This window comes from Pelophylax lessonae, assembly GCF_965119305.1.
Source record: "Pelophylax lessonae genome assembly, chromosome: 7".
Taxonomy (NCBI): domain Eukaryota; kingdom Metazoa; phylum Chordata; class Amphibia; order Anura; family Ranidae; genus Pelophylax; species Pelophylax lessonae.
This window is the reverse complement of record NC_138774.1, coordinates 205,875,179-205,947,267: the sequence shown is the minus strand read 5'-3', so window position 1 is coordinate 205,947,267 and position 72,089 is coordinate 205,875,179. Positions and strand designations below refer to the sequence as shown.

The 72,089-nt window shown below is 45.2% G+C and overlaps 2 protein-coding genes across 2 annotated transcripts; one reads left to right on the top strand and one right to left on the bottom strand.

Moving 5' to 3' along the window:
* Positions 1 to 1,667: 1,667 nt before the first annotated feature.
* Positions 1,668 to 13,907, top strand: LOC309560578 (integrase/recombinase xerD homolog; the record flags this gene model as incomplete). The annotated part of the gene is made up of 2 exons (XM_082264202.1): positions 1,668 to 1,745; positions 13,179 to 13,907. 2 exons carry the CDS (start codon positions 1,668 to 1,670, stop codon positions 13,905 to 13,907), a joined length of 807 nt encoding a protein of 268 aa, XP_082120328.1.
* A 44,881-nt stretch (positions 13,908 to 58,788) lies between these two features.
* On the bottom strand, positions 58,789 to 67,142 carry RNF224 (ring finger protein 224). Its single transcript, XM_082263666.1, has 2 exons — positions 66,816 to 67,142; positions 58,789 to 59,326 (listed from the first exon to the last, which is right to left on the bottom strand). Exon 2 carries the CDS (start codon positions 59,317 to 59,319, stop codon positions 58,804 to 58,806), a length of 516 nt encoding a protein of 171 aa, XP_082119792.1. The 5' UTR covers positions 59,320 to 59,326; positions 66,816 to 67,142; the 3' UTR covers positions 58,789 to 58,803.
* Between the last annotated feature and the right edge of the window lie 4,947 nt (positions 67,143 to 72,089).

Here is a 72,089-nt window from a genome sequence, read left to right as displayed (position 1 = left end):
CAAAACTGAGAGCGCCGCCGGGATGGGGGTCACGGGAGACGTTAGATGTGTGGGGCCCCGGCCTGCGGAGTGGAGACCAGAGCCGTCTGAGCCCTGCACAGTGCGCCTGAGGGGAGGTCAGTGACAGCGCCGCCAGACCAGTCTGATGGGGGGGTCACTGATGTAAGGGGGAGAGAATACAATAAGGTAAGTGGGCACTGACTTTTGTTTAACGTAAACACATTGCTAATAGCACTATCTACATGTTTATAGTTTAATTATTCATATTTGCACGGTTTAGCACTGAAAACGGCTATTTTATGTACATTTTTGCAGTGCCAGTAAAAAATTGGTGCCGTCCGTAAATTTTGGCATTCTGCCAGTAAATTTCACTCCGGGGGGTTGGCAACACTGGTGTCCTCCTCACCCCTCTGATCAGCTCTCTCCTCCTCCTCCTCCACTGCCTCCTCCCCAGCCTCCTCCATCTCCTCCTCCTCCTCACCCATCGCTGAAGCTACATAAACCACAAAAGAGAAAAAATACACCAACAAATGCAGTCCTCCAAGTTAGAACAAAGACACAGAACACCTTCACAGTCAATGTGCTCACAGTGGGCCTGAGGGGGATGAGCCTCCTGCTGATCATCATCACATCGCCTTCCGGTCCAGAAGTGGTTAAAGGGGAACTTCACCCCAAGACTCCGCCCTCTGAGGTCATTTTGTTTTAATTCCTCCTGATGTTATGCACTGGGTCAGTGCTGGATTAAAGATTAAAAAAAGGCATCGCTAAAGCAATGTGACTAGCATAGACCATGGAAAATATAAATATAAGAGATGGGAAATCAATAGTGCAACGAACAAAAAAAATAAATAGAATTTACACAAAATTGTGAACCATTAGGCTCCTTTCACACGGCCGCTCCGTGTGAAAGGTCCGCTGCGGGACTTTTTTTTTTTTTTTACCACGGAGCGGATGACATTTCTGTCATCCGCTCCGTGTGCCCGCATATCATCCCATCCGTTTGCGGATGATATGCGGACATAATGTATGTCTATGGCACTGCGGATGTCAGCGGATGACACCGCTGACATCCGATTTTCCTTCCTTTCCGTGTTTTACACGGAAGAAAAAATGGGTTCTGTTCCATTTGTAAAAACGGAACAGAACTGAATGGAGGAAAATCGGGTGTCAGCGGGTGGTATTCCGCTGACACCCGCAGTGCCATTCATTTACATTATGTCCGCAAATCATCCGCAAACGGATTGGATGATTTGCGGACACACGGAGCGGCCGTGTGAAAGGAGCCTTAATAAAATATGTGAATAATAAAAATAATTCATAAAATCACAGTGTGCATTGTGAAGAAAAAAGTCCTTTCAAACAATTCCAAGTGTCCATAAAGTGCCAAAAGTAAAGTTGAATGGTGGACTCTGCCACCACTCACAGTAATCATGCGCCTCTTACTTACTAGATGGCGTGGACCACAAGCTATAATGGTCAGATAGGCATTTTCTAACCCAGTATCTGTGACAGGCAATGGCTGCGCAGCGGCAGCTCCAAATCAGAGTTGAAGATAATTGAGGTAAAGATCTGACCTTGGGGAGCCACAGATGACTTTCTATCTGGTCCCAGTGTGAAAAGCGGGAAAAGAGGACCTTTGGTTTGCCTTTTGGAACCAATGTAGAAATATGGCCAGTACAACATTGTCACCTCCTTTCCTAGCTATGAAATCGCAAATGTCATCGGTTTTACCTTATGAGCCTCTAGTGAGGATTCCCCTCTTCCTGAATTCAACTCTGAGGAGGCCCCTAGGCCAGTGATGGCAAACCTTGGCACCCCAGATGTTTTGGAACTACATTTCCCATGATGCTCATGCGCTCTGCAGTGGAGTTGAGCATCATGGGAAATGTAGCTCCAAAACAACTGGGGTGCCAAGGTTCTCCATCACTGCCCTAGGCAGTTGAAACCTTTGGGCTCCCCTCACAGGTTTCAGGAGGCTGCAGCAAAATTTGTTTTCAAACTGACTGCTGAAAAAAAAGATAACCCTTTAGGAGACAAACTGTCATGTAAATCTGATGTCTATGGTTTCTGTACCAGTTGACACCATAGAAAGTTTGGATGCTTTTGATGCTTTCTGGTGCATTTATTCTCTTCTTTTTTTTTCCTCATCTGCGTACCAGTACAGTCCAGTACAGGAAAAATGCAGCATGTTTTACTTTTTTTTTCTGGAACTGACTGCACGGGTGTGAACTAAGTCATTGGAAGCTATATAATCTACTGTCCATGTGTTTTCGATGCAGAAAAAGATGCACTGGACTGCATCTGGTGTGAGCTGGCCATTGGGGCTGGTTCACACTACAATAACGCACACCAGATCCGTTCCGCTTTTCTGCATGTGTGTTTTTAACTTGTGCCGGTGCATGGTGCATTTTGATACTTTTTCGGATGCATCCCAGATGCTTTTTGTTCCTGTTTTTTTTTTTTTTAATACTGTACTGGAGTCTGGTGCATTTTTGATGCGTATTACCACGTTCCAGTATGGTCCAGTGCAGGAAAAATGCAGCATGTTCTACTTTTTTTTTTTTTCTGGAACTGGAACGCACTGGAACTGACCACACTGGTGTGAACTGTGGCATTGGAACCATATAACCTACTTTCCTTGCGTTTTGGATGCAAAAAAAAAACACACTGGACTGCATGTAGTGTCAACTGGCACTTAAAATGCAACTTAACTCAAAAGGGGAAGTTCTGCTTGTTTGTATCTCCCCCCCCCCCCTCCCCCCTGCCACATTTGGCATTTTTTGGGGGGAGTGAGTATCCGGTTTTTACAGATACCTGCTCCCACTTCCATCACTGCAGCCATCTGTGAAGAAGTTTGCCCCCCCCCCTCCGCTCCTTCCCCCCACAGCCTCCTGGTAAACATCACAGGTCTCAGAAGACTGTGGAACCCTTCACAAAGGGCATGTGCAGTAGGGAACTGGCTGTGAAGCTGAAATGCTTCACTGTCAGGTTCCCTTGCCTAAGATGGCGGCGTCTGCACCCAATTGAAGAATCGTCTCCGGTGAGGACAGCGCTAAATCCCTGGACAGGTGAGTGTCCTTATAGAAAGTCAGCAGTCACAATATTTGTCTTTAAGTTGTTTTTGGGTACATTACATTAATAGTATTTTCTTTATATTTTCTTTATAGATTATTTAACCACTTAACAACCGCCCGCCGCAGTTTTACCGCAGGTTGGCTCTGTCCCGCGAAACGACGTACCTGTACGTCGCTTCACAGCACCGCTAGTGGGGGCACGCGCACCCATTTGCCACAGAGGAAGCCAATCAGCAGGTTCAGTGGCTACGATTGCCACCGGGCAACCGTGATCGCTCCTCGTGGAGACAGAACGGTGGTCTGCAGTTGTAAACACGGCAGACCGCTGTTCTGTCAGCAAAGAACACAGGGATCCTCTGTTCCTCTTATTTAGAAACACAGGTTTCTGTGTTCATGCAGCAAGCCCCCCCCCCCACAGTTAGAAAGCACCCCCTAGGGACACGTTTAACCATTTGATTGTCCATGGGGTTAACCCCTTCCCTGCCGGTGTCATCATTACAGTAACAGTGCATATTTTTAGCACTGAATACTGTGGTAATGTCACTGGTCCCCCTAGGGTCAGAAATGTCAGTTAGGGGTCCGACTGTCCGCAGCAATGTCACAGTCCCTCTAAAAATAATCGCTGCCATTACTAGTAAAAAAAAAAAAAATGACATAAATCTTTCCCCTAGTTTGTAGACGCAAACTAATGAAAAAACACTTATTGGTATTTTTTTTTTTTTTTACCAAAAATATCTAGCAGAATGCAAATTGGCCTAAAATGATGAAAAAATTCGATTTTTTTAAAAGAAATTTATTGGGAATGTTATATAGCAGAAATTGAAATGTATTTATTTATTTTTTTCAGAATCGTCACTCTTTTTTGTTTATAGCGCAAAAAATAAAATCGCACAGATGATCAAATACCACCAAGATAAATCTCTATTTGTGGGAATAAAAGGATATCTATTTTATTTGGATACAGCGTAGTACAACTGCGCAATTGTCAATTAAAAAAATGGAGTGCCATATTGCAAAAAATGGCCTGGTCGTTAAGGGGGGGGGGGGTAAAACCTTCCGGTCCAGAAGTGGTTAATGTAACGTTTTCCTTTCTATGAGTTGATTCATTTTTTTTTTGTAAATAATTAAAGTTTCATTGTAATTTCCTTTCAAGATCAAATATTATTTTGATTCATTGATGCAGGGCCCTATATGGTTTTGGTCTCATAGGCCGGTGCCTACTCTGCCTATTTGGTAATCCGGCACTGCACTGGGTTAAGCATTAATAGCCATATCACTCACTAAGTGAATCCAGTGTTGTCTAGCTGTAACCTGCTGAAAGCCACTGGCCCTGCACCTGGGTTTATGAACCTGTTCCTACATATCTGTCAAACTCAGCCCATATGAGCTACCTGCATACAACTCAGTATAAGTACAGAAAAATAAACAAATGGCTTATTCACGCTATACGGGCCTCAGCACCCATGTGAAAAAAGTTCTGGCTTCAGGTACAGTTAAGGAACCCGCACCAGTCTAACCTGGCTAAACTCCAAAGTGCGCAGATACAGAGCCCCACCAGTTCTAAAATGCAGACACAATCCTGCATTGCCATCTACTGGTTAGTTTTCATATTACATATACACAGCATATCCAGCCTGGATGATATGACTAAAGCAGCATTAAACCCAAAAATTTAAAAAATTAGGTCAGGGCTTTTTTTCAGCTTGAATACAGAAGAACACAGTTTTGGCACCTCCAGCACTGAATGTAAATAATAGCAAGGGGTGTGGGTGTGCTGGGTTTTTTTTTTATGCTGGCTGCTGGGGGATCTATTGTCATTGGTGGGGGATATATTGTTGCTGGGGGGGTCTTATGTTAGGGTGACCAGACATCCCCGGTTTTTGGGAACAGTCCCCAGATTGAGGACACTGTCCCCGGTCCAAGTCTGTCCCCAGTTTTGTCCCTGGATTGGATTTGAACAGGGGCTCTGCAATTTCAAAGACAGTCAGTGCAGAATTAAAAAAAAAATTCTGAATTACAAGGTGATCTGCTGCACCTACTAGCTTAGGGGGTGTATTTTTTTCTATTATCTGTGCCCCTTTCTGATGACCATGTGCTGGTCGGAGCAGAGGGGCTATTTCTTTCAGTTTTTCCGTTCCAGCTCACATGTAGTGATGTCGCGAACCTAAAATTCGCCGTTCGCGAACGGCGAACGCGAACATCGGCAAATGTTCGCGAACCGGCGAACCGCCATAGACTTCAATAGGCAGGCGAATTTTAAAACACACAGGGACTCTTTCTGGCCACAATAGTGATGGAAAAGTTGTTTCAAGGGGACTAACACCTGGACTGTGGCATGCCGGAGAGGGATCACGCAAAAAAAAGTTCTTAAAAATTATAATTTTTTGATAGAGAGCCAATTATTGGAAAAATTAAAAAAAAATAAAAATAAAAAATTTCTTTGGATTTAGCATCTGGGGGGGGGGTCTAAAAAGTGTACCTGTCAAGTTTCAGCTCTGTAGCATGTCCAGAACCCCTAAAAAACAGCATTTTTATTATATTTTCAGTAATATGGCTTCTCTGCGGCTGGCTTTTTCTCTTGCAGGCATTTATCGGGCATTTTTTTAGGCAGGCATGTCATTTTTTGTATTTAGTGTCTGGGGGGTCTAAAAAGTGTACCTGTCAAGTTTCAGCTCTGTAGCATGTCCAGAACCCCTAAAAAACAGCATTTTTCTTATATTTTCAGGAATACGGCTTCTCTGTGGCTGGCTTTTTCTCTTGCAGGCATTTAGCGGGCATTTTTTTAGGCAGGCATGTCATTTTTTGTATTTAGTGTCTGGGGGGTCTAAAAAGTGTACCTGTCAAGTTTCAGCTCTGTAGCATGTCCAGAACCCCTAAAAAACAGCATTTTTCTTATATTTTCAGGAATACGGCTTCTCTGCGGCTGGCTTTTTCTCTTGCAGGCATTTAGCGGGCATTTTTTTAGGCAGGCATGTCATTTTTTGTATTTAGTGTCTGGAGGGTCTAAAAAGTGTACCTGTCAAGTTTCAGCTCTGTAATTCAAATTCAATGCCGCCAACAAATTGCTGCAGTTGTCACACACCACTTTGCCGATCTCCAGTTGGTGCGGGGTCAGCCACTGATCCACCTGTGCGTTCAGGGCGGACAGTAGTGCTGGTCCGGTGTGACTCTCTGCTTTCAGGCAAGTCAACCCCAAGACAGCGTGACACTGTCGTATCCGGCATGTGGAATAGCCCCTGGGGAGCTGGGGGGGGGTGCAGTTGGTGTGGAGCAAGACGCAACAGCAGAAGAGGACTCAGCCGAGGAGGTTAGCAAAGAGGATGGAGTAGGAGGAGTAGAGGAGGTGGCAGCAGGCCTGCCTGCAAGTCGTGGCGGTGTCACCAACTCCTCTGCAGCAGAGCCACGCATTCCATGCTTGGCAGCCGCCAGCAGGTTTACCCAATGCGCAGTGTAAGTTATATACCTGCCCTGACCGTGCTTTGCAGACCAGCTATCAGTGGTCATATGGACCCTTGCCCCAACACTGTGTGCCAGACGGGACATGATTTCCTTTTCCACAATAGAGTACAGGTTGGGGATTGCCTTTTGTGAAAAATAATTTCGGCCGGGTACCTTCCACTGCGGTGTCCCAATAGCGACAAATTTTTTGAAGGCCTCAGACTCCACCAGCTTGTATGGTAAAAGCTGGCGGGCTAAGAGTTCCGACAAGCCAGCTGTCAGACGCCGGGCAAGGGGGTGACTCTGTGAGATTGGCTTTTTACGCTCAAACATTTCCTTGACAGACACCTGACTGTGGGCAGGTGAGCAGGAACTGCTGAAGGTGAGAGGCGGAGGGGCGGGTTGTTGATAGGGGGCATGGAGGACAGCAGTGGTTGACGTGGCTGAAGATGCTGGACCAGGAGGAGGATGGTGGCTTTCAGTTTGTGTGCTGCTTTTACTCATGTGTTGATCCCATAGGCGTTTGTGATGTGAGATCATGTGCCTTCGCAAAGCAGTTGTACCTAGGTGGGTGTTGGACTTCCCACGACTCAGTTTCTTTTGGCACAGGTTACAAATGGCATCGCTGATATCAGAGGCAGACACACAAAAAAAATGCCACACTGCTGAGCTTTGCAAGGACGGCATTCTGGTGGTGGCAACAGCTTGCGTTGATTGGCGTGCTGTCTGGCTGACCCCGGGTGCCGAATCTACATGCTGTCTGACTGCGCCACTAGCTCCTTGCGATGACCTCCTCCCCCTGCTTCCAACTCGTCTCCTCCTCCTCTCTGTCTCCCCATCTGAACTTTCCCCCTCTTCTTCTGCTCTTCGAGCAGGCACCCAGGTGACATCCACAGACACATCGTCATCATCAGCCGCTTCACTTGACAACTCAGCAAAGGCAGCAGCAGCAGGTACAACATCATCATCATCATCATCACAATGTACGTCCATGTGTATAATGCTGCCTGACTGAGACATATCCCCGTTATCTACATCCTCTGGCACTAATAGTTGCGCATCACTTATTTCATCCAACTCATGTGAAAATAACTCCTCTGACGGATCAAGTGAAGCGGCTGTGGTGCTAGTGTTGGTGGTGCCGGCGGGCTGGCGAGTGGTAAATTGAGAGGTGCCCGAAGCTGAGCTGGAGGAGGATGGTGCATTAAGGTTCCGAGCGGAAGCTGTAGACGATTGGGTGTCCTGTGTAAGCCAGTCAACTATGGCCTCAGAATTTTTTGAGTTCAGGGTCTGTGGTGGCCTCTGAACACTGGGCATTATTCTAGGGCCTAAGGAAATCACAGCACCACGACCACGACGGCCCTTGCGGGGTGGCCTGCCTCTGCCTGTCATTTTTTTTTAATGTGTTGTTACTGTTGTACTATGAGTGCAAGCTGCTGTGCCACCTTATATATCAGTGGTGGGTGGGCAGTGGCACAGTACACTCTCTGTGGACCTGACAGCAGTCACTGGCACCCAGGCAACTGCAATTTAAAAAAAAATATATATTTTTTTACTTTGCAAGCTGCTGTGCCACCTTATATATCAGTGGTGGGTGGGCAGTGGCACAGTACACTCTCTGTGGACCTGACAGCAGTCACTGGCACCCAGGCAACTGCAATTTAAAAAAAAATATATTTTTTTTTACTTTGCAAGCTGCTGTGCCACCTTATATATCAGTGGTGGGTGGGCAGTGGGCACAGTACACTCTGTGGACCTGACAGTCACTGGCAGCCCAGGCAACTGCAATAATAAAAAATATTTTTTTTTTCAATTTATTGCAACAAGATGCTGTGCCACCGTATATATATCAGTGGTGGGCAGTGCACTGCAGTGGGTACAGTGCACTCTGTGGACCTGACACAGCACTCACTGCAATTATGACAGAGGAAAAAAAAAATATTTTTTAAAATGCCAGGTACTGTGCCTGTGCCACCCGAAATGAGTGTGGTGTGCACACAGTACAGTCTGTGGTAGGTCTGTGGCCTCTCACACACAGCGGGCAGGCAACTGCAGTCACAGTGTACAATATATATATATATATATATATATATATATATATATATATATATATATATATATATAAAAAACTCTATTACCTTACCAGCCCTTAAAAGGACTTTTGGGGACGCTAGATATATATATATATATATGTATATATATAAATAAATAAAAAAACCTCAATTACCAGCCCTTAAAAGGGCTTTTGGGGACACTAGATAGATATATATATATATATATAAGAAGAAACAACTCAATTACCAGCCCTTAAAAGGGCTTTTGGGGACGCTAGATATATATATATACACACACTGCTTCAGAATGATCTAAGATGGATGCTGCCCTTGCTTATTTATAGGAGGTGGGAGGGTGTGGGAGGGAGGTATGCTGATTGGCTGGAAATGTGCCTGCTGACTGTAAAGTTCAGGGTCAAAGTTTGCCTCAATGATGTCTTATGGGGGGCGGACCGAACATCGCATATGTTCGCCGGCAGCGGCGAACGCGAACATGCTAAGTTCGCCGGGAACTGTTCGCCAGCGAACAGTTCTATACATCTCTACTCACATGTTCTCAGGACCGGTGCAAGGATTTTTGACGCCTTAGGCGAAACCTCATTTTACAGCCCCATTAGTAAAGCCCCCTTGGCTCCACCCCCTTGACTACACCCAGGGCCGGTGTAACGTTGAAAAAACCCTACCTCGTGAAAATTCCCTACCCTCGCCACTTCCAGCAAGGCCCGAAGCGAAAAAAAAAAAAAAAAAAATAGCGCAGGGCAGACATGACCATGTGAAGAGGGGAGACAGGGCAGGTGTGAGTTAAATTAAATTGTTTTGAGTTGGGGGGTATTCAGGGATTGGTGTATCAGGTTTGGGAGGGGTTGAGGTACAGTTAGGAGGGGTGGCCCCTCAGATTGGAGGTCAGTGGAAGTTCAACGGACGAAGGAAGAAGAAGCCACCTTTTTCACTGCAGAGTATCTCACCTCAGCTTCCCTGGTCTGTGATGGCGGATTTGGACGTTTTGCTGGAGCAAATTAAGGCCGCTGCCGCGGTGAAGGGGACTGAGTGGCTCCGGTCCCAGGTCTCCACGTTGATGGGGGTTCAGGACTCTGCACGGGATGCGGAGGGGCTTGCGGTCCCGCGGGCTCGGCGGTCACGGCCGCCGGAGCGTTTTTCACCGGACCCTTCCCCTCGAGCTCAGCGTCATCCTAGGAGCCCCGACAGGGACCCTTCAGGGCCGCCGGCTAAGCGTACTCCTGCTGCGGCCGTGCGCGCCTCTGGGAGGAATCCTCTGCATGGACGGAGCTCTGGGGGTAGTGGGGGGAGGCGGCCTTCGGTCTCTCCCCGTCCCTCTCGACGGGGTGCTACTGGACTGGCGGGCTCCCCTACTGGCGATGCTCCGGTCGGAGGGGTGCCTCGGCGTGGGAGCGGCTTCATGGCGGCCGGTGGCAGCAGTGATCGGCGGGACTCGGAGTCGGCCTCGGCTGGGCGCAGAGAGATGACGCGGCGGGGCAAGTCACGTGGCCGGGTCATCGGAAGTTCGGCTGGTTCACAGAGGTCTCCGTCGGGCGGAGCTGGAGTACGGGGGCGTGGACGCCTGTCGCTCGGCTCTGCAGATGGCGGGAGTGCGACACCTGGTGGACGGATGTCGGCGGTGCCCGGGGACGATCGTTCGGAAGGCGAGGTGTCCGGATCGGATGTGGAAGAGGATGTCGGTGGTCGGTCGGCGACGAGGGAGGCTGGATCGGCGGCTGGGGGCGCCCCCCCTGGGCAGACAGGTGAGGTCACAATTCCTTCTCTGGCTTTGTCTGATTTGCGGGGCTTGTTTGATGTGGGGGGTGGGAGTGCGGGAGGGGCTCGGGGGGTGGGGGTGTCCCGGCCAGTGGGGGCGGGGACCCCGGAAGGGGGTGATGATGGGGGTTTGAGGGGCTTCCTCCTGGGTCTACGGGACCTCTTGGGGCGTTTGCCCCCGGGGGACGGGGGCCGCTTGTCTCCAGCGGCGGCTTGGGTGCCTCCGGCGGGGGGCTCGGGCACGGAGCCGGGGGGGGCCCCGAGGCTGGCGGGGCCGTCTTCCACGGGGCTAGTTGCAGGGGGGGCTGGGGCCCCTCCCCAGGTTGTTGGTGCGCCGGCAGTGGTGGCAGTGACGGCCGGGGCGGCGGGGGACAAGACCGGGACGGCGAAAGAGGGGAAGGCGGACGCTGTTCGCCTGGACGATTCAGCGAAAGGTGAGGTATATGTTTGTTTTGAGGGCCCATTGGGGGCACATTTGAAGCAGGAAGTCCGGGAGAAGATCTGGAAGGGTGAGTACGTGGAAATCTTCACGCTGTTGCCCCTCGAGAAGTTTCACCTGGTCAGGGTTAAACCGGAGGAGCGCAAGAAGGAGGACGAGGAGGCGCGACGCTATCGGCTTATCCCTCGGACCTTCGCCAATTGGCTGCAGGCCTTTGCCATTCTGGCGGGCGTCATAGGGGAAAAGGCGCCGGAAAACTGCTCGGCCCTGTTCTGCTACATGGACGCTGTAGGGGAAGCCTATCGGGTTTACGGGGGGTCGGCCTGGCTGCGGTACGACGAACAGTTCCGGCAGCGGAAGGCGGTTAGGCCCTCCTTGCGGTGGGACCACAAGGACATCAGCCTGTGGATGCGGCTCATGTCGTCTGCGAAGGCTCCGAATCAGTTTTTTCCAGGGGGGGCCGGTGGTTCTGCGACCCCGGGACAGCCGGCCGCAAAGAGGAGGGGTTTCTGCTGGCAATTTAATGAGGGTTCCTGTAAGTTCGGTGGCACATGTCGCTTCAAACATGAATGCTCCGGTTGCGGAGGTTCCCATTCCTTGGCTCGGTGTTTTAAGTCCGGAAAAGGGCGGTCCGGAGAGCCTTCGCACAAAGGGGACGACGCCGGTGAGGGTGGAAAGGCTGCGGCCTTTTCTAGATAGGTACCCCGATAGGGCGGCTGCCCGACTTCTGGGGGAGGGTTTTGCGGTGGGTTTTCGTATCCCTTGCTCTTTGGCCTCGGTGCCGCCGGTGGCGAGGAATTTGCGTTCGGCATTGCGCCACCCTTTGGTGGTGTCGGATAAGTTGCACAAGGAAGTGGCTCTCGGTCGCATGGCGGGCCCGTTCTCGGAGGTGCCGGTGCGTGACTTGGTGGTTTCGCCGTTGGGGGTGGTTCCCAAGAAAGAACCCAACAAATTTCGCCTCATTCACCACCTCTCCTTCCCAAAGGGTGGGTCTGTGAATGACGCCATCGACCCGGATGCCTGTACGGTGTCTTACATTTCCTTTGACGCCGCGGTGGCCTGGGTGCGACATTATGGGCGGGGGGCCTTGATGGCCAAATCGGACATTGAGGCGGCGTTCAGGTTGCTCCCGGTTCACCCGGACAGTTTTCGATTGCTGGGCTGCCGGTGGCAAGGGGCGTATTATGTGGATCGCTGCCTTCCTATGGGCTGCTCCATATCGTGCGCGCTGTTTGAGACCTTCAGTTCCTTTGTGGAGTGGGTGGTTCGGGAGGTTTCCGGCGTGAATTCGGTGATCCACTATTTGGACGACTTTCTGTGTGTGGGCCCGCCCTCTTCCAACGGGTGCGCGATCCTGCTTGCCACGTTGCAGCATGTGGCCGGGAGCTTCGGCATTCCGTTGGCCCCCGACAAGACGGAAGGCCCGACCACGGTGCTCAGCTTCCTGGGCATTGTCGTGGATTCGGAGGCCATGGAGTGTCGCCTACCGGAGGATAAATTGGGGGCTTTGAGAGCTGAAATTGAAGGGGTGCTGGGTTTGCGCAAGATTCAGTTGCGCAGCTTGCAGTCGTTGCTGGGTAAATTGAATTTTGCCTGCCGCATTATGCCCATGGGCCGGGTTTTCTGCCGACGGCTGTCGGCGGCGACTTCGGGGGTGAAGTTGCCCACTCACTTCGTCAGGCTCAACAGGGAACACAGGGATGACTTGCGTCTGTGGCACGGTTTTTTGGCCACATACAATGGTAGATCCTTGTGGATGGCCGGACCGATCAGCAACTTTGATTTGGAACTGTTTACCGATGCTGCTGGTTCGGCGGGGTACGGGGCTTTTCACCGGGGGGCGTGGAGCGCCGCCCCTTGGCCGGGGGCATGGCAGGTAGCGGGGCTGGTCAGCAACTTGGTGTTGCTGGAACTGTTCCCGGTGGTGGTGGCCCTGGAGATTTGGGGGGCGGAGTTCAGGAACCTGAAGGTTCGCCTCCATTGCGACAATCTCGGGGTGGTTCAGGTGATCAACCGCGCGTCGGCTTCGTCTCAGCCGGTGGTGCGCCTCCTCAGGTATTTGGTGTTGCGGTGTCTACGGTTGAATGTTTTCCTGTACGCTGTGCACATTCCGGGGGTTAAGAATGATATTGCTGACGCGCTGTCTCGTTTTCAGTGGGACAGGTTCCGGGAGTTGGCACCGGCAGCGGAGCAACGCGGAGTCACGTGTCCGGAGTGGCTATGGGGGATTGCCTTGGGGTCCTCGCTGGATGGATCAGGAAGTCGGTGAGCGAGTCCACGTGGTCGGCTTATTGCAAGGTATGGTTGGAGTGGCTGGAGGTGTTGCGGGTGGCATCGGTGGATCCTCTGGGTCCGGAGGTCAGGTGGGTGTTACTTTCTTTTGTCTCTGATCATTTTGAGAGGGGCGCGTCGGCTTCCGCTGTGGCTCGCAAGTTGTCCGGCTTGGCCTTTCTGTTTAAATTTCTGGGTTGTCAGGATTACACGAAGGACTTCGTGGTGAGACAAGCGTTACGGGGCTATTCCAGGGCTTATCGGAGGAGGGACACTAGGCGCCCGGTGTCCTTCGCTCTTTTGCAGGACGTCTGCCGGCAATTGGGGGAGCACTGCGCCTCGAGTTACGAGGTGGTGTTGTTTAAAGCGGCCTTTTCTCTCGCTTTTTTCGGGGCTTTCCGGATTGGGGAATTGGTCAGCTCCTCCCGGACGGTGCCGGGGGGCCTATTGGGTCAGGATGTCTCTGTCGGTCGGGAGGGGGTTACTATCCTCCTTCGACGGTCCAAAACGGACCAGAGTGGCAAGGGGGTCCGTGTCCGGTTGTTCGCGGTGCCGTCTTCACCGCTGTGCCCGGTAGGGGCGGTTCGGGATTACTGGGCAATCCGCCCTTCGCGGCCCGGTTCATTTTTAATGCATGCGGACGGGTCGTCGTTATCTCGTTTTCAATTTGTATCGGTGTTCAGAAGGTGTGTGGGCTCTTTGGGTTTGGATGCCAGTAGGTTTGCATCTCATTCCTTTCGGATCGGGGCGGCCACTGAGGCTGCACGCTGGGGATTGAACGACGATGCGGTCAAACGCATTGGGCGCTGGGAGTCTAGGAGGTTCTTGGTGTACGTTCGTCCACAGCTGTTGGTGTAGGGTATGTACGGGGGGTGGTTTTGTCGTTGGGGGGGTATGGGCCCGGCTGGTTATCTGATTATTGGTTGGTTTTCTTTTCCTTTTGTCCCCTTTTCTTGTAGGTTTGGAACCCTGCCTTGTTTGGATCGTGGGACACTCGTATGTTTTCTGGGGGGCCCGGAGAGCTGATGTGCGTCCTAATGGTAGACAACTTGGTTTTTCTCGGCACGAGGCTTGTGTCAGGTGGCTGGGGGTGCCGGGGCTTACTTGGGGCAGGGTCCTTCCCGAAGTGCATCGTTTCGCCCGGTTGGACAGGCAGCCAGATGTTTTGGTGCTGCATGCCGGGGGCAACGATTTGGGGGCCAGGTCCGCGCGGGCCTTGATCAGGGACATAAAGTTGGATTTCCTTCGGCTGCGCACGGCTTTTCCGGCGCTGCTTGTAGTTTGGTCGGATATGGTGGCCCGCACGTCCTGGCGCATGGCCAGGTCGGTCGCGCGCCTTAATAAGGCTCGGATTAAGTTGAACAAGGAAGTGGGGCGCTTTGTGTGTCGGAATGGGGGGTTGGTGGTTCGCCACCTGGAGTTGGAAGTGGACACATGGCGGTATCTGCGGGATGATGGAGTCCACCTCAATGCGGTGGGTATAGATTTATGGGCCCTGGGATTACAGGATGGGATCCAGCGAGCCTTGAGGGTTTGGAGGGGCACGCAAGGGTAAGGTGTCACCCTTGGGTGCTGGTGGCGTTTTGTTGGTCTTTGCTGGCGGGGGAGGTGAACAGTTTAGGATAAGGGTATGGTTGGGACTCATCGTTGGTATGGGTCCCTATGGTGCATTCCATTTAATGTCAGTTTAAATGGAATTCAAAATGGTGGCACTGCGGGGAGTGGTTTGTCTCCGAGCCGGTGACGCGGCTGGAGGCCTATCAGGGCACAGGTCCCGCAGTGCAGGATTTGGAATTATTTGGAGGAGCCTCAAAGACCAACAGGCCTAATGACTGATTGTTTTATGTTTGTAAGGAATGTTTTTTCTCCTTATGTTAATTTTAAGGTAAAAGGGTTAATAAAATGGCTGCTGTGGCCAATTAACTCCAAGCACGGTGTGGTCTCAATTATTTAGGTAAAGGGAAAGGTTTATGGCATGGGGGTGGAGCCTTTGGCTTTAAGCAGCCTAAGAGTTTGGGGGTGACATCTATTCTACATTGGTCAAGCAAGGCCCGAAGCGAAAAAAAAAAAAAAAAAAATAGCGCAGGGCAGACATGACCATGTGAAGAGGGGAGACAGGGCAGGTGTGAGTTAAATTAAATTGTTTTGAGTTGGGGGGTATTCAGGGATTGGTGTATCAGGTTTGGGAGGGGTTGAGGTACAGTTAGGAGGGGTGGCCCCTCAGATTGGAGGTCAGTGGAAGTTCAACGGACGAAGGAAGAAGAAGCTTCCCACCCACCCTCCCTAATTTCTGGGACTGTTATGGTTGATTTTGATTCATGTCTTTTGTGCTTTCTGTCCTTTCTGGGGAATTTTATATTGTCATGGCAGCTGGGCGTTTTGTTGGTCTTTGCTGGCGGGGGAGGTGAACAGTTTAGGATAAGGGTATGGTTGGGACTCATCGTTGGTATGGGTCCCTATGGTGCATTCCATTTAATGTCAGTTTAAATGGAATTCAAAATGGTGGCACTGCGGGGAGTGGTTTGTCTCCGAGCCGGTGACGCGGCTGGAGGCCTATCAGGGCACAGGTCCCGCAGTGCAGGATTTGGAATTATTTGGAGGAGCCTCAAAGACCAACAGGCCTAATGACTGATTGTTTTATGTTTGTAAGGAATGTTTTTTCTCCTTATGTTAATTTTAAGGTAAAAGGGTTAATAAAATGGCTGCTGTGGCCAATTAACTCCAAGCACGGTGTGGTCTCAATTATTTAGGTAAAGGGAAAGGTTTATGGCATGGGGGTGGAGCCTTTGGCTTTAAGCAGCCTAAGAGTTTGGGGGTGACATCTATTCTACATTGGTCATGTCATATACAGCTGAGGAGCTTAGCATTGCGCATGCTCGGAGGGTAGGGAATTTTCACGGTAGTGTGTTGTAACGTTACACCGCCTCAGCTGTTGCCGCGGTTACATTAAAACATCTCCGCTGCAACATGAATCATCTCCGCTCCTACCCCTGTCACTTCCCTGATCTCAGCTACTAAATGTAAAAGCGGCGGGTGTATGAAAATATAAATCATGGAGATCTCTGCTCCGTGATTTATATTTTCATAGACCCGCCGCCGCTTTTACATTTAGTAGCCGAGATCAGGGGTGACAGGGGTAGGAGCGGAGATGATTCATGTTTTAATGTAACCATGGCAAGAGCTGATGTGGTGTAACGTTACAACACACTACCATGAAAATTCCCTACCCTCCGAGCATGCGCAATGCTAAGCTCCTCAGCTGTTCAATGACGTAGGTGCACCGGAAGTGACGAGGGTAGGGAATTTTCACGGGTATGGTTTTTTCACGGAACACCGGTGCTAGACTATGTTGCACCTAGGCAAGATCAGCTACTTGCACCCTCCCCCAAGAAAAAAACAGTAAAATTAAGCATAAATGGGGAGGGCAACCTGTTAGCCGGTTAGTGTTTTTTGTTTTGTTTTTCTAATGGCACTTTTTTTGTATTATTTTACTGTTTTATTACAAAAAATATATTGATATAACATCAGAGAGAGGGGGGTGAGAGAGAGTGGGGGTGAGAGGGAGAGGGGGTGAGAGAGAAAGGGGTGAGAGAAAGAGGGGGTGGGGTGAGAGAGAGAGAGGGGGTGGGGGCGAGAGAGAGAGAGAGAGGGGTGGGGGTGAGAGATGGAGGGGGTGGGTTGAGAGAGAGAGAGAAGGGGGTGAGAGAAAGAGCGGGTGGGGGTAAGAGAGAGGGAGGGTGAGAAAGGGACCCGTTAGCCCTGTCCCAAACTCTTTCTGCGGGTTTGGTGTGTATGATGGTGTATAAAATGTTACCTTCCACGCCAGCAGTAGGATGTTCATGATGGCCAGCAGCAGGCAGGGCCTGTTTTCCTTGAACCGGGGGTGCTCTGCTCCTTTCAGCGGACCCCTTGCTGTCTGCACCTTCCGTCAGGTGGCGTTGTTAGGCTTGGTGTCAGCATGGTGTCATCTCTCTCTACCAACTATAGTCACCCCTCAGTACAGGCTCCCCTCCCTCAGTACACACCCCACTCTCCACTAAGTTTTGACCCCCCTCTGTCAGTACAGACCCCCCCCCCTCAGTACAGATCCCCCAGCAGTACAGATCCCCCCTCAGTACAGACCGCCCTCAGTACAGACCCCCCCCTCAGTACAGACCCCTGTATCAGTACAGACCCCCCCTCAGTACAGACCCCTCCATCAGTACAGACCCCTCTATCAGTACAGACCCCCCCTCAGTACAGACCCCTCCATCAGTACAGACCCCTCTATCAGTACAGACCCCCCTCAGTACAGACCCCCCCCTAAGTACAGACCCCCCTCAGTACAGACCCCCTCTCATTACAGACCACCTCTCATTACAGACTCCCCCCTCTCATTACAGACCCCCCCTCTCATTACAGACCCCCCTCAGTACAGACCCCCCTCTCATTACAAACTCCACACCGAGTACAGACCCCCCCTCTCATTACAGCCCCCCCTCTTATTACAGACCCCCCCATTGCAACTGGGCGGCGGGCGGGGAGGATACAGTGTGCAGACGCTGCCTAGAGAGTTTCTTGCTCTGACTGTCCATCTCTGGGAAGGAGGCTTGTGACAGGAGGCAGCCACAACAGCAGTGAGAGTAAGACTGAGGAGTCTTACTCAGGGCTAGCGTGGCACTGGCATGTCCTGGCTGATTCCGGGACCCTCGGCTGCCCTTGGGATGGTGTCACCTTTCTGCGGGTGTCACCCAGGGGTGAGCCACACCCCCACTCCCATACCGTACCTCCACTGTTCCCTACCTAGTCCTCTGGGCCGCTGTCACATGATGTTGGGGTGGAGGGTGGAGAAGACATTCAGGCTCTGGGAGGCGCCACCGCCGCCCCAGAACAAATGACCTTGCTGACAAATATGAAGCAATTCAAACCATCACCCATCTGTCCTTAAATTCCAGTGACGGTGAACGGTGTAAAGAATTTTTGTCAACATTAGATATATTATATTAAAAAATATTAAAAAATACTGGAAAGCTCTTTTCTGTAACTGAGCGATATGCGAGTCATCCGTCTACCACTTGAGGGGAGAGGGAGGGTTTATGTGTATTATGTCCTCTTGGAGACTCAAATAAGCGGCTATATATGAAAAGGAGAAGCCGAAGTGAGAAAAAGAGGGAAAAAACAATACAAAAAACAAAAAAAATTTGACCGATGTTGGATGAGAAGGCTAAAAATATAAGTTGCCTAATTGGAGAAATAGGTCACCTCCACTTTAAGTAGATATAATAAGTGAGGAAATGAGTAATTGTGGAAATGCCAGATAGGTTGGATATGAAGAGATATCAAGAAAAAAGGATCAAAAAATGAATAAAAAAATATATATAAAATATATATAAAAATCCTTTGGTTAAAAATCGTGTAAAAATTTAATAAAATAGAGGAATTGGAACAGATATGGAAACGAGGAGTGTCCAACAATTCTCTTACGAGATAACAGGGAGGTAGGTGACTGGGATAAACCATAAAAATAGTAAAAAGAACTATACACCATTGAGAGCTAACTGGTGCAGTAATCTTTCTGCGATTCGGTATCAAACATAGCCAGGGCGTAAAACCACATACACATAAGATGCATAAAACCGTATAAAAAAGGACGTTAGGGACGGTATATAGGGAATTGTACAGGCTATATAGTGAGGACTTATTAATAATCAAGGTAAAAAATATATATTGTAAAAGACTAATCGTATTAAAATCCTTAAAAATACATACATATAAAAATGTATATAAAAGGATCCAACGGATTATGTATATAAAATATGTATTCATACATCAGTGATAAAACAGTTCAAGTCTATGTCGGCATTTAGCCCATCAGGTCTCAAAGATCGCATCAGGAAGATCCACTTCGTTTCATTTTTCAAGATCAATCTCCTCTTGTTGCCTCCTCTCCAGTCCCCTTTTATTTTCTCAATACCATAAAAAATTAGGCCCGAGGGGTCCTGGGAGTGCATTTCCTTGAAGTGTCTTAACAGGTTATGTTTTGCGAAGCCCTTTCTTATATTTTTGAGTGTCCCAGTAACTGGAGAGCAAATTCCCCCCGCTGCCAACCAATGTGACGAGACCCTTGCTCGCTCGCTTCCGCTCTCCCGACACTCCTCTGTTTCTAGTGAGTCAGCTTGCAGATCGCAACGTCTGATGGTTCGGTCAACCAAGACTCCGGGATCCAACTTACAGCTATGTGCCTTTCGGAATCCATTAGAACAAACACCAAGCAGGCTGTATGTAAGTTCAAACAGGAAGACAATTTATTGGAAGAACACAGCACACTTTTATACAGAATTTGGAACATCCTGCCCCCAACAACCGCCCTCCCATTCGTCAATTGCAAAGTACCTGCAGTTCCCCTTCAGGTCCTCTCCGGCCATGCAAATGAGGACTTGAAAATGAGTCAGCAGGGATTGGTCCAGCTTGGATAGCTTGACCAGAAGGACTGTTATGTGCAATGAGACAGAAACCCCAGGGGGCAATCAATGTACACAATAGCCAGACACAGAACAATGGTTCCCTAACGAGCCCCCAATACACATGTCAATACATCCCCTAGCAGACAACAGGTGAGTTCATTTGCACACCCGACAATAGGTGAATGGAAAGCCACCTGAGACAAAAGCAACATTGCCAGACAGTCCGTCTCCTCATTGAACTTCCTGGAATGACCATATTAGGAGTTGTACTTCCTGGCCAGAGACCTCATGGCAAATGGGAACAAATGACCTTGCTGACAAATATGAAGCAATTCAAACCATCACCCATCTGTCCTTAAATTCCAGTGACGGTGAACACCGTCACATACGTCCATTTTATCTAGTGACACAGGCGACTAGTTCTTTAAAGTCTGTCATTTCCTTCCCCCCTCCTTGGAGCGAAAGTAGCCACCACCTTTGCAGATTCAAGCAGAAGTCCTGTCTCCAAAAACACAGCAGGAGGTCGGTAAAGCAGATCTTATCACAAACACATCCTGACCGGTCAGGTTGTAAAATCTCATCAGCACAGATGTTCACTACGGCTGACCAGGCTGTGTGGAATTCCCCCATGCCAGTTGTTGATTAAAAGGTAATACTTAAATCTCACAAATCCATATCCAAGTCCTATCTTTTTACCCGAACCTGACACATTGACAAAAAGTAGATATTTGGATGCCAGATAAAATACCGATCGAATTAAGATCAAACTTGATCACTGTCGTTGCTAGGGGAGACAAGCTAGCGATCAGATGCCTTACAGGTCAGAGGTTATTCTCAGATAACCCATGTTTGTATCTGTGAATAGTGCATTCACTGCCGGACAATAAAATATCAGTTTCAAGCATGTAACCCTTACATAAGTCAAGATATTAACCACTTTACCACCGGAGGATTTTCCTGCTAAAAGACCAGGGGGTTTTTTGCGATTTTTTACTGCGTGACTTTAACTGACAATTGCGCGGTCATGCGACGCTGTACCTAAACGAATTTCACGTCCTTTTTTTCCCACAAACAGAGCTTTCTTTTGGTGGTATTTGATCACCTGTGCGATTTTTTGATCACGCGCTATAAACAAAAAAAGAGCATAATTTTTGCAAAAACAACAATATTTTTCACTTTTTTTTATATGAAATTCCCCCAAAAAAAAAAGTAAAAATCAAAATTTTTTAACATTTTCGGCCAATTTGTTTTACGCTACCTATGTTTGGTAAAAAAAATCGCAAAAAGCGTATTTTGATTGGTTTGCGCAAAAGTTATCGCATTTACTAACAAAGGGAAAGATTTTTGTCATTTTTGGTGTTTTTTTTTAACGAGTAATGGCGGCGATCTGCGATTTTTTTTGCGGTACTGCGACATTGCGGCGGACAGATCGGACCCTTGACTGACATTTTTGACACTTTTGGGGGTACCAGTGACATTACTGCAGTAATCAGTGCTATATATATGCACTGTTACTGCAAAAATGACACTGGCAGGGAAGGGGTTAACAGTATTGGACAGGGAGGGGTTAAGTGTGTCCTAGGGGCGTGATTCTAACTGTGCAGGGACAGGTCTACTAGTGTAAAAACAAAGATCAACAGTTCTACATAGTAGAACTGTCTGATCTTCACTTTTACACAGGGAGAACTGACAGGCGGCTTGTTTACATAAGCCGCTCTGTCTTTCTCCCGCTGTACCGGCGATCGTAGTGTGACCGGCGGACATCGGGTCCGCCAGTCACACTCCCGCACTCCTCCGTGAACGAGCCGAGGTGGGCGCGCGCCTCAGCGGGCGCGCGCCCGCCCGCTATTGGCTCTAGAAGGAGTGACAGGCGAACGACGTAGACCTACGTCACTCTGCCTGGCCGGGGCCGACTGCCGAAGTAAATATACTGTGCGCAGTCGGCAACCGGTTAAGAGTGGTATGACTCTGTCCACACAAAGTACGTTTGAAATAGTCGTAAACCACTGGACAGCCCTTTTGCCACTCTGATTGTAATTGGTCAGGGGTGTCCATCACCGCCCCTTTTGAACTCAGAGAACTCAGAGAAAAAGACAGGAACTGATAGAGCAGTCAGTCCTCATTCTACCATCCAAGCAATAACATCGCAGGGCCGATTGCATGTTCAGTTTCTGGAACTCTGATAATACCAGGACTTTTTAAATGCAAGTATATTCACTCTTTATCTTCATATTTCTAAAGGGCTGAATTGTGTCTCTATTTCTTTGTAACCCGTTTTTCTGTAAATATTTTTATTCGCACCAATCTTAACCTTTCTTATAATTAAACCTTATTTTGAAAAGTGTTAATTTTGTCTCTAAGCTCTTAAACGCAAAGTGACCCAAAAGAACCTGCCTCCTAAAAGAGCGCTACTGTTTAGGATAACCCATCTGAACATTCTTGTCTGAGGTGACAGTGTGTGTTACAGATGGTTATTCTAAAGTCATAATTGGTATTTCTAAAATTACGAGCGTCCTCTGGGCTCATTATAACGTAGAGGTGGTGGCAGAGAAAGGGTTAATTGTTTAATTAGCCCGGTGACAATCGCTCTCAGTCTGCTGGCATCTAGATTGTCGTCCCGCAAGCTGGACAATCTGTATGCTGGGTGCAGCTGAGAGTGGCATTGTTACGCAAGTGACGGCAGGGTGTGAGATTGCTTGGTCTTTGGTCACAAGTTGGATGAGAAGGCCAGGGCTCTGATACCCGCCACCGTCACATATTGGCTGGCAGCGTACGTGGGATAGTCTTGCATTTAGGAGCATTCAGTGCACTGTTAGGAATTAGCTCTGCACTGAAGGATTGTAACGGTTGTGGAAGCAGTCCTTAGAGACAAACGTGCATAATATTTTTTGTTTTTTAAAAAAGAGACACACAGCAATCTCTACTTTCTACAGCTCCTTCCTATCTTTGCTTTCTGTTCTATCTTTTCTGCTTGCAAACATGCCTGGTTTATTGGAATATAAGAAAATGAACTAAAGTGAACTTACTACTGAGTGCACATCAAGAGGACTTGACGTCAGTGGCAAAAGTCGTGAAGTAATGATTCATGCCCTGCAGGAGTATGATATCCAGGCAAGGCAAAATCTGGTGGAACCAGAGGAAGAGGTTTCCGTTACTTCAGAGCCCAGTGATTCGGGAACGGCCTCGCAGGATGGGCCAGCAGAGACTGACACTGGGGTATCACTGGAAGTCACCCCCCAGCCACAGCATGAGCAGACCAGTCCCAGCTTGCTTGCAACCAGCATAGACTCTCCTCAAGTGCAGGAAACACTACAACTTATCAAGGCAGTGGATCCTATGGCGTACCTGCAGTTTCTGGAACGCCAGGCTGCGGCTGAGAGAGAGGAACGCCAGGCTGCGAGAGAGGCTGAGAGAGAGGAACGCCGGGCGGCGGCTGAAAGAGAGGCTGCAGAACGCCAGACTGAGAGAGAGGCTGCAGAACACCGGGCTGAGAGAGAGGATGCACAGACGGAGGCTAATCATCAGCACGAACAGGAGATGGCTAAGCTCCAGCCGCAGCGACAGACTCAGAACCTCGGATCCCTAGAGCACATGGACACCTCTCTGCTTGTGAGCCCGGCAGCCAAATTTCCAGTCATGGAAAAGGACAGTGCCATTGATGTTTACCTACTGTCGTTTGAAAAGACTTGCCGTCAATTGCTGTAGATCCCTGAGTGATCATGGGCCTCTTGGCTGCATCTCTGATCAGTCTTCTCCTTGTATGTGCTAAAAGTTTAGAGGGACAGCCAGGTCTTTGTAGATTTGCAGTGGTCTGATACTCCTTCCATTTCAATATTATCGCTTGCACAGTGCTCCTTGGGATGTTTAAAGCTTGTGAAATCTTTTTGTATCCAAATCCTGCCTTAAACTTCTCCACAACAATATCTCAGACCTGCCTGGTGTGTTCCTTGTTCTTCATGATGCTCTCTGTGCTTTAAACGGACCTCTGAGACTATCACAGTGCAGGTGCATTTATACGGAGACTTGATTACACACAGGTGGATTCTATTTATCATCATTAGTCATTTAGGTCAACATTGGATCATTCAGAGATCCTCACTGAACTTCTGGAGAGAGTTTGCTGCACTGAAAGGGACTAAGGGGCTGAATAATTTTGCACGCCCAATTTTTCAGTTTTTTATTTGTTAACAAAGTTTGAAATATCCAGTAAATTTCGTTTCACTTCATGATTGTGTCCCACTTGTTATTGATTCTTCACAAAAAATTACAGTTTTTTATCTTTATGTTTGAAGCCTGAAATGTGGCAAAAGGTTGAAAAGTTCAAGAGGGCCGAATACTTTCGCAAGGCACTGTATATGCACTGTTACTGTAAAAATGACACTGGCAGGGAAGGGGATAATTTTATTGGAGAGGGAGGGGTTAATGTATGCCTGGTGCTTACTAACGTGTGGGGGGGGAGGTGACTGAGTGAGTCAGGGACAGATCGGATGTTCAGCTATGCTGAACACTCCGATCTGTCACTCCCTGTCACTTAGGAGATCTGTCCGCTCTGTTTACACAGGCGGGTGGATCTCAAAACTAGATTCCCCAACGATCGGGGAAGAGCGGCGGCGATCGCTGCCGCTCCTCCCCTGGCCAGACTCCCGCTGTGAATGAAAACAGCGGGAGCGCGCCGCCTACAAGGGGAGGAGTCCAGCGACGTAGGTCTACGTCGCTGGACGATAACGAGCCACTGTGCCGCAGTAGAGGCACAGTGGCCAGAGGTAATGGTTAAGTGGTTAATCTCACTCAACCATAGGTTCTTGTCTGACCATCACCAGCTGTGTTGGGGAGGGGGTTGTTTTTTTCCCCTTGACAGATTTAAGCATTTTTCAGGGGGTAAAATTCAGGAAAAGTACATGCAGATCATATTATTGCACATACCCTGTGAAGTGTTTGCAAAGTGACATCATGCACAGCTATTTAATTATGTAATTTTAGTCTGGATTTGAACTCATTGTTGCAGGGTGCATAGCATGCACTCCTAACCACTACAGCACAGAGCTCAATACTTAAAGATCACACTTTTTGAATGTTCTTATTCATATTTCCCGATAATGTTGAGTACCTTAGCTATATGTGCATTTTTGCCTCATGCAAAACTCATGCAGTTCCCAACAGAACTGGATTCTGCATAGTATTTTACTGCTTTGCAACTTACCCAAAATCACCAAGGTCATGGTTTCAAATGGCAACACTTGGATCTTCTCCTGCCCAGGACAATCCACATCCCACAGAGTCCTCCACAGGGTGGCTTTCATGCTCCCCAAGCACTCCATGTGGCACTAGCTCCCAATGCATTTGTCAGCATGATAGGAAATGCCTCAGCCAGCTCAGGGCCTGCATGCAGCTGCAGTGGCAGAGAAATGAGAATGCACAGATTGCCTCACAAGCATGTGGATGTGCAAAATTTGAAGCCTTATTGAGGAGGCTATAGTAAGTAAGCTGCAGATGCCCTACTACTGCAAAAGCATGCAGATATTTCCAAGGGCCTTCTTTTCTTATGACAAAGCGTAAATCGCTCGTAGATAAAGGATGGCAGAGACCTCAGCCAGAAGACCAGTTTACAGTCACAGGTTCTCTAAGCTTTATCCAAATAGGATGGCTGATGCATTTTTATGCACTGCACTACAAGGAGTGGATGCTGCCTTCTAACGTCTAACACATCAAGTGTCTTTGCCTTTTTTATAACTCAGTTGCCTTTATAGAATACTTTAATCCTAGAGAGAAAATGGGAAATTGTTGAAGATCCTATGGATAAGAAAGTGGATTTGTTCATACCAGATGCAGTCCAGTACATTTTTAGGCCCCATGCACACGGGCGTTTTTAACGCCGCTGTAAGTAGCGTCAGGCGTTTTCTTTTTGCAGCCTAAAAACGCACCTCCATGTTATTCTATGGCCTCATGCACACACAGACATTTTTGAGCTGTAAGTGGCCTAGGCGTTTTTAAGCTGCAAGAAGAACCCACGTTCTGAGGACCAGCGTTACAGCTGTAAAAACGTCTGACGCTGCTAAAGGCTGAATAACGTTGCTATAACGTTGCTTAACGTGCGTTAAGCCACGTTATACGTTTTTTCTGCCTCCATTCAAAATCAATGGCTCCCTATGGGAGCCTATTGATTTGAATGGAAGTCGCACCGCAAGTCGGATCAGGATGATCCGACTTGTGGCGCGACTTGCGATGTGAGAATCTTGAGGGGGAACTCCATGCCAAAATAGGGAAAAAAAACGGCGTGGGGTTCCCCCCCCAGGCTCCAAACCAGGCCCTTTGGGTCTGGTATGGAATTTGAGGGTAGCCCCACGCCGAAAAAACGGCGTGGGGTCCCCCCCAAAATCCATACCAGACCCTTATCCGAGCATGCAGCCCGGCAGGCCAGGAAAGGGGAGGGGACGAGCGAGTGCCCCACCCCCCCTGGACCATACCAGGCCACACGCCCTCAACATGGGGGGGTATGGGTGCTTTGGGGCAGGGGGGGCTCTGCACCCCCACCTCAAAGCACCTTGCCCCCATGTTGATGAGGACAAGGGCCTCATCCCCACAACCCTGGCCGGTGGTTGTGGGGGTCTGCGGGCAGGGGGCTCATCGGAATCTGAAAGCCCCCTTTAACAAGGGGGCCCCCCAGATCCCGGACCCCCTCCCTATGTGAATGGGTATGGGGTACACTGTACCCCTACTCATTCACCACATAAAAGGCACGTATGTGAATAATGACAGGAGACGTTTTGGAAAGTTTATTAAAAATCTTCATCCGGCCTTCTCCTGCTCTGGTCTTCTCCTGCTCTGGTCTTCTCCCTCTCTGGTCTTCTGGTCTTTTGCTGTCCCTCTTCTGCTGTCTGCTCTTCTGCGGTACGCTCTTCTGCTCTTTTACCCTCAGCTCTTCTTCTTCCTCCGGTCCTCCTCCGACGACGTCTCCGGTGATTATGCCGGTCTCCGGTCTCTGCGGCTTATTATATAGCCATTAGGGGCGTGGCCGCCCGATGACGCCATGACTTGTAAAACTGTGCAGGCCAAGGTAAAATTGTCGCTGTCGCAGCATGTGTCCAGCTCTGTCCAGCTGTAATGATGGGACAGTAATACTGCAGCTCAGCTGCCTGTTTATACTGCCCCCAGCTGCCCATGTGAAAGAGCCCATGGGCAGTCAATTCAAAAGGATGGGCTGCAATTCTTGTTAATGTGCATCCTTTTATCGCAGTGCAGTAGACCACGCCCCTAAAGCGTTTGTTACCCCAAAGCTTCATATTCCTGATATGTGACTGCTGTACCCTGTACTTGTATAAGAAAGTATCCTGTTCTTTTTGTATCGCCAGTCCCTCTGCTTTCCTATTAAAAACTGACCACACTAAGCAGGAGAACACACCGTGGTTAGTTCTCTAGCTATGCTGGGAACTCAGCCTGCTCTTCTCCAATGATCAGACTCAGTGGTGGCTGGTGTTCCATGGGCCAGGGGGGTGGCAGACGGACCGCACCATACCCCCAACCCCCCGGGACCACAGCAGGACAGGGGACAGGACACAGGGGACAGGACAGAGGACAGGACCCCCCCCCCCCCCGCTCATGGCTTCTCCTTTCGGCCAATCAAGAAACGGGTCTCAAGACCTGCTTCCTGATTGGCCAGGAGGTGGATTCGTGTGACAATAGTGAATTTTCATTCGCTATTGTCACACAACTGGGTGGGCTCGGGGCATAACCCATCCTTTTTTTTAGCCTATTAGAGCCTCTGGCTCTAATCACATGGCTAAAAAAAAAAAAAAGAAAAAGCCCCATTGAAGTCCATGCGTCCGGCTCCCCGCATGCAGATTAGGGGGCCGGACGCATGGATGGGGGGGCGGTGCCCCTGCGCCCCCAATTCACCAGCTGCCACTGATCAGACATGTCCTGACAAACCCCCACTTCACAGCTATTCACTTGGAAGATCAGTGTACTGCAGCTTCTTCCTCCTGATCACTTATAAAACAGGGAAAAAAGGGATCTATGATGTATTTTTATATCTGTACAAAATTATTTTGCCTTTTATTTCTATTTTAAACTGAATGGGTTGTTTGCAAAGTGATCGTTTACAATCACTTTAATAAATCAATGGAAGCCGTGCTAAATAACAATAATTTCAGATGAACTATACAGATACTTGCAAAGGTCAATCATAACAGGTTCTCTTCAAAACAACCACAATATTAGTAAGCGCAAGGACTGAGGGTATTGAAATGAATTCTCTTTAATTGTGTTTAGTAACTTCCTCCGCTCGTCACTCACTTTTTTTTTTTTTTTTTAAATCAAAGCAGAGTTCATGTTTAATCTTACAACATAGAAGAATGACATAACTCATGTGAAAGATGAAAACTTCCTCGCTTTCCCAAAAACTGCCAAAAACGATAGCCATGTGGTCAGCCGGGAGCGTGACAGATCTGATTTCCTGAAAAACACAGCTGAGGTGAATTAGAGTGTTAGCTCACGTGAATCGCTTCCTGTTTTCAGATTGGTGGCTTGTGACAATCATTCATTCATCACGGATGTACATGCAGCCATGTCACAAACCATTGAAATGTGATTCCATCGCTTTTCCGCGTCATTCCTGGCAGCTTGGAGTCAAACTTCCCAGCCAACATTACCACATAGAAACCAGATCCCTGGGTAACCGGGGTCACTAGAGCTGGAAAATTCCAGATCAAGTGATTTAATATGGAGTAATGAGAAAGAATTGACTTATTACATAGTATATTTTATTAAATGTATTGGAAAGATTCATATCAAGCACTTTAATATAGCTAAAGCCCAGGACAGAAAGTGAAGATAAATCTATAATTTTCAGTTGTCACCAGAACAGGAATATAAGAAAAATCTTCCCATAGGGACACCTGTTTCACCAATAAATATCTAAGGCACTTTTCACAAGGGGTGATAAAAGCAGGCGATTGATCCGCTTTTTTACAAATCCCTGACTGCCCATCTACAAGCGAATATAGTGCCACTCAGATAAATACACATTGCCATGGCCATGATGCAAAGTATTACAATGCAGCACTTTTAACACTGCATGATTGACAGATGGTGCCACTTGTCAAACTGTCCCATGTAAGTGAATGGGGCCATGCAGAGGGTGACCCAACTGACCAGACGTCCCCGGTTTCTGGGGACAGTCCCCGGACTGAGGACATTGTCCCCGGACCTAGTCTGTCCCCAGCTTTGTCCCCGGATTCAGGGCCGAATTAACGTAGACAGGGCATCCTATGCTGACTGAAAAACAGCCTGGAGAAAAAGCAGATGGGGGGGGGGGTCTGTTTGTACACAGGTGAGGGCATTGGGGGAGAAGGGGTCAGAGCTGATGCAGCTGCATGGAGAGATGAAAGGTTTAGCTGTTGTGGGGGAAGGGCTAAGTGGTGGCTGCAGAGGTAATCTGTGAGAGAAGGGTGCAGAGGTGAGCTATGGATGTGTGAGCAGAAGTGTCCTCTGTGCATAGCAAATCTCTGAACCCTGCGCTCTATGCCTAACACCCCTATTATGCAGTCCTGTGTCCAGCGCTCTGTGTATTATGCAGTCCTGTGCCCATCACTCTGTGTATTATGCAGTCCTGTGTCCAGCGCTCTGTGTATTATGCAGTCCTGTGTCCAGCACTCTGTGTATTATGCAGTTCTGAACCCAGCGCTGTGTATTATGCAGTCCTGTACCCAGCTCTCTGTGTATTATGTAGCCTTGTGCCCAGTGGACTGTGTATCATGCAGTCCTGTGCCCAGCGCTCTATGTATTATGTAGTCCTGCACCCAGTGCTCTGTGTATTATGTAGTCCTGTGCCCAGCGCTCTGTGTATTATGCAGTCCTTTGCCCAACGCTCTGTGTATTATGTAATCCTGTGTCCAGCATTCTGTTTATTATGTAGTCCTGTGCCCAGCGCTCTGTGTATTGTGTAGCCTTGTGCACAGAGCTCTGTGTATTATGTAGCCTTGTGCCCAGTGCTCTGTGTATTATGCATTTTTATACCCAGCGCTCTGTGTATTATGCAGTCCTGTGCCTAGCGCTCTGTGTAATATACAGTCCTTTGCCCAGCGCTTTGTGTATTATGCAGTCCTGTGCCCAGCGCTCTGTGTATTATGCAGTCCTGTATCCAGCATTCTGTTTATTATGTAGTCCTGTGCCCAGTGGACTGTGTATCATGCAGTCCTGTGCCCAGAGCTCTATGTATTATGTAGTCCTGTACCCAGCGCTCTGTATATTATGTAGTCCTGTGCCCAGTGCTCTGTGTATTATGTAGTCCTGTACCCAGCGCTCTGTGTATTATGCAGTCCTGTGCCCAGCGCTCTATGTATTATGTAGTCCTGTACCCAGCGCTCTGTGTATTATGTAGTCCTGTGCCCAGCATTCTGTTTATTATGTAGTCCTGTGCCCAGCGCTCTGTGTATTTTGTAGCCTTGTGCACAGCGCTCTATGTATTATGTAGTCCTGTACCCAGCGCTCTGTATATTATGTAGTCCTGTACCCAGTGCTCTGTGTATTATGCAGTCCTGTGCCCAGCGCTCTATGTATTATGTAGTCCTGTGTCCAGCATTCTGTTTATTATGTAGTCCTGTGCCCAGCGCTCTGTGTATTTTGTAGCCTTGTGCACAGCGCTCTGTGTATTATGTAGTCTTATACCCAATGCTCTCTGTATTATGAAGTCCTGTGCCATTTGCCAAAAAAACATTAAAAATGTGTCACCGGATTTCATTTTAAAATATGGTCACCTTAGCCATGCAGCAAATGCAAGCCAAACACTTGTCTCATACTTGCTTTGCAGTCCTGAAATGCAAAATTGCTGCTCCACAAAACAAAAGCCAAAAATCAGGAGGCAGCAGCACCGCCTTCTCAAAGCTTGCAAACCTCCTTTCACCACCCCCTACAAAACAAATCATTTTCATAGGGGTGGTAAACACCACTGCTAGTGTGAAACGAACTCAAGAGGGATTTTCCCTCACGCTGGAGACATTTTTCGTTTTGTGTGCCAAGGACAGGAATTGAAGGAAATTCTCCTCAATAGGACATAAACCTTAAATACAGGTTTCAGGGGTTTTTGTGACCATTCCCTGCTTTAGTCAAAAAAAGTCTATGGATACACTTTAAAGAGTCACTAAACCTAGAATGGAGCTTACTCCATATGAATTAGTTTTAAAGAGTAACTCCACTTTCGTGGAGAAAAACTTTCCCCTGTGGGTAATCAATGTACATTGCAGAGATTTTAACAAACTTTGTTGCTACTAGTACCTACATTTTATTATTCTGGAGAAGGAGCTGTTTGTCTGTGTCCATGTTCAAAGTGAATGTGAATGGAAGTGACTTTAAAATGATCAATACGCTGCTGCATTTGCAGGATTACTAATAAGGAGAGTCTGGTTTCCCTTTGGGAGTATCTCACCAAAATGATATTTTTGTTGTAGGGGATGCCCAAAACCTGACTTGTATTTTGTGCAGACTTCTGGGTAAAATCGATGAGCCAATCACAATAGCAGGAAATTACATTTCTAGAGGGCATTCCATACACCATCTGTGTACAGAACACCTCCAGGTGGCCATATTGCATTGCATTTTACAGAAAATTACAGCGGCTGCAGATTGAAAACGAAAGGTAATTTTTAATACATCCCATTACAATATGACTTGTGTATCAATTGTATATGCTATATTATTATTATTCCTTTTTTTTTTTTTTATATTTTTTCCCACAAAAAAAGTTACCCTTTGAATAAGAATAATAGATAAATATTTTAATAAAATGTAAATGTATTTAGAAGCAAACATATTTATTGATTTATTTATTTATTGTTTAACATATTTAAAAACAGACATTCACAACTGGGCTAAAAAAAATCGTAATATTTGCGCTTACAGACACCCTGTCACCATCTTAAAGAAATTGCAGGTAAAAATAGAAAAATTCAAGTATTTTAAATACTTGCAGCATATTTTCTTTCATTAAGCTATTTTTTACTCTCTTGCATTGTGCCTCTAGATTTAGTAGGAAATTTGACCACCCCAGGAAGAGCGGATTCCCTAGCATAGCTCCCTCCTGTCATGTCATGGGGGGGTTAGTCCTCTCCACATCTGGGAGTGTCTAATTACTGCCATGCTGACCCAGCTACTCTGACCCTCCCCTCACCTCCCTACATAAAATTTTATGTAGCAGCCAGAGTAGGATTGAGTGCCACTTAAGTCTATTGACTAAGGATAAACTCGGGTTTCTCTTGAATCTTGTTTCTGCCCTAACAAGTGCCTGACCTCCTGCATTGTTTTCCAGCTTTTAAGTGTGCATAACTAAATAAAAGGAAAGCCCTGCAGATATTGTTTGAGTTCATTTTATTCTCTGTGATTTGATATGCACTCTCAGCTCAATCTAAACTCAGCTGAGGTCAGACCATGTACTATGTAAGAAGCAATTTTCAGCCTAGGATGCAGCATATGTGGCAGCCCCTGATGAATAATGATGTTGTCTCTGGCATTATGGCCCAGTTCACACTGGTGTGACAAGCACTCTGACTTTGAGAGCAAAAGTCGCATGAGATGTAAAAATCAATGTTTCGCTATGAGATCCGTCTTAACTGGTCTGACTTGTGTCAATCCGACTTTTGAAAAGGTTCCTGCACTACTTTGGTCCGACTTGCAATTTTAGCCCATAGAATATAATAGAAGTCGCATCCAAGTCAGATCAGCATCTTAACTATCTGTAACTAACTGAAACATACGACCTGGTCATATTTCCCACAAGAACCCTATGGTGTGTTGTGGTTAGGAGGAGGAAGCTCTCTACAGTGAGATTTTGTGATCCACTTGTGTCAATTTTATGATAAATGGCACCCAGGGAGGAACAAGGGTAGTCGATCCAGGCTGGATAATGAGGAGCTGATTAGGCTGGTGCGGGCACGTCCAGTGCTATATGACACTAGGGATGCCAATTATAAGGACCAGTCGAAGAAGGAGAGGGCCTGGCTGGAGATCTGTGAACTTTAATGTAGGTCCATTTTTAATAGATTTGCAGTAACTTATTAAATTAAGTTTAAATTAGGGCTGGTATGGATTTTTAAGGGAAACCCCAATGCCAAAATTAGAAAAAAAAAGCGTGGGTCTCCCCCAAAATCCATACCAGACCCTTTATCTGACCTTGTAGCCCAGCAGGTCAGGAAAGGGGGGGGTAGGGGTTAGGGAGCCATACCTTACCAGGCCACATGCCTTCAAGATGGGAGGTGCTTTGGGGATGGGGGTTCTGCTGCCCCCCACCCCAAAGCATCTCGTCCCAATGTTGATGGGGACAAGGTCCTCTTCCTTACAACCCTGGGCTTTGGTTGTCGGGGTCTGCGGGCACGGGGCTTAATGGAACCTGGAACCCCCAGATCTCACCCCCATGTGAATGAGTATGGGCAACATAGTACCCTTACCCATTCATCCCAAAAAAAAAGTGTAGTATAAGAAAAACAGGAGGCAGTTTTTGAAAAATCCTTTATTAAAAATTAATGATGTCCCCTGTGTGTATTCCAATGTCAATCACGATGGCCACTGCCACCTTCGCCACCACTACCCGAAAAAAAACACTCCTCTCCCGATGAAGGCTCCTGTCGTTCTGGCGAGTCCAGTGTCGGACAGTTCTTATGTACCGATGGGGCATGGCCATAAGGTGATCTCACCCGGAGACCCTGTCCCTTGTGACATCATCGCCCCCGGGACTAATGGGTCTGTGACTCTGTACCCCATACTCATTCACATAGGGAGGGTCAGGATCTGGGTGCCCCTTTCTTAACATGAGGACAAGGTGCTTTGGGTTTGGGGGGGCAGAGCGACATGCTGAGGGCATGTGGCCTGGTATGGTTTAGGAGGGGCCACTCACTTGTCCCCCCCCCCCCTTTCCTGACCTACCGGGCTGCATGCTCGGATAAAGGGTCTGGTATAGTTTTAGGGGGAGACCCCATGCTAGTTTTTAGAAAAAAGTTGGCGTGGGGATTTCCCTCAAAATCCATACCAGACCTAAGGGTCTGGTGTGGATTTAGGGGGCGACACCCTTCCGTTTTTATTTTTGTAATTTTGGTGTGGGGTTCCCCTCAATATCCATACCAGAGCCAAAGGACGCCATTTTACCTAATAAATTACTGCAAATCAATTGTTTTACATTCTGTTGTTAGCGGGGATACCCGATGCAGAGGTAGACAGTTTGCTTTTGTAAGCATGCATGCATTTTTCACCCATTACTTAAAACTCAGATACTTACAGTATTATGTTAAGGATGACGACTAATGGCGACAGTAAAATGACCGCACAATTTCACTACTAAAATACAGCATGGCTACCTAAAATTGGGCATGCTCTTTTGCTTTTTTGGGGGGGGGGGGTTAAAAATGGCCATACATTATTTGAAATAAACTTTACAGTACCTTACTGCATACTCGGATGTAGTAAGATAACACTTCAATAGAAGCCATAGTTAAACCAAATAAAATATAGGTTTTCGGTTATGTGAGTCTGTGTGTTTATTTTCATAAATATGTGCCATACTTTTTAGTAGTTGCAGTAGCAGAAAAAAATATTTTTTTCCGTAACTGGATGCTAACAGTGAAATAAATACAGCAACATTAAAGTAATTATTTGATAATAGCTTTTTCATTTTGCAGAAAATGTATATGAACATTTCAGGAACTGTACATATATGACACATACACTTCATATATGAAAAAATATTATTTTATTCACAAATGTATTATGGTTCAATGCAAACATTGGTACTTTGTACTTGAACACACGGGTGTTTTTTTTTAAAATTTGCACAGGAAAAATTAATAAATAAAAAAATAAATAAAGCATGAAACACATCTTACTGGTCTAGGACTAGGTCATTACACAAAATGTATTTATTTGTACATTAGGATATTGCTTTAAGCTGCCATGGTATTTCACCAGTCGGAGACATGAAGAAGTTTTTAAAATGTTCACGGATATATGCACCTCTGGTGGAGCCTCTACTTGAAGTCCACTATGCAGTTTCCAAATTGTTCATTATTGATTCATTATACTGATTTGCATCACACTGCCTTACGAAACTGTGTAGCACACATGTGGCTTTCGTAGCATATATGGCATTCTCCATAATTAAATGAATTGGTGTATGCAACAAATGCTACTTATTTGCTAAAATGACAAAACTGCACCCCACAACCCTTCTGGCCTGGTCAAACAGTAGTTGAAAAAACGGCTTCTCTGCCTTTTGGCTAAGATCAAGTGTAGTATCTGTTCTTATCAGTTGGTATGGAACCTGATGGTTAGTATCGGTGGGGGCCGAAATGAACCAGGGCTTTCCGGAACTACCGGGGGACTGGGAAGTAAGCCACATCAGAGAAAGCCAGATGGGTCCATTGCCTTCTGATTTGAATGGGTCTGCCCCTACCAGTTTGAAGGGAGCGAGAAAACTGGATTGGTTCCGTGGCCAGTTAGTACTGCTCCTGGATGTGATTGGTAAGGAACGGCGGTGTTGGTGGGGGAGCCTTTCCTCCTGGGTTGAATCTGGCCTTGCAAAAGGCTTGTCCCCAGTTGAAGGTAGGTTCTCCCTAAGCTGTCCAAAGTTCTGATGCCTCCTGGTAGGATAGGGCTACACTTGGTCTGGCCTTTGGGCCGGGGTAGAAAAAGCCCGTAGTGTATGTGCCCCTGGGGTGGCAGCCCAGGGGTGCCTTAATTCTCACTGGTGAGGGGCAGCTCGCCTTGAGTTTTTCGGCACCATGGTCACTGCACTTACACACTTTTTTAAGCACCTGCCTCTTGGGCAAGGCCTTTTGGCTTCGACCAGAGGAATTTTTATTCCGGCCGGAAGGCCTGCCTTTGTATTTTCACAAAGGCACTAATTCACTCCTCCACTTCCCCTTCCCCACCTTTTTGTTTGTGTGTATTTTTCTTTGTGGTGTGTCACTTCACTTTTACTCTTCTTTTCCTGCACGACGAGTACGGTGTGGGTCTCTGGGCCTACCTTGAAAGTCTTGGGAGGGGGTGGACATGGCCTTCTGGCTTAGTTTGCCCTCTCTCATGGGGTCTCCCTTCGGGGGAGCCCCACCCAGTACTTGGGGTGGGCTGTTTCGGCAGTCCCCCTGGAGAACGGGGCTTGCCAGGTCTCGGCCAGGCAAACCATAGGAAGTACCTCAATCCCTGTCAGGAGTCTTGCGCCCCGGGGGATCAAGGTATAGGTCCAACCTCTTCGGAGGCCAGACCATTTTCGCACACCCTGTGCAGTTTTTGTGTGTTCACGTTTGCGTGTGTGCACTTTTTATGCACCGGTTGAAGTCTTTTGAGTGTGTTTCACACGCTACGGGCTTTAAAAAAAAAAAAAAAAAAAGTTGAAAAAACGTTTGTCTACACTCAGGTTTCTTTTGGAGAATGGCCTCTTTAGGGGTTCTCCCAACGGGAACAACACATCTCCTACAAACATATACACATACGGTAGAGGAGACACATTTGTTCCAGGTAATGGAGCTTATTTTCACGAAACATTTGACCAAAAGAAGAGTGCGAAAATATACTTGAGTATGAACTGCTCCTATATGAGCCAATGTCAACATATGTAAAGCAGTAGCATCTGCTACTGCCAAAAGAACAAAAGAAAAATATTTTTTATAATTAAAATATTTACTACCAGTAGCCACTTGCATCACATTGATTCACTTTCCATCGATTGCTACTACACAATTAGGAAAATTGGAACAATTCCAAAACTCTTGGGCAGTGTTGGTCCACTTTTCTTTAGTAGGCTTCCTCATTACCACATCCTTCAGCACCTCCCATAACACTACACATGTTTCATGTACAATGTAACTTGCTGTTGACTTGCCCACCATAAATTCATAGTGTAGCCTAGCAAATGAATGTCCAGTTGCAAGTGTAGCAGGATTCCCAGCCATTTTGCTGGTTATGGGTCCGCCAGGGTTACCGCTAACAACAACAGCACATTTAAGCATGTTCTCCAAGTGTGAGCCCTGAGACAAGGAGCAGACCAGTATCTTTGGGTTTTTATGTTTATTGTGAACTTGGATTGGAGAAGGGATGAGTTGGATACTCCTCTTGTTCAACCTTGCACAATTTTAGTGGGGCAACTGAAAATAACACCCATACTTGACGCTGGCTGGATGCCGGTCAACGCCGGTTGGCGCTGGTTAACACTGACTTGCTGTCTGTTAACGCTGAATTGACTTCTGACACTTTCATGTGGCACAAAGTCCTAGTTAAAACTTCCTTTACCCCTCTTCACTGAGGTAACTACTTATAAGACTGCTGCATTGCTTAACACTTCAGGGCCCGCACCGGCACCCTCTTTCACACACACTTATCTTCAGGGCTTAGACTCTGGCACCCCCTTTCCAAGCCCTCTCTACTGGTTAGCTGGCTCTTGAATCCCTCCGACCCTCTGGAGTGGTCCCCTATCCTAGGCAGAACCCTGGGCAGTTTACAGTACTCACGACACTGCTTTCCTTGAAACCTCTGCCCCAGCAGCTCCACTCGGTCCTCAGCAAACTGGATCCATCTCTGCAGCTCAGCTCAACCTTCTGTCCTTCAGGCCAACTGCCAAGGACACCTTCACCCTCCTCCTGGGACCCTGCTTCCCGCCAAAGACGCCCTGTCATGTGCTCCCCTCAGACTTATACCCCTTCCCAGGATGCATTGCGACAGATTCTGCCTTCTGGGATAGATACAAGCCCTGGTGTCCTATTGGCCAGGTTTCCTCCACTGTCCAATGAGAGCCCTCATTGGATACAGTGGGGAGATTCCCCAAGCTCAAAAGGCACACCTGGAAACACATAACAGCCTAGCTGAACAATCAGGCCCCCCTGATAAGCAGGCAGTGCCCCCTCTACTGGTTTTCCTAGCACATACCTAGGAGGGTGCTACACAAGGTACCTGAAAAGAAAAATAATGTTATCTCGTGTGTTATGTTTTGCAGTGATTCCATACAAACACGCTGGCGAAACATACAAGATAGCTTCAACAGCTATCTCATAAATCTGAGGGAGGAGAGAAGCGGGTCAGGCGAGAAGCGTATAACTCCCTATACGCATGCTAGAGAGCTGGACTTCTTGGTAAACACTTACTGGAATGCGAAAATAAGAAACAATCTAAAATTTAAAATTTTTCTCCATCTACAATTGTGTAATAATGCTGTGACTAACAATAATTTTTTCTTCAGTGCACAATCTAGCTGGGAGGATCGCCAAGGTGGGGAGGTGGATGTGGAACCACAGGAGGATGAGGGGGATGAGGAGGAAGAGGAAACATCTGGGGGAGAAGAGTAGGCAGAAGTGTCCCCTATAGATGTACCCGCTTCCTCTTCAGCCTCAGATGAAGCTGCTCCATCAAAGGTGGTCAGGCCGAGACCTCATCCATCAAGACGCCCAGCTAAATCCAAACTGGATGAGAATATGAAGAATTTCAGGGAGGTGGTGGACAAGCTTTCCCAGAAGCTTGAGGAGAGTGATTGTGAGGATACCAATTTCGCTAAGGTCTTGGTGGGCATGTTCAAAAACGTTTGCTAAGAAAGTAAATGTCAAATGAGGATTGCTGTGCTAAATCTTGTGCACTTGCTCATGGATAAACACGCCACAACATCCTCCAAATTTTTTCGTGTGTTTTGGTATGGGATTGGAAATGAAGGTAACCTTCCCTACTCTAGCTTTTTCCCTAACAATTAAAATTTCTTAGACTACAATAAAGCGAGTATAGCAAGGGTGCAAATGTGCTAAAATGTCACAAAGTATTTAAGTTAGTATATCAGTAGGTTACCTCAAGGTTATCAGTAGACTTTCCACAGGCGGAATACTTCTACATAATTTTGTGTTCTAATGCAATGCTCTAGATGGCTGAAGACTAAACACAGCAATTCATCAAAGCTGTCCAAAAAAAAAAAATGTGGCCAATAATTACATTGATGTTAGTAAAATAAAGTACCAAGCAAATGACAATATCGGTTGTAGGCACGAGCTTTGAGTTCGAGTTGAACGTAAGTTCGACTCGAACATTGGCTGTTTGCTCGTTTTTCAAATGACGAATAAATGGGCTTCTTCGCGGGAACTTCGAGTTCCCGCATTATCATGGACTCTCTGACTTCCAATAAAAGAATCACCAGTCGGCAGGGGGAATTGAACTCACAACTCGTTGCAAGTCTGGTATTCGACCACCTTCGCCAGCAAGCCTGCTTAAGCTGAAAAAAAAAACTCTCCCTAACTTTTATCTCATTCACTGTGTGTAGGGTGCGATAGGAGTTAGTTAGTTAGGCAGGGAAAGCAGGGAAGGCAAGGAAGGCAAGGAAGGCAAGGAAGGCAGGGAAGGCAGGGAAGGCAGGGAAAGCAGGGAAGGCATATTCAACCTAGCTGTACTTGATGGTAGAATACCAGACCTGCAATTGCGGTGAGGTATATAGGCACTACAGTTTATATCAGTTTATGTCTGTATTGCTGAAAAAAAAAACAGCATGGGGTCCCCCCCCAGTCCATACCTGGCCCCTCGGGTCTGGTAAGGATTTTAAGAGGAACCCCGTGCCAAAATTAAAAAAAAACAGCGTGGGGTTCCCCCTAAAATCCATACCAGACCGAGCGCCCCTCCTGAACCATACCTGAACCATACCAGGTCACATGCCCTCAAAATGGGGGGGGGGTGCTTTGGGGCAGGGGGGGCTCTGCCCCTCCACCCCAAAGCACCTTGCCTCTATGGTGATGGGGACAGGGGTCTCTTTCCCACAACCCTGGGCTGTGGTTGTGGGGGTCTGCGGGGGGAGGCTTATCGGAATCTGGAAGACACCTTTAACAAGGGAACCCCCAGATCCCAGTCCCCCCCTATGTGAATGGATATTGGGTACTTGGTACCCCTACCCATTCACCCAAAAAGTGTACAAAAAAAAATAATGACAAAAGCCAGTTTTGGAAAAGTCTTTTATTAAAAAATAAAAAAAATACTGTCCCCCGATGATCAGTCACCCGGCCGCCGAAAAATAGAAAAAAAAAAGAAGAAGCTCCTGCTTCTCCAGATGCTTCCTGTGGAATGAGCTGTTTTGATTTTGACAGCTCTTATATAGTGACCTGACGTCACAAGCCATCCCACAATGCACTGCTCAGGTGCAGTCAATAAATTACTGACGTCAATAATTTATTCACTGCACCTAAAACAATGGATTATGGGGCTACCTCAGAGCCTTTTAAAAGAGCTGTCAAACTCAGATAGAAGCTAGTTAGCCAGAGAGAGTCCGAGGCTAATCAGCTGTTTTGGTGGCTTAGCTGGTAGACCAACGGACTTGCAAACGAAAGGCTGTGAGTTTGAAACCCCCAGGCCAGCGGGTGATTAATAATCATTTTGGATTCTAATTAAAAACCTATTAATTGTCCCGCCCCTTCTGCAGTGACCTCAATAATTTATTCACTGCACCTGAGCAATGGATTATGGGGCGCTGGTGATGTCAGAGCCCTAAAAAAGAGCCCTATAAAAGATCTCAGATAGAGAATTGTTAGGCAGAGAGAGTCTTAGGTTACTCCGCTGCGTTGGTGCATAGGTATTAGGATAACAGGCTAGCAAGTGAGAGGCTGTGGGGTCGAATCCTTGGCCCAGCAGGCGATTAATAGTCATTTACATTTAAGCCTTTAAAATGAGGACTTGTGATTTTTCGTGTTCGTATGTTCGCTAGAAAATTTCCCTAAATTTTCTAGCGAACATACGAACACGAAAAATCACAAGGTGTTCAGCTCATCACTAATCAGTTGAGATGACAGACGGCAAAAGCAAAATACCTTATTTGCCCTTATTAGAATATTTCACAAATTGGTCATTTTTCACAGGTAAAAAAAAATGAAAAAAACTTAGGCTAGGTACACACATGTTCGGTGCAATTTTCCCCTCTGTTTCTTGTTTCAGTTGCGAATTTACATGCGGTTAATAAGTGCATTTTTGTAGCTGGTGGCCACCGGAGTTTTTAACACTAGATGGCTGTTAAGGAGTGGACTGGGAAGCTGGCCACTACGTCCTTAACAATTGATGACTCATTAGTTGTCAGTGGGATTCCCTATTGACAGCTGAATGTTAAAAATTACCGGCACTATTAAATAGGGAAAAAATAGCTTGAGGTTTAAGGGGTACCCCACAACAAAATTATAAAAAGGAAAAGTCATGGGGTCCCCCTCAAAATCTATACCAGGCCTGTTGGGTCTGGTATGGGTCTTGAGGAGAGACCCCATGCCAAAATGTAAAAAAAAAAATGTTGTGGGGTCCCCCCAAAATCCACACCAGACCCTTATCCAAGCATGCAGCCTGGCAGGTCAGGACAGGGGGGATGAGCAAGAGCCCCCCCCCCCCTTCCTTAACCATACCAGGTCACATGCCCTCAACATATCAAAGCACCTTGCCCCCCATCTCAAATTATGGGGGCAGGGTCTCATCCCTACAACCCTGGGCTGTGGTTGTGGGGGTCTGAAAGCCCCCTTTAAGAAAGGGGTCCCCAGGCCCCAGCCCCCCCATGCGAATAAGTAAGGGGTACAAGTGTTAAAGTGAAGTACTCGAGTTTTTGACAAGTCTTTTATTAAAAAATAAAAAACAATGGCCCTGATGTAGATCCATCATCAATCACAACACCCGCCGCCCTCCTGGATCCAAATTTTTTTTTAAAAAAGCTCTGCCCACGACAAAGCCTGCTCCGCCATGTGACAGTTCTTAAAAAGGTAAGGGGTGGAGACACCAGACGACCTTATTGGGTTGCAACGCTCCCTTGTGACTTCAACGACCCAGCATGAACCAGCCGATGACCCAACATAAACCGGTTGCTTTGTGCCTTTGTGCACTGGTCCAAATCATTTGGTGGAGGGCGGATTATGGTGTGGGATTGTTTTTCAGGGGTTGGGCTTGGCCAATTAGTTCCAGTGAAGGGAACACTTAAGGCATCAGCATACCAAGACATTTTTGGATAATTTCATGCTCCCAACTTTGTGGGAACAGTTTGGGGATGGCCCCTTTCTGTTTCAACATGACTGCACACCAGTGCACATAGCAAGGTCTTATAAAGACATGGATGAGTGAGTTTGGGGTGGAGTCCTGACCTCAACCCAATTGAACACCTTTGGGATGAATTAGCACGGAGACTGAGAGCCAGGCCTTCTTGTCCAACATCAGTGCCTGACCTCACAAATGCGCTTCTGGAAGAATGGTCAAATATTACCATAGACAAACTCCTAAACCTTGTGGACAGCCTTCCCAGAAGAGTTAAAGCTTTTATAGGTGCAAAGGGTGGGCCAACTCAATATTGAACCCTACGGACTAAGAATGGGATGCTGACTGACTGACTGACTGACTGACTGACTGACTGTCTGTCTGTCTGTCTGTCTGTCTATAGCTCTTAGTTACTTTCTTAATACAGTATCTGTTCACCTGACTACCTATATTGACACACAGACTGACTGATAAGATAGAGATAGAGAAAGATAGATAGATCGACAGATACAGTACATAGCTAGATTTGTTATGTCATACTTTATTGCACATTGCATTCTTCTGTATTGCACAGAAAGCTTATATATGCTTACTAATAAGCTTACTAATGACATGTAAGAGACATGTCAGTGAACTGTGACCGTGCATACTCGTCTGGCAAGCCTCAAAACATTGCTTAAGCATTTTAGTAAAAAAGGGGACTTTCAGGATGGCGGTGGGGGGGATTACCTAAAAAGAGACAACCAGTCTACAGAGGTCATGGTTAAACGTAGACCCCCCCCCCCCTACAACAACACCCAAGGTGTTCAGCTCCTGGGAACTGAGGACTAAAAGAAGCTGATGACAAGCAGCTGAGCTGGTTGTCAGAAGAAAAAGAGGAAGTTTTAACCACAATTGATCATAGACAAAGAGCTCAAAGGAATCACAATGTCAAAAAAGGTTTGGCTTCACACAAAAGGCCATTTTTCAATAATATGAAAAAATGTCCCAGGTTGATCACAAGCAGAGATGTATAGTAACGAAGTAGAACTACTTAAGTACTGTACTTAAGTACTGTACTTAAGTACCGAAATGCGGTATCTGTACTTTCCTAGAGTAGAATTTTTTTCTCCTACTTCTACTTCACTACATTTTTTCGATGATTTCGATACTTCTACTCCAATATTTTTTTTTGTGCTGCATAGTTACTCGTTACTTTTAAAAAAATTACCACTGCCAGAACAGTAGATGGCAGGTTGCATAAAGCTCAAAAAAATGTGTATAATGTCATGTGTAAATCAGCGCATAGGAAAATAAAGGCTGTGTATAATAAAAGCTGCTATACCAAATCTTTCCAATAAAAAGAAAATATGAAACAAACAAATAAATTGTGCTACAGCGCTTAAAGTGCATTAAGAAACTACTAACAAACACAGGTTAATCATTTGAATAAATCATTTGAAATAATAAAAAACAATATGATGTTCAAACTTTTGACTTCTTTCTTTAATAACTACATAACACAGTACTTGTACTTCTACTTTCAGTACTTGAGTAGAAATTTTTTTCAAAACTACTTGTACTTTTTACTTTTAGTACTTAAGTAGCAAATTTTTTGAAAAAACTACTTGCAATACTTAAGTAAAAAAAATGTTGAATACTTTAGTACTTCTACTTAAGTAACTTTTTCTGCGAGCACTTCCACTTCTACTCAAGTCACTTTTTGATCGAGCACTTGTACTTTTACTCAAGTAGAAATTTCGAGTTCAAGTAGAAATTTCGAGTACTTTATACAAGTCTGATCACAAGTCCCACCATCTGCCTCATGCTCTCTTTATCACCCAGTAGAAAATGGTGCAATTATCTCTGACTAAAAGTGAGGGGGCCTGTGGCCTGTCTTATGCTCAGCAAGAATTTTAAAACAAATTTGTATCATGTGAAGAAAACAAGGAGGCTGAATACCAATGTATCGCAAGCAAAACCTCACTTGACCCAGTTTTTTCAGAGTGCATAGCCGTACTTTGCAGATTACATTGCTTAATGCGATGGAGATCCATTTGAAATTAATGGTACCAAGGGTCTTAGCTAAGAGTCATGGGCCTGCTATAGCTATGTCGGCTATGTTTTATGTTTATTCTTGTAGCCCTTTTGAAAGGAAAGGGGTATTGACTGCACAGTACTTTGAACCATTCTTGTTCTCATTGATAATATTATCCTCATGATCATTTTCTAGTGCAAGACTGTACTTCAGTTGTATCTTAACCACTTCTGGACCGGAAGGTTTTACCCACCTTAATGACCAGGCTGTTTTTTTGCAATTTGGCACTGCGTGAGTTTAACTGGTAATTGCACAGTCATAAAATGCTGTACCCAAATAAAATGTATGTCCTTTTTTTCCCACCAATAGCGCTTTCTTTTGGTGGTATTTGATCACCTCTGCGGTTTTTATTTTTTGTGATATAAAAAAAAAAAAAAAAACGAAAATTTGGAGAAAAAAATTACATTTTCTACATTTTCTTATAAAAAATATCAAATAAACTCAATTTTTGTCATACATTTAGACCAAAATGTAGTTAGCTACATGTCTTTGATAAAAAAAAAAAAAAAATCTCAATAAGCGCTTATTTATTGGTTTGCGCAAAAGTTATAGCGTCTACAAAATATGGTGTATATACAGGAATTTACACTGCTTTTAGTTTCTGACTGCCTATCTCATTTCTTGAAGTGCTAAAATGGCAGGACAGTACAAACCCCCCTCCAAATTACCCTTTTTTGGAAAGTAGACAACCCAAGGAATTTCCTAAGAGGCATGTTGAGCCCATTGAATATTACATTTTTTGTCACAGGTGTTTTTTTACACAAAGTTGTCATTGTAATGATATATTGCTCAGGCATGTCATAAGTATATGTGGAATTACACACCAAAATACATTCTGCTGCTTCTCCTGAGTATGGGGATACCCCACGTGTGAGGTTTTTTGGTAGTCCAGCCGCATACAGGACCCCAAAACCAATCACCATCTTCAGGCTTTCTAAGGGCGTAAATTGTTGATTTCACTCCTCACTACCTATCACAGTTTTGGAGGCCATGAAATGCCAAGACAGCACAAAACCCCCCCAATTTACCCCTTTTTCGGAAAGTAGACACCCTAAGCTATTTGCTGAGAGGCATGTTAGGTATTTTGCTGATCTCACTTTTTGTCACAAAGTTTTGAAAATTGAAAAAAGAAAGAAAAATACATTTTCCTTTCCTTTCTCCTTTTTTCCAAAACAAATGAGAGCTGCAAAATACTCACCATGCCTTTTCTGAGACTTTTTGTTTTCATGAAAAAATTATTTTTTAACCCCCAAACATTATATATTTTTTTTAAAGCAGAGGCCCTACAGAACAAAATGCTGGGTGTTGTAATATCTGTGTCTTCTACAGACACAACATCTTCTTTGGGGGTGTCTTTGGGTAGGGGTACTAGAGAGGACATCCGGAAAAGGCCTCTCATGCCAGCCCGCTCATTGCATCTGGATAGTGAATTTGGGCCACATCACCTTCTGGATACAGAAGGGCTGTGATGATCTCTTCCTGGAATTTTAAGAAGGATCCACTTCTTCCTGAGGCTTTGTATAGCACATGAGCGTTCAGCACAGCCAATTAGAATAAGTATACCAATTGGCTCTGCTTTTTTGTACCAGCGTCTGGCCTTACGGGCAATTAAGTACGGCGCCATCATCTGGTCACTGTAGTCCTCCCCTCCCATGTTAAGGTTGTATTCGTGGACACAGAGGGGCTTCTCAACAACACCAGTCGCCATTGCAATTTGGACTGTTGTATCTGCGTGAATGGAGGACAGAGCGAAAACATTCCGTGTGTCCCTCTTCTTCACTGCAAGCAATTTATTACACTTCAAGCAGGCTCTCTCACCCCGTCTAAGCCGTTGGCGGAAGCCCTGGCGATTAGGTCACACGGTGCCAAATGCACCAATTCCAAAATCAAAAACGTTACTAAAAAGTGACACGCTTGTGTAATAATTGTTCATGTATAAATGGTATCCCTTTCCGAATAAGGGTGACACCAATTAGTATAACACCAGGCCTGCAATGATGAGAGCTGTGAATTCGGTTTCCCCTGCCAGTGATTTATTCATTGGAAGTTAGAGAGTCCATGATAATGTGGGAACTCAAAGTTCCCACAAAGAAGTCAATTTGTTTGTCATTTGAAGAATGAGCAAACAGCCAATGTTTGAGTCAAACTCAAAGCTCATCCCCATCAAGAACTCTTTGAACCGCTACCAAAAAATGTAACTGCTAATGCTAGCAGAGATCAGGCCTGACTCTGCTAATGCTCCGGTTTAGTGTGCTGTTTATCAGAAGTGACAGAAATCTGCTGACACTATACTTCTTGGCGGAGGTGCTGGCAGGTGTCGGGGCTGATCCTGCTAACGCTGCCTTTTGGGAACACTATACTATACTATTGGGGACACTAGTAATAGTTCTGTTCTGATTTGATCAAAGATATTGATCTGTTCAGACACTTGGTAAAATGTATTACTAAATATGCGGTGAGCAATCTGACATTATCCTGTATTGAGGCTAACTAATGTTAATGCATATTTAATGTCACCTGTGACACTAATACAGTGATCAGAAAAAAGATCTGTACACTATAATAGTGACACTGTAACAGAGCAATGAATGGGTTAACTGTGGGTGATAAGGGGGTTAAATCTTTATTAGGGGATGTATGGCGGGTACCCCAAACCTATCTGGGACTCCCTCGAACCTCTACCACTAGCTGTCTTTCACACTAACTGAAGTCACAAGTGACACTTATACAGTGATCATTAAATTATCAGTATACTGTATATAGTTTGCACTGTGACAGAGAGTGAAAGGGTTAACTGGGGGGTGATCAGGGGCTAAATGTGTGTGTATGTGTACTGGTGTCAGTGTAGTGCTTGTGTACTCACAATTGATGCTCTCTCCTCTCACGCTGGAACCGAAAAGGGCTCCAGGAGAGAAGATTGCATAATTTCCTGTACCTGTGTTTACATTACACAGGCACAGGACATTCTGCAATTGGTCAGAACCGATCACCAGGTCCAGGCCAAAAATAATTGGCCTGGACCTGATTGCTGATCGGTTCTAAACCAAATCAGAACATAGCGGGGTTGGCGGGCATGCGTGCCCCCTAGCCCCGCGCGCAACCGTCATACAGTTACGTTGGTTCATGCAGCCGAGCCACCTTGCTGCAGTAAAACTGCGGCAGATGATCAGCAACTGGTTAAGCTGGCCGTACATGGATCAAAAAATTCAGTCGGTTCAGCAGGGGCTGGACAAATATTGATCCATGTGTGGCCACTGTGGTTGAACAATCGGCAGATTGACTTCTGTTCCATCACCATGTTGGTATATTCTCGCTCAATCAGGGCTGCGGGCAATAGCCTGCAGCGCTGATCTGTGTATTCTGATGGTGAGGAGTGGGAAGGATTCCTCCATCCATATCAAGTGTGTGAATGGGGGAATTCTGTCAGTTTTTGATTTCAACCCGCTGGTTTTGAGCTAAAAAAAAAAGAAGACCCATGTATGGCCAGCTTTATGTAGTCATTTTGCTATGCAAGTTTAATGTTCTATTTATTAGATTATTTTTCTGCTCATCTGTATTATTTCACTTTTCCCATCCCAATGGATGCCCCACCGGCGGGTGCCAGTGGACATCCATTGGCTGGCACACGCAGATCGGCTTTTGCTGTGAGTATATATACTGTACATGATTCTGCACAAAAGGCCTGACCTGTAAAAGTAGCTTGGAAGTGGCTAAAAAATTCCTAATGTGGGGCCCATGGGCCGGCTATGTTCATATTTCCTGTGCAACTCCACTGGTGTTATCCATTTCATCACTCTCTCTGGCTTCCCCCATCTCTCTTTCTTTCTACTCCCCCTTTTTTTTGTTTCCCTTACTCTCCCTTTCTCTTACTGACCTAGGTCTATTTTTATCTTCTGTTGTTGTTTGGGCGCCGCCCTGTATATCATGACCTATGAGAACCCTGCAACTTTATATGAAGGCTAAGAAAATTAAAACAATTTCTGTCAGACTTTAGAGGCAAATGGGACACTGGAGAGTATAAAAACCATACAATTTTATTGATGAACAATTAATATTTAAAAAAAGCACGTAAAACATGTGCATTAACAAAAGCATGTGCACAAATGCATATAACAATGACAGTAGTAATACATCAGGTCACTGTAATGTTGTTCCAGAGAAATAAACAGTTGAATCAGTCCTTGCGCATCAACACGTTTCGCTTTCCGCTTCCTCAGGACTCACAGGACAAAACAGGATTTACTATATAGACTTACTATTCCAGGGTTGTGGGGAAGTTACATTTGTGCAAGGCATATAGCTATCGCCACATCCATACACATCCATGTACATCCATAAAGAGTGTTCACCTTGCCTGGAGACATAAGCGCACACAAAGGGAAACTCCTTGGGTGGGCAACGGGGCACGCAACAAGAAACCAGCCAAACATCACCCCACAGCTGAAATGTAAAATAGCCCATGATCATAGGGGGAGTATTTACATTTGCATATGCAACTTCTAACAATGATTTATGAATAATATATGCTCATGTGAACACATGCATATGGCATAGAGTATATCGGACACCTGAGTACAATCTAGGCGTAAAATTAAATATTCCATATCCATAAATTACTTACTTATAAAAATAAGGCCATAAGATGGCATGGACTTGGAATGTGTATAATGGCCGTGGCAGAAGCAACTTGGCTGCAAGATGGTAAATCACCCCCAAAGAGTGATACAGCGTGTATGGAGGGAAAAATACTGTCCAATGGCTGACACTAATATTAGATAGTGCCAGTCAACAGACAGAAATTGGACACAGGTATGCAGTGGTGGGATTCAAAAATTTTAGTAACCAGTTCCGACTTTCAATTCACAGTGACCAGCGTGCCCCCCTTTCAATGCAGAATGACCAGCGTGCCCCCTTTCAATGCACAGTGACCAGCGTGCCCCCTTTCAATGCACAGTGACCAGCGTGCCCCCTTTCAACGCACAGTGACCAGCGTGCCCCCTTTCAATGCAGAATGACCAGTGTGCCCCCTTTCAATGCACAGTGACCAGCGTGCCCCTCTTTCAATGCACAGTGACCAGCCTGCCCCCTTTCAATGCAGAGAGACCAGCGTGCCCCCTTTCAATGCAGAGATCATCGTGCTCGTGCCCCCTTTCAATGCAGAGACCAGCGTGCGGCGTGCCCCCTTCAATGCAGAGATCATCATTCGTGCCCCCTTCAATGCAGAGATCATCATTCGAGCCCCCTTCAATGCAGAGATCATCAATCGTGCCCCCTTTCAATTCAGAGACCAGTGTGCTGCATGCCCCATTCAATGCAGAGATCATCGTGCCCCCTTCAATGCAGAGTGAACAGCGTGCCAACTTGCCAAGCCCCCCAGACCAGTGCACTTGACTTACCTGTTGTAGCGGCTTCGTCTCTTCAGTCCCTGCGTCTCCTCGAGTCCTCCCGCGTCCCGCCTCCTCCTCGGCCAATGGCATTGGCCAAGGAGGAGGAGGATCCGTGTGACAATAGGGAATTTTCATTCGCTATTGTCACACAATGGGTGGGCTCGGGGCGCACTGCTCTACTCCCTGGGTCCACCCTTTCCTACTAGAGCCAAATAGGCGGGGAGTCAGGGACTGTCTGGGAGGCGGCAGCCTGGAGGAGGGGTGACGTCACTGGTTGCTAGATGCTAAGCGGCTCTAGCCTAGCAACCAGTGCAGTGTGTGGGCTCCGGCCGCCTCCCTGCAGAAAGACAGCGCCGACAGAGGAGGGAACAGCAGAGCGGTCAGCCCAGCGGATCAGGATGATTTTTATACAGATGGTCAAACTCACAAGGCGGTTCTGCGAACTTGCAAAAAGTTAGTAACCGGTTCTATTGAACCGGTGCAAACCGGCTGAATCCCACCACTGCAGGTATGTAATGTAAAGGTTGTGGGTTACCCACACAAGGGAAAAATGGAAGTGGGGGTTTATTATACATCTCCCCACCAGATGTCACCAACCTAAAGACAAAAAGAAGTAAAATTAAGCCTCTTAATATACACTATATTACCAAAAGTATTGGGACGCCTGCCTTTACACTCACATGAACTTTAAAGCATCCCAGTTTTAGTCCGTAGGGTTCAATATTGAGTTGGCCCACCCTTTGCCGCTACAACTTTTCTGGGAAAACTGTCCACAAGGTTTAGGAGTGTTTCTATGGATCAGGCACTGATGTTGGAGAGAAGGCCTGGCTCACAGCCCCTTTTCTAATTAATCCTGAAAGTGTTCTATTGGGTCAGGACTCTGCGCAAGCCATTCAAGTTCCTTAACCCCAAGCTCACTCATCTATGTCTTTATGGACCTTGCTTTTTGCACTGGTGCCCAGTAGTAATGAGCCGAACACCCCCCTGTTTGGTTCACACCAGAAAATCTCGAACAGGGGAAATGTTCTAGCGAACATACGGACACGAAAAATCACAAGTCCTAATTTTAAAGGCTTAAATGTAAGAGACTATTAATTACCTGCTAGGGCAAGGATTCAAACACACAGCCTTTCACTTGCTAGCCTGTCATTCTAACAGCTACGCCACCAAGGCAGCTGAGCAATCAGTGACTTTCTGTGACTTTCTGCCTAACAATTCTCTATCTGAGATTGACAGCTCTTTTATAGGGCTCTGACATTCCCACCGCCGCATAATCCATTGCAGTGCAGTGAATAAATTACTGAGGTCACTTCAGAAGGGGCGGGACAATTAATAGGTTTTAATTAAAATCCATAATTAATATTAATCACCCGCAGGCCTGGGGATTCAAACTCACAGGCTTTCGTTTACAAGTTCTACCAGCTAAGCCACCTGGCTCTTTTATAGGCGCCCTGTAATCCATTGCTTTAGGTGCAGTAAATAAATTACTGACGTCAGTAATTTATTCACTGTACTTGAGCAGTGCATTGTGGGATGGCTTGTGACGTCAGGTCACTATATAAGAGCTGTCAAAATCAAAGCAGCTCATTCAGCGGGAAGCGTCTGGAGAAGCAGAAGCTTATTCTTTTTTTTTTTTCTATTCTTCTTATTTTTCGGTGGCTGGGCGACTGATGATATTTAATAAAAGACTTTTCCAAAACTGGGTTTTGTCATAATTTTTTTGTACACTTTTTTGGTGAGTGGGTAGGGTACCATTTACCCGATATCCATTCACATAGGGGGGGCTGGGATCTGGAGGTTCCCTTGTTAAAGGGGGCTTCCAGATTCCGATAAGCCTCCCCCCGCAGACCCCCACAACCACAGCCCAGGGTTGTGGGGAAGAGACCCCTGTTCCCATTAACATGGGGGTAAGGTGCTTTGGGGTGGGGGGGGGCAGAGCCCCCATGTTGAGGGCATGTGGCCTGGTATGGTTCAGGAGGGGGGGAAGCTCGCTCGCCCCCTCCCCTATCCTGGCCAGCCAGGCTGTGTGCTCGGATAAGAGTCTGGTATGGATTTTAGGAGGAACCCCACGTCGTTTTTTTTTTTAATTTTGGTGTTTTTCTCAGCAATACTGACATAAACTGATATAAACTGAAGTGCCTATATACACATAAATAACTTTGATCTCAACAAACTATAAAGCAAAAATGTCTCTCCCTGCTAGAAATGTATTATAATTATAAAATTCCACTTATAAACCACTCGCTGGCCAAGGGATTTGATCTTACAACCAACACAATTGCAGGTCTGGTATTCTACCAGCTACGACACCATCAAGCACAGCTAGGTTGACTACACTTTCCCTGCCTAACTAACTAACTCCTATCTCACCCCACACACAGTGAATGAGATAAAAGTTAGGGAGAGTGTGTTCAGTGTGTTCAGTGTGTTCAGTTTGTTCAGTTTGTTCAGTTTGTTCAGTTTGTTCAATTTGTTCAGTTTGTTCAGTTTGTTCAGTTTGTTCAGTTTGTTCAGTTTGTTCAGTTTGTTCAGTTTGTTCAGGCTTGGTGGCGTAAGTGGTAGAATACCAGGCTTGCAATGATAAGAGCTGTGAGTTTAATTCCCCCTGCCAGCCAGTGATTTATTTATTGGAATTCAGAAGTCAGAGAGTCCATGATAATGCGGGAACTCAAAGTTCCTGCGAAGAAGCCCATTTGTTCGTCATTCGACGAACGAGCGAATAGCCAATTTTCGAGTCGAACTTACGTTTGGGCACTAGGGATGAGCTTTGAGTTTGAGTCAGTCATGTTGGAAAAGGAAGGGCCAACCCCACACTATTTCCACAAATTTAGAAGCAAGAAATTGTCCAAAATGTCTTGGTATGCTGATGTATTCAGAGTTCCCTTCACTGGAACTAAGGGGCCAAGCCCATCCCCTGAAAAACAACCCCACATCATAATCCCTTCTCCACAAAATGATTTGGACCAGTGCACAAAGCATGGTCCATAAAGACATGGATGAGCGAGTTTGGGGTGGAGGAACTTGACTGGCCTTCACAGAGTCCTGACCTCAACCTCATAGAAAACCTTTGGGATGAATTAGAGCAGAGTTTGCGAGCCAAGCCTTCTTGTCCACATCAGTGCCTGACCTCACAAATTAACTTCTGGAAGAATGGTCAAACATACCCATAGACACACTCCTAAACCTTGTGGACAGCCTTCCCAGAAGAGTAGCAGCCAACTCAATATTGAACCCTTTGGACTAAGACTGGGACGCCATTGAATTTCATATGTGTGTAAAGGCAGGCATCCCAATACTTTTGGTAATATAGTGTATATTGAAACCAAAAATACAAGCCACCAAAATATAAAAAAAAAATGTCTACCGATGTTATAGGTGCCTATCACTTTCATTGCAATGGAGAAATACCCTCTTAAATGCCCCCACCGTTGAAACACATAGACCAAACAGGCCACGCAGGCCGACACAACAAGGGGTATCATCTGGAACGGCCCACGGCATCATCGCGACGAGACCAGCTAGCGCGGCCCATGACACACAGACTGAAGCACAACTTCTGCCAAGGCGGATCCACTCACATAGTTGGCGGGCAGCATAGTCTACAAGCAAAGCGAGAGATAGGGTGTAACTTCCTCCATACACCTTACACAAGGAGACTATCAGTGGTGGCCAAGCAAGTACCCACCCAAGGAGACCCCACACGTGTAAGCCCACATGACAAGGGGAGGGAACAGGATATCTCCCTGATGGAAAAGGGAGGAAAAATATGGATGTAAGTGCACAAACAGGCTTAAAATTATAGCATACATAAGACGATACTTGAACCTAATTCCATACAAAAAAGATAGATAAACAAACTAGTAAATGTAGATGCAGAGAACTGCATCTAAGTTACATAACATTAACATTTTTATAGCGACCTATTTACAGGCATATGAGAAGAAGGTTCAATAAAGTTATGATACATCAAATTTTAAAAAAGATTTGAAACTGAAGACATCATTAAGGCCTGGGAATGCAGTAGCCTTTAAGTTGTATATCCATTTAGCCTCTTTGCAGAGGACCCTTTTATCAAAGTCATCTCCCTGTGGGTCTTCATATGCCTGATCAAGAGCAGCAAATCTGATGACAGATGAATCGTAGTTGTGTTTAAATGCTACAAGATAACCAATAGGAGTATTTAAAAGACAGTTTCTAGCATAGTACATATGATCTTTCCTACATTTCCAAAGCGGACTGATTGTTTTGCCAACGTAGAAAGCTCCACAATGGCAAAATATGATACAGATAATCCCTCTAGTTTGACAAGAGATGTAGTGTTTGACGTGCGTAGATCCATTGGGGAGTTGGAAGGACCTACTTTCCATCAGCAAATCACATCAATCACATGCACTGCATCTGAAGATACCAACTTCTTCCTTCTGCGGTGCCTGATGTGGGATATAGTGACTTTTATTTAATCGGTCCCGAACTGATCCTGATCATTTATGTGTAATTTCAGGGTATTCCCTAATGTGCTCACTTAAAATTGGATCATCAAGTAGCAGATGACAGTATTGTTTTATAATTTCCCAAACCTGTCTGTGTTGGTTAGAGTAAGTAGTTACAAATCTTATTGTGTCAGTATGCAGTAAAACCTTGGTTTGCGAGTAACGTGGTATACGAATGTTTTGCAAGACGAGCAACATTTTTTTTTTTTTCTATTTAAACTTGATATACAAGCAATGTCTTGCTATACAAGTAGCGTTTGGTAGTATGATCACAGTTTTAATGTAAAAAAAAGTGGAATGACACACATAATGTTAAAAATAATATCCAATGTTAAGGAGTCTGGTGCTCATTCATGTAAAGCCGCTAGTATATACAGTACATGGCCAGAGATCCGGGGAGCTTGTGGCTCCCACTGCTTCCTGGAGAACTTGGAGAAACTTCCAGTCGGGTGGGGCAGGCGTTGCACGCGTTTGGAACAAATGGAAGAGACGTCAACAGTTCCCCAGTGTTTCCAAGTGTCTCTGAGTTCTCAAGGAAGCGCCGGGAATCACCAGCGCCCCCGGGCCTCTGGCCACACACGAAAGCAAAAATTTGCAGCGCTGTTGGATTGTGTTATAAAGTGCAATAGTGCTTATGCATATAAATATATGCTAGCCAAAAATAGAGTGCATAAACTATGTGCAAAATCGCATAATAACAGTGCTAAAATTTGCGAAATCGCATAATAGCAGTGCTAAAATGTGCAACTTATAAAGTATTTAAGTAAAAGTAAAAATATATGTAAGTGAATTGGTGATAAAGTGGCTGGTGCTGTTAATGCAAAATGCTCATCATAGCAAAAGTCAACAGATTCCACCATAGACGTGCAAAGGTACTGATAAGTCTTCTATTGTGAATTCAGATTCATGACCATCACCAACAGGGCAACTGTAATGAAAGCTTACCAGATGTAGTGGACCCAATAAAGTATACACCTTTTGGGTCATTCAGGCTTCTAAGAAATAGATGGACTTGATACTAGGGATGATCGAACGGTTCGGGTCGACCATCGGTTCGACCCGAACATTGGCTGTTTGAGGTTCGGCCGAATTCCAAACTTTTGCTGAAAAAGTTCGGAATTCGGCAACCAGAACCGACCAAAATGCAATGGGACAGGAAATGGGCTTTAAAAGCCCGTGATTGGACCAGAACCATCAGTAAAAGCCAATTGAGGGGGCAGGAGAATGCTAAGAATGTTATTGGAGTGACTAGGGGGTACAGAGGCCAATCATTAGTGAATACGCCCCCCAGTATATAAGATAGCCCTGCCAAATTCCTAGCATTGTAATACAGGGACGTGGAAGAGAGTGGAAGCAGTTCTGTTACTTCTGCTTCAAAGTGTCATTTAGCAATTATTAGTGTGAGGAAAGGGATATCTAGTGTAGTTAGGGTGCTATTTTCCACTATAGTTAGATTTAATAATCTAGTTTCTGTAGGGAAAGTGTTAAGTGTAAGGGGACCGTAGTGTAGTGTAGGATTAACTGACTCTGACTGCTATGGCAGGGTGACAAAACCCTTCCATGTCAGGGTGACCGCTACAGAGAAAAGATCGTTTCTCTTAGGTCACTTATAGAACAGCGATATGGCTTCGCCCCTGTCACCCTGCTTTTTGCTGCAGGTGTTTATAGGGCTTTTTTGAGGACATGTTTGGAGTCAGGCATGACATCTGAACTTCTGTGTAGGGGTATATATAGACACACACACATGTATGTATATATACACATACATATATATAGGTGTGAAAGTAGCAGAACACTATGCTTGAGCTAATGAAATAATTAACAGGCATATGTCTCCGCTCCTATCACACCTATATGTGTGTATGTGTATAAATACATATAAGTGTGTGTGTATATATACCCCTATACAGAAGTTCAGATGTTTTGCCTGCCTCCAAAGACCCCCAAAAAATGCCCAAAAAAAACGCCTGCTGCAAAAACACACCTTGGCGTTTTTGTAATTGGCGTTTTTTTGGGATTTTTATGGGGGTCTTTGGAGGCAGGCAAAACATCTGAACTTCTGTATAGGGGTATATATACACACACACTTATATGTATTTATACACATACACACATATAGGTGTGATAGGAGCGGAGACATATGCCTGTTAATTATTTCATTAGCTCAAGCATAGTGTTCTGCTACTTTCACACCTATATATATGTATGTGTATATATACATACATGTGTGTGTGTGTATATATACCCATACACAGAAGTTCTGATGTTATGCCTGCCTCCAAAGACGCCCAAAAAATGCCCAAAAAACGCCAGCTACAAAACCGGCAAGGTGTGAAAATAGCGGAGCCATATCCCTGTTCTATATTAATTCTAAGACAAAAAATCTTTTTTTTTCTGGTTCTGGACATGCTACAGAGCTGAAACTTCACAGGAACACTTTTTAGACCCCCCCCCCCAAACTAAATCCAAAGAAATCTCTTTTTTTTTTTCAATAATTTTTTCAATAATTGGCTCTCTATCATAAATGACAATTTTTAAGAACTTTTTTTTGTGTGATTAATAATCCCTGGGGCATGACCCAGAACCCTAGGCACTTTTTAGGGGCATTTATTAGGTTTTAGGGCTTCAAAATGGTGTTTTTTTATTCCAGAAGTTCGGGTCCCATTGATTTCAATGGGGTTCTGGAATCCGAACCGAACTTTCAGGAAATTCGGGTGTTCTGGTCGAACCGAACTTTTCAAATGTTCGATCATCCCTACTTGATACCAATATAATATCCAAAGATCAATGGCTCAATTCTCCAACGTCATCCCCTCATAAGGAATGCTATAGCCACTAGCAGTAGGAGCAGCAAGAAATCCTCTTCCGGATGCTCAAAAAATAAAAAGCTCACATAGTGTGTATCTTTTAAGACATTTAATGGCAAAAAGAAGAGACACACTTTCACAGACTTGATGGTATAACGCTTGTACAAGTAGATAAAAAACAGCATTTGCAGTAGACCCGACGCGTTTCATCTAGGTAGACATCATCTGGGGTAATTCTAGTGGATGACGTTGGAGGATTGAGCCATTGATCTTTGGTTATTATATTGGTAGTAAGTCCATCTATTTCTTAGAAGCCTAAATGACCCATAAAGTGTATACTTTATTGTGTCCACTACATCTGGTAAGCCTTCTTTACAGTTGCCCTGTTGGTCATGGTTAGTGATGAGCTTTGTGTTCAAGTTGAACCTAAGTTCGACTCGAACACTTGGCTGTTCACCAAATGGCAAACTTCTTCACGGGGACTTCCATAATTAATTTAATAGGTTTTTTTAATCTTCATAGTTAATACTAATCATCTGCTGGCCAAGGAATCAAGCCCACAGCCTCTCTTTTGCAAGCCCGTTATTCTAGCACCTACGCCACCGAGCCAGCTGTTTAACCTAAGACTCTCTCTCTGCCTAACTAACTTCTATCTGAGTTTGACAGCTCTTTTATATGGCTCTGACTTCACCAGCGCCCCATAATCCACTGCTCAGTGAATAAATTACTGATGTCACGTCAGAAGGGGCGGGGACAATTAATAGGTTTTAATTAAAATCCATAATCAATATTGATCACCCACTGGCCAGGGTATTTGAACCCCAAGCCTCTCATTTGCTAGCCCCTCTCATTTGCTAGACCAGCTACGCCACCAAGCCAGCTTATTAGCCGAAGACTCTTTCTGTCAAACCAACTTCTACCTGAGTTTGACAGCTCTTTTATACCAGCGCCCCATAATCCATTGCCCAGTTACAGTGAATAAATTACTGATGTCAGTACTTAGAACGCTTAGTACTGCAGTAATTTTGTGGTCCATACACAACTTTGCACTTTATGTATTAAAGTTCCTAGATACTTTATAAGTTGCATATTTTAGCACTGTTATTATGCGATTTTGCACATTTTAGCACTGTTATTTTGCGATTTTGAACAATATTTATATGCATAAGCACTATTGCACTTTATAACACAATCCAACAGCACTGCAAATTTTTGCTTTCTTATAGTTTTCACAAATTGTCATTTGTTGTTGCTGGCTGCTGTATATTTAAGGTTGGCACAGTATATATTACAACCAAAAATTTTTTTTTCACACATTATATACACCAGACTCCTAAATGCTGGATATTTTTTTTAACATTGTGAGTGTCATTACACTTTTTAAAATTAAACTGTGAACATACTACAGTACACTTAGGTGGCGCTGCTCTTTTTGTTCTTTGTGTCACCTGAGTAGGACTTTTCAACAAAAACAACCCTTATTAAATCTTTTTTATATAAATAAATGGTTGTGGAACGAATCATCTGATTTTCCATTATTTATTATGGGGAAATTTGCTTTGATATACGAGTGCTTTGGATTACAAGCATGTTTCCACAATGAAATATGCTCGCAATCCAAGTTTTTACTGTATTTAGGTTGGAACTTCTTAAATAATTCTCATTTCGGGATTTCGATTTTGCCCAATTAAAGGCTTTTTTAAGTTAGGTCTGACTAAATCCTTTTGCTAACAGTCTAAAGCGAAGGGAGTCAGCCTCCCTTACAAAGTCCTGATCACTAGAGGAATTCCTTAACTTAGGAATTGGCTGAATGGGACACTCTGCTGGGGGTGTACACTATACGGATGTGGCATTGGAGTAACTCTATCTTTATTTGCATGAAGGCTGTTTTGTACCATTTGGAAAGTCTTGGTGACCTGTTCATAGCATTTGTGGGCCTTACCCCAGGTAGGTCTTGGTCACTGTTCTATTTTGCCTATGTTTCGCTTTACCTGGTTCCGATTGTTCTTTTCATGCTTGTTTGATCCGACTTGCCAGGGTTCTGACTTTTGTAGTCTTTGGTGCCATGTACTTTGATACAATTTTTTTCAATAAAACGATTAATGTAAAAAATACATAACATACTGCCAGGACAGGGAAAACAAGGTGGAAGGGAGGATTGATGGGCCGAGCCCAGAGTTGAGCTTTAAAGTGAATTTGTGCCTAAGTGGCCATTTGTGCAAAGAAGGTAAGTTAGTCAAGTACTCCCCATACTCAGAAGGGAAGGGAAGTTTATCGATGATCAAAATTTAATATAAACAACCTTTAGTGCACTTTAGAATATGTTGAGCAGATTTTACAATATACTGTACAGTACATGTGCTGTGTTTGGGCCTTTTCCATAAAAGTGGAATGAGAAATGAGCAGAACCTGGACCAACTAATCAGAATCCACCTTCTACTACTGCAGTGAGAATTCTGATTGGTTGATAATAACTACTGCACTTTGTATGTTGAATATTTTCATGATGGACAATATCCCATTGCTGTTTCTTCCAATGGTTGGCCTGCACTGTATTCTGGCTCTCTCACACACAAGAACAACAGGAGCAGCAAAACCAGTTTTTACAGCATATCCTCCTGGGAAATCGTGGTTCGGAGACAGACTCTTGGCAGCTGCCCGTGGGTTGCCTGCTGATTGGAATGTTCTTTGCAAAAACTTTGAGTTCTGAATCTGTGTCTAAAGTCTTGATGGTTGACCGTGGGCTGTCCTTCTCAGACTTCACTGCTAAAAAGGCAGCTAGGTCCAAGTCTAGCATGGCCACTCCACCCCGAGGTGTTGGCGTGTTTTGGCGACACTGAGGGCAGGGGATCCATCTTTGCTCATTGGTTACAGAATCAAGGCGACGGATGCAGGCCTGGCAGAAGGTGTGACCGCAGTATAGCCGCCTGGGAAGCCTGTTAGTGAGGTTGTAGTTGGAGAAACAGATGATGCAGTCGATCTTATGACTACTGCGCTTTGCGTCGGCATCGTATGGCAGGCTACTGGTGATGTTGAGCTCCTCCTTGTTGCCACATTCAGGGTTGTTGTTGCTGTGAAACATTGTCAGTCTGAAAAAGACACAACAGGGGAGTATTGTTTAAGTTTTGACACCAATCAAAAATGATGTCACAATGAACCATTGATAGCTAACAAATCAGCTTATGCAATTTTATTGATTATTACATAAAAAATGAGCTAACAGAAGAAAAATCTAAATCAAATCAATATTTTGTGTAACTACCATTTGACTTCAAACATTGTGCTGCTTCACACGGTTTTAAAGGAACTCAGGTAGGTTGTTCCAAACATCTTGTAGAACTAGCCTCAGATCTTCTTCATCGTTGCCAAATCAATGGTGTCCTTGCAGCTGAGAAATAGGGCAGATACTTATCCATCATGCCTTACCATCAGGGAGGTGTGTGATTGGCCCCAAATGTATTCTGCAGTTGTTCTAATGTCATTAAGAACTAACTAAAGCGTGAACAAGAACAAGGAGTCCTGGAAGTGATGGTTTGGCCCCCACAGAGCACTGATCACAACATTATGAAGAGACAGAAGGATTTGAGGCAGCCTAAATCCATAGAAGATCTTTGGTTAGTTCTCCAAGATGTTTGGAACAACCTACCTGCTGAATAAATTTCTTCAAAAACTGTGTGCACAAGCTGGTTTGCCAGAGCTCAGTTGCAAACATTTCTAACCAAATTCCGTTAAAATTTTCATGTACACCCCTCAAGAAATTCCTCTCTGAGGACGAGGCGCCTGAACACACAGTTTGCTGGTGATACTGAGAGAGGGGACTTCCGCCATGAATCCCCTTGCTGTCTCCAGAAGGCCTGCCTGCGCTCCTGTATTTTAGAAGATAATTGGAAGAAATGTTTTATATTTACCCAGAAAAACTCTCTATGTCCTATTTTCAGGAAAAAAGCTACAAGATAGTTTTCTTATGGTATAGGACCCTGGTAATCCCAAATTGTACCTTCCCTACCACCTCTAGTAAATTTTGGAGATGCTTGGAGGAAGAGGGCACTTAACTCCATATATGGTGGAGTTGCCACCTATTGTCCCACTTCTAGCTGAAGGTTTTCACTACGTATAAATCAATCTGTATCACAGACATCCACACCACACCCATAATAACCCGTAATAGCTATAGTAATGTCTATGATTTCTGGACCCATCTCCAAAATTAAAAAAGGCAATCCTCTGGAGTTGCCAGCTCCCATCTTTGGAAGAGTATTTCTCCCCCCTCAGTTTTGGAGTGGGCAAAAAACCTCAATGACATAATGGTAAAGGAGACTCTGGTGGCAGAGGACAGTGCAGACCCAGAAACAGTTCGTTCCACTTCGACCTTGGAGGGCATATAGCGATTGTACAGAATTTCGATCTCATCTCATCGCTTGTAATGTTTGTGGGCTCTCATCCATATGTAATTTAAAGTACATGTGATAGATTCCCTACTATTATTGGACCATGTCTGGATGTTACAGGTCTTCTCGGACCCCCCCCCCCCATACTTTTTTTTTAACTTCTATTTATTGTCTCTATTATGTTATCATTATTTCGGGGGCTATCTATGCCTTACTAGTCATAGTTGCATCTTCAAGGCCTCCTCCGGGTTGATGGGGCTTGTTATTAGAGTACTTAGATATATACTGTAGATTATTTCATATTTTTTTTTTTTATGTTGCCTATTTGATTTTCTTTACCCCCTATATAATCTGTGTATCTGTAACCTGTTTCTTGACCTTGTTTAAAAGGTTTCTATAAAACAAAGAAAAAACAAAAAAAGCAATTTAACAAAAACTGTGTACACAAGCACTGTGTGAACCAATACAAATTGATACTGGTTTGAACCCAGAGGGTAATCACACAAAATATTGATTTGATTTGGATTTTTCTGCTGTTCATTTACTTTTCACCTAAAAATTATTTTATAAAAACTATTAACACCCCTATTTCTGAAAACATTAATTGACAGCATTTTTTCACACCTGCCTAAAACTTTTTCACAGTGCTGTATATATATTACGGAGGAATTACTCAGTAGGGGCATGTCAGGCATCTATATTAAGACTGCTGCTTTCACACTCTACAGCTGCTGTGAACTCTTAGGCTGTGACTGCTTTACAGTAGAATGAAAGCACACTGTAAAACTTTGTACACCCCTTTGTTTTGATGCACTTGGAATGTATTTAACTCATTTTAAACCAAGGGTTCAATGGGGATTTAAGTCATTTAAGGCTCACTTATGAGGTCAGGCCAATACACCCTAAACTGCAAGACCCTGTAGATAGATAGTCGTGTCCTCTTACCTCCAGGGAAATTGTCACACATTGTCTACCTATGAATGATTAATGTTCTCTATTAATTATACAGGGTAAGGTATACCCTCTGTAGCACACAGGGTATGATACTCAAGGGATGTTCAAGGAGATTCCAGCTTTTAGTAAGAGAGATTAAGACCCCTTCTATGGGGGGCTGAGAACATCCCGTGTCATTGGGTTCAGAACTTCACTTTGGGACAGAAAATGAATGGAAATCTTTAAAAGTCTTGGCTTTTTGATATATTGTTTATGCTAAAAAATGTGGATAAGCATGTACAGTAAATGACTGCATGCACTATATTGTCAAAGGTATTGGGACGCCTGCCAAGATTAACTTTATTGGCATCCCAGTCTTAGTCTGTAGGGTTCAATATTGAGTTGGCCCACCCTTTGCAGCTAGAACAGCTTCAACTCTTCTGGGAAGGGTAACCACAAGGTTTATGAGTGTGTCTATGGGAATGTTTGACCATTCTTCTAGAAGCACATTTGTGAGGTCAGGCACTGATGTTGGAGAGAAGGCCTGGCTCGCAGTCTCCACTCTAATTCACCCCAAAGGTGTTCTATCAGGTTGAGGTGAGGATTCAGTGCAGGCCAGTCAAGTTCTTCCACCCCAAACTCGCTTATACATGTCTTTATGGACCTTGCTCTGTGCACTGGTCCAAATCATTTGGTGGAGGGGGGTTATGGTGTGGGGTTGTTTTTCAGGGGTTGGGCATGGCCCTTTTGTTCCAATGAAGGGAACTTTTAAGCATCAGCATAGCAAGACATTTTGGAAAATTTCATGCTTCCAACTTTGTGGGAACAGTTTGGGGTTGGCCCTTCCTGCTCCAACATGACTGTGCACCAGTGCACAAAGCAAGGTCCATAAAGACATGAATGAGTGAGTTTGGGGTACAGGAACTTGACTGGCCTGCACAGAGTCCTGACCTCAACCCCATAGAACACCTTTGGGATGAATTAGAGCAGAGACTGCGAGCCAGGCCTTCTCTCCAACATAAATGCCTGACCTCACAAATGCGCTTCAGGAAGAACGGTCAAACATTCCCATAAACACACTTCTAAACCTTGTGGACAGCCTTCCTAGAAGAGTTGAAGCTGTTATAGTTGCAAAGGGTGGGCCAACTCAATATTGAACCCTACAGACTAAGACTGAGATGCTATTAAAGTTCATGTGTGTAAAGGCAGGCGTCTCAATACTTTTGACAATAAAGCGTAGTTCCTTTACAGAGACACAACCTAATTCCTGATTCTAGATTTTTACGTTCTAATCACTGGGATGAAAATGTAGGGTGGGTAACTCCTTTAATCTGAATTTCTCTTTCTTTGCGCATTATTCCTCTTCTCTATATTCTTTAGGACTCTTGTTGGCTCATTTACACTGATTTTCTTACGTGTTTTCCTGCTCACACCCAAATCACAGTACTGGGTAAGGTTGCTTTAATGTTGTGACGCTTTCAGCAACACACTCCCAGATTCCATAATGTTGCAGACTGCAAGACTGACACTCAGCTTTTCTGCGCAAAACTGTAGGCAAGGTCCTCAGTCTAAACTCAGTTCAGAGGATAAATAGGAACACATCCGTATCGCCAAATCACTTTCCATTTTTGAGTAAAACGTATTTCTACAAAAAAAAAAAAACACTGCTCTGATTAGTGGCCAGGGATAGATCACATGGTCTCTGACTACTTAGGGAATTGTGGGTGCATGATATCATTAGAGATTGCAGATAATTTATTGTTTTCAGACAGACCTTATCAAGGAGGTGAGAGGATCGCCAGGAAATTATCCAGGGAACTATACAAACTGGTTATGTAGATTAGGAGACCCAGAATAAAAGACAACTTTAATGCACGTAACGTAGGGACAATATTTTCTAGATCAACCCTTTTCAACCACGGTGCCCAGACACCCTGGGGTGCCTTAAGTTTTCTTCAGGGGTGCCTTGGCAAAATGCCTAAAAATCGCCCAAAATTTTATACAAGCCAGCAGACGGATGAAGCCTGCCTTTTAGTTACACAAAGCCATGGGTTTTCATTGTGCACCCTTGCATCCTTCTAGCCACCGGCGTCCTAACAACCAATGATGTCATTGGTTGATAAGGAGGACATCAGGCACCTGCACAGCATCCTTGTTTGCTCCTCTCCCCCAGCTCTGAGGTCACATTTGCTGAGTGAGCGCAAGAAACTGAGTGAGAAGAGAAATGTTGGAATATTAGGCAGTATCTGTGTGCAAAGAGGCCTTCTCGTCCAAAAAAGAGGTATAAATCACTAATGTTGGGTGTCCTACGAGCCTGGATGTTGCTGTGTTATGTTTAGTCCATAGTTTCATTTTTCCATAGTTTAGAATGGGGTGCCTCATTTGTGCACAATTTTAAAGGGTGCCTTGATTCAAAATAGGTTGAGAAATACGGTTCTAGAAGATCACTCCTCACTTCCAGCTCAGTAACCCCATGATTGTAAAGTGCCAAATGTCAGTTTTTTGCCTTAATTTTTTTTATATGCACTCACCAGCCACTTAATTAGGTACACATTGGTAAAACACTCTGGCTTGGTAAAACAAATTGCTAATCAGCTAGTCACATGGCATAAACTCAATGCATTTAGGCATCTAGACGTGGTGAAGAGGAGTTGCTGAATTTCAAACCTAGCATCAGAACGAGGAAGAAAGGGGATTTAAGTGACTTTGAATATGGCATGGTTGTTGGTGCCAGATGGGCTGGTCTGAGTATTTCAAAAACTGCTGATCTACTGGGATTTTCACACACAGTGGGGTTTACAGAGAATGGTCTAAAAAAGAGAAAATTTGAGCGGCAGTTGTGTGGACGAAAATGCCTTGTTGGAAATGCCCTGTTGAAAATGCCTTGTTGATGTCAGAGGTCAGAGGAGAATGGGCAGACTGGTTCGAGATGATAGAAAGGCAAAATAACTCAAATAATAACACCGACCAAGGTATGCAGAATGCCATCTCGGAACACACAACACATCGAAACCGTGAAACAGATGGGCTGCAGCAGCAGAGGACCACACCAGGTGCCACTCCTGTCAGTTAAGAACAGGAAACTGAGGCTACAATTCACACAGACTCACCAAAATTGGACAATAGAAGATTGGAAAAACTTTGCCTGTTCTAATGAGTCTCGATTTCAGCTGCGACATTCAGATAGTAGGGTCAGAATTTGGCATAAACAACATGAAATCTTGGATCCATTCTGCCTTGTCTCAACGGTTCAGGCTGCTGGTGGTGGTGTAATGATAAGGGGGATATTTTCTTTGCACACTTTGGGCCCCTTAGTACCAATTAAGAGTCATTTAAACACCACGGCCTACCTGAGTATTGTTGCTGACCATGTCCATCCCTTTAGGACTACAGTGTACCCATCTTCTGATGGCTCCTTCCAGCAGGATAATGCACCATGTCACAAAGCTCAAATCATCTCACCACTGGTTTCCTGAACATGACAATGAGGTCACCAGTGGGGGCCCGTCCACTGGGGGCGCAGGGGCACCGCCGCCCCCATCCATGCGTCCGGCCCCCTAATCTAAATGCAGGGCGCCGGACGCATGGATTCCAATGGGGGATTTTTTTTTTAAGCACGTGATTAGAGCCAGAGGCTCTAATAGGCTTCAAAAAAGGGTGTGCTCGGGAGCCCACCCAGTTGTGTGACAATAGCGAATGAATATTCCCTATTGCCACACCGATTTTCCTCCTGGCCAATCAGGAAGCGGGTCCTGAGGCCTGTTTCCCGATTGGCCGAAAGGAGAAGGCATCCTATTGGCCAAGAAGGAGAGGGGAAGCTGCCGCCCCTGCCTGTCAGTCCCGCGGAGCAAGGTAAGTAAAATGGCACGGAGGGGGGGATATGGTGGTTCGGGCTGGAGTGATGGGGATAGGGGGTCTGTCTGCCGACCGCCGCCCCCGACTAATGGAGCACCAGCCGCCACTGGAGGTCACTGTACTCCAATGTCGTCCGCAGTCACCACATCTCAATCCAATAGAGCACCTTTGGTATTTGGTGGAACGGGCGATTGGCATCATGGATGTGCAAAGGACAAATCTGCAGCAACTGCGTGATGCTATTATGCCAATATGGACCAAAATCTCTAAGTAATGTGTCCAACACCTTGTTGAATCTACGCAACGAAGAACGAAAAGCAGTTATGAAGACAAAAGGGGGTCCAACCCGGTACTAGCAAGGTGTACCTAATAAAGTGGCCGGTGAATGTAATATGCCTGTTAGGGCTCACCCTCATGTGTCGATGGGGGGGCAGTAAAACCAGGCGATTGAGCTACGTCTGAACGAGCCCTTACGCTGAACGTTTGTGTGTCAATTTATCAATGTTTTCACACGACTTCCCAGGATTCACACATTTTTCCATAAGATTCAGCTAGAAAAATGGATAGAAGTATCTTGGGTGAAAACACTGATAAATAGACCTCCCAGTTTACAATAATGTCAGATATCTCAGCTTATACGTAGTTTCTATATGGACTGTCACAGTACTGACATAGGAGATGAATTGTAACACATGAACTTTGATTTGAGTGCAGACACAGAAGCTTGTAGGCTTTAATAATATTTGACAAGTGAATATTTAAAGTATCCATTAATGAGCATTCTCCTACGATGCAGACATTCACCCACAGTGGTACATACAAAAAATACAACAGCCATTACTTGCCTTGAAAAACCTCTTGCTCTCTCTGCTGCTGATTGCCTGAGAGGTCCCCAGATCTGTCACCCATCATTTTAGGGTGTGGTGACCCATGCATGTACCTTATCATTTGCAGGTACTGCAATCTCCATGCTGTAGAAATAGCTGAAGAGGCTCAGCGCATTCCCCATAGTATCACCACTGTTCTACACAGACAGCAGAATTAGCATTATTGTGTCATTACTGAACCAGCATCTCAGTTCAAGAAGTAGGATGTCACCCTTCTTACAGAGAGAAAAATTGATGAAACCATTGTCCTGGAGGGAGGGGGCAGGGGCTGTGATCTCTGAGAGGTGACAAATTTCTGGAAGTGTTACACTTACACATTACTTAGCATGAATAGATATATCAGATGAAACGTTCACTCAAAGTATAGTTTAGTGGTTCTTTACAATTAGCAGATTTTGGTGGGCAGCCACCTCAAGCAGGACAGAAACCTTTCTGCCTCCATTTCAACAATGTAACATCATGATGGATGATAATTCTACTATGCTAGGACTTTGAAGATAACGAATTTTACTTACCTGTTAATGAAGCATGGTCTACAGCTGACTGACTCCGAGGTATCATTCTTCGGGTATCATAAAGAGCCATTTGAGAAAATAATGTCATATTTCTGCCCTGTTTCTTAGAAAACCTTGAAAAAATTTAATGGTATCCAGAAATTGTTGAAAAAGAAGCCCTGTTGCCATCAAACAACCTTCAAGAGGAATAATACCGGTCTCTCAGGGGGAAAAGAAACGCGTTGCAAGAAGAGCAAAGAGACCACAAGGCCTTCTTCTTGCCAAGCTAGAGGATGCATCGATCTTAGCTATTTCTTCTTATGAATAGTGGAATGCTCAAACTGTTGTGTTTCCTGTACAGTCCATCGTATACTAGAGGCAAGGCTCTGTGTTCCAAGTTTCCAGAGGCTTATCACTCCCATAATTATGCCAGGCTCATGTTACCGGCCTCAGCTAGAGTATCACACAACACGGGCTCTGCATGGAAACACGGCCTTGTAGAAGACTCAGCCGCACAAAAGCTCAAGAAACTCAATATTTTCCTTTGCTCTTTTCCCTCTCCTAAGGCAGATGCACGAAACCTGTTTTTCTGAAAACAAGAATTATTTTATAATATGAGAACAAGTGGTCAGTCCAGCCAACACTGATATTTGATTTTTGGTGCAGAATTATACCACCTGCCAGTATTTTCTATTTCTCCGTCTATTGCTGAGATCTATTGGTTGAGTTTCCAGTTCTGCACACCTACTGTACCCTATATGTGGGTTTCCCACCATGTCTACTGGATTTTTATTTTATATTATGGAGAATGTAACAGGAGGCTCTGAAATACACAGGGGTGAAGGGTTTAACCGAAACATTTCAGGTGTACAAGAACAGAGTTGGGAATTATTGCAGAGAGATCTCATTGTTGAAGCATCAAAAGAAAAAAAAAAAAAAAGGGTTGGCTTTATCTACCACACTCGAATTATAAATAAAATATCACATTTGGGTTGACTGGCTCTTTAGAGTAAGGAGGCTTAGAAGTCATCAATTTAACCTTGCAAGAGTGATGTCCTTAGTTTAATTCCCATTAGAACATTCTGAAAGGAGTTTTTATGTGCTTTTTGCAAGTTTCTGTCCTGGTGCTCTATTAGGATGAATTAGCTGCTTACAGTGGAGAACGCAGGTCTATTGGTAAGATCACAGAAGGGGGCCGGGCACCTTGGGTATGGGGACAAATACATCTAACTTTCATGGTTATGACAGATTTCTAGGGGCTAAAGAAAGAAAGTGTAGTCCTTTTCTGGGACGGGGGGTGATTATGAGAATCGGCCCTCTCCAAATAGGATATCATTCTAAACCTGTAGGTAAATAAGAGAACTAGAACCTGTGCTAAGTGGAAGAGTTGGATTTATGATAAAGTTGGCAGGGCTTCCACCCACAATGCCCTGTCCTGGGTGGGCACAGTGCCAACTTTATCATCAAACCCACTCTTCCACTAAGCACAGGTTTAGGTGAACAGAGGGGATTCCCTTCCTGGGAAATTATTCAATAATCTAAACAAAGTAATTGGGAGCAGAAGGCCCAGCAGGTTTACTCTTGGCACAACATTCCACCCAATCCTTCAAAGCTAACATCCATATTTAGTACATACAGTTTCTGGGCATTGGTGTGAGGGATGAACTTTTGTCTTACATACTTAATGCGAACAGTAACTTATTGTGTGTATATATATATATATATATATATATATATATATATATATATATAGCATACTGTCACTATCCATTAGGCACATGAGCCATTTCTTAACATAGGGACAGGATATAGTGACGTCATGGAGTATAGTAAGCCATTGTTTAAATTATTAGCAGGATATGGTGGAAAATCATGTGATGACTTGCAGTTCTAACAAAAAAAAACTATTTATGTAGGCATATGTATATATTCTTATAGGCATAAATGATTATAAAACATATAATTAATTATGAAACATTCATAATTTCTTTAACAATAGGCATATGCTAAAACTGGTGCTTCTGTCAGCATATTTTTCAACTGAGTGAAAACACATGCAGAATTCCAGTGGTCCCCATAGGGGATTCCCTTGGCTGCACACATCAGTCTTAAACAGGTAATGAAGAACTTTGGCCACTTTTGAATAACCTTCTACAAATCAGCAGTAATATTTTCATGAGGTTGTGTCCAGTTCACCACTGCTTCAACTTTGGCTTCATCAGTGGCCACTCGTTCAGCAGAGACAATGTGACCTACACAAGTGGCTGATGACCTGCAGAACTTGCACTTGTCTGCTGACAATTTCAGTCCCTTTTCTTTTACTCGCATGTGTCATTTTTTATGCTCTTCTAATGTAGCCCCAAATACGATAATTGGAACCATTACCATTGGAACGTGGTAGTATCCAGACTGTAGATCTTGCGCTGTGAACCAGCAATTCCCATTTAAAACCACGAGAGCTTCTTTACCACTTAAGGACCGCCCGCGTACATTTACTGCGGTAGGGCGGCCTTTAAGCGTAAAATAACGTACCTGCAAGTGATTATCATTGTCGGCTCTAGGACGCTCACGATGGCCGCCGAGACCAGCCGATCGTTTGTAGGAAAGACAGAATGGTGATCTGCCTATGTAAACAAGGCAGACCGCTGTTTTGTCAAAGAGAGAGAGATCTTGTGTTCCTGATATTAAGAAACATTGATGTTTCTCTTCCTGCAGTCAGTCCATCCCCCACACAGTAAGAAAGCACACCCAGGGGACACAGTTAACCCTTTGATTGCCCCTGATGTTAACCCCTTCCCTGCCAGTGTCATTTATACAGTGACAGTGCATTTTTTTTAGCACTGATCACTGTATTGGTGCCTCTGGTCCCCAAAAAGTGTCACGGTGGGAGTAATTCACTAATCTCAAAGAATAACTCTGCTCTGGCTTCTTTTTCTCGCAGAGTTAAATCAATTAACATAATGCTGTGGCAAATTTGAGAGCGTTAAACCAATAGTGAATTCTGTATCGAACGGCGTTAATGGCGATCACGGCTTTTCAAATTTGCAGTCTCATGTGAAACTGACAGGCATGAAGAGCACTCAGCACTAGGGATGGTCAAACGGTTTGGGTCGACCATCGGATCGACCCGAACATTGGGTGTTCGAAATTCAGCCGAATTCCGAACTTTTTGCTGAAAAAGTTCGGAATTCGGCAACCAGAACCGACCAAAATACAATGGGACAGGAAATGGGCTTTAAAAGCCCGTGATTGGACCAGAACTATTAGTAAAAGCCAACTGAGGGGGCAGGAGAATGCTAGGAATGTGATTGGAGTGACTAGGGGGTCCAGAGGCCAATCATTAATGAATACGCCCCCCGGTATATAAGATAGCCCCGCCAAATCTCTACCATTTTAATACAGGGACGTGGAAGAGAGTGGAAGCAGTTCTGTTACTTCTGCTTCAAAAGTGTCATTTAGCATATATTAGTGTGAGGAAAGGGATATCTAATGTAGTTAGGGTGCTATTTTCCACTTTAGTTAGCTTCAAAAATCTAGTTTCTGTAGGGAAAGTGTTAAGTGCCAGGGTGACCGTAGTGTAGTGTAGGGTGAACTGACACTGACTGCTAGGGCAGGGTGACCAAACCCTTCCATTTCAGGGTGACCGCTATAGAGAAAAGATTGTTTCTCTTAGGTGACTTATAGGACAGGCATATGGCTCCGCTCCTATCACACCTATATGTGTGTATGTGTATAATACATATAAGTGTGTGTGTATATATACCCCTATACAGAAGTTCTGATGTTTTGCCTGCCTCCAAAGACCCCAAAAAATGCCCAAAAAAACGCCTGCGCCAAAAAAAATGCACAGGTGTGTAATTGCAGGCGGTTTTTTTGGGCATTTTTTTGGGGTCTTTGGAGGCAGGCAAAACATCTGAACTTCTGTATAGGGGTATATATACACACACATGTATGTATATATACACATATATAGGTGTGATAGGAGCGGAGCCATATGCCTGTTAATTATTTCATTGGTGCAATAACACACCTGGGCGTTTTTTTTTTTTGGCGCAGGCGTTTTTTTGGGCATTTTTTTGGGATCTTTGGAGGCAGGCAAAACATCTGAACTTCTGTATAGGGGTTATAGCAGAGAAGCCATATGGGTGTTAATTATTTCATTAGCGCAAGCATAGTGTTCTGCTACTTTCACACCTATATATGTGTATGTTTATATATACATATAAGTGTGTGTGTATATATACCCCTACACAGAAGTTCTGATGTTATGCCTGCCTCCAATAACCCCCAAAAAATGCCCAAAAAAAAGCTTGCTACAAAACCGGCAAGGTGTGAAAATAGCGGAGCCATATCCCTGTTCTATAAGTGACCTAAGAGAAACAATCTTTTTTTTCTTCTGGTTCTGGACATGCTACAGAGCTGAAACTTCACAGGAACACTTTTTAGACCCCCCAGACACTAAATCCAAAGAAATCTAATTTTTTTTGCAATCATTTTTTCAATAATTGGCTCTCTATCAAAAATGAAAATTTTTAAGAACTTTTTTTTGTGTGATTAATAGTCACTGGGCATGACCCAGAACTCTAGGCACTTTTTAGGGGCATTTATTGGGTTTTAGGGCTTCAAAATGGGGTTTTTTGATTACCGAAGTTCGGGTCCCATTGATTTCAATGGGGTTCTGAAATCCGGGCCGAACTTTCTGGAAGTTCTGGTGTTCTGGTCGAACCGAACTTTTGAAAAGTTCGATCATCCCTACTCAGCACTGTGGTGGTGGTATCCTGCACTTATACTCTGACTGGTCTCTTGTGGGTTCTAGTCTGACCATCAGCACCTAAGTTGTGTTGTGGAGGCTAACATGATTGGACATACCCTGTGAAACGTTTGCCAAGTGTCATCATTCACAGCTATTTCATTATGTCATTTTAGTGGGGATTTGAACCCATCGTTGCAAGGTGCATAGTGCACACTCATAACCAGCTAGCGAGCACTTATGGGTGCAGTACCAGGTGCACCTATGGAAATGTGCAACCAGCCGCTTACATCATGAGATGCCAATATGTAACCGCAGGAGACATTTCACAATTCCATCTCAAAACAATGCTCAGTAAAACATCTTCAAATCTGTCTGTTTTTCTTTTTTTTGCAATTTTTACAGATTCATGCTATTCTGCTCCCCTGAAATTTATGTGGCGGTGGAGTTAATTACAGCTTTACCTTTGGAACTATATCCTTCACTTTCCAACCAAAGTAGATCATGCAGTCCTTGGGACTTGTACCCATGCTGAGGGAGATTAC

Coding starts and splice junctions, on each gene's coding strand:
- RNF224 (XM_082263666.1), bottom strand. CDS start 59,319: ATGTTTCACAGCAACAACAACCCTGAATGTGGCAACAAGGAGGAGCTC.